At 37.7% G+C, this 72089-nt stretch overlaps 1 protein-coding gene across 6 annotated transcripts; it reads left to right on the forward strand.

Annotated features, from left to right (window-relative positions):
- The first annotated feature begins 495 nt into the window (after positions 1–495).
- On the forward strand, positions 496–59717 carry si:dkey-178k16.1 (protein 4.1). Of its 6 annotated transcripts, XM_060893992.1 has the most exons (24): positions 496–684; positions 17395–17476; positions 19426–19587; positions 27072–27176; positions 35404–35446; positions 36596–36671; positions 37607–37825; positions 38706–38793; positions 44775–44927; positions 46152–46249; positions 46441–46616; positions 47370–47557; positions 48128–48166; positions 49038–49073; positions 49469–49621; positions 50035–51228; positions 52220–52270; positions 52999–53382; positions 53759–54004; positions 54429–54488; positions 55700–55789; positions 55909–55989; positions 56095–56211; positions 57025–59717. In XM_060893992.1, the coding sequence occupies exons 2-24, from the start codon at positions 17405–17407 to the stop codon at positions 57028–57030; spliced, it is 3837 nt and encodes a 1278-aa protein (XP_060749975.1). In that variant the 5' UTR covers positions 496–684; positions 17395–17404; the 3' UTR covers positions 57031–59717. The 6 variants fall into 6 exon arrangements, with proteins under 6 accessions (XP_060749975.1, XP_060749976.1, XP_060749978.1 ...); XM_060893993.1 differs by lacking the exon at positions 52220–52270 and having other exon boundaries at positions 44775–44939; XM_060893995.1 differs by lacking the exon at positions 50035–51228 and having other exon boundaries at positions 44775–44939.
- The last annotated feature ends 12372 nt before the right edge of the window (positions 59718–72089 follow it).

Raw genomic sequence — 72089 nt, forward strand, 5'->3', positions numbered from 1 at the left:
CATTTTTCTTTAGAGCAATAACTTTCAGTAATGGTCACACTTTATTTGTACCTCCTAGTATAGAACTATAACATGTTTATTTTCATCCTCCACCTCTGCACTCCACTGTGCATGCACAATTTCCATCAGCAAGGTGCAGATTTCTGGGATCATTTGATTGTTTACTGCCATAAAACTTGGTTGTATCGTTAAAACAGAGATGATGCAGATAAGTACATTAAAATAGTCTACATTCTAATAATTGCTATAAAATTTCAAAGACACTGACATACAGTAGGCTAATTTCCTTCAAATAGGGAAGGGAATATGAAAGTTACCTTGTGACATCACGTACAGGGATTCTTTTATTGTTATTGTAAAGATCTAAGAATTTACAGGATGCTGTTATCCTGCTTGTCTGTTTAATGGACAAGCAGAAACTAGCGCCATTCAAAGCTCCCTCTATAGGTGTTTCCGCTGTTGGCACGCGCACCCGCCCCTTCAGCGCCCTTCCTCATCCATCTCACCGGCTATTCTTCCCTTTTTTTTCGTCCTCTTTCCTTTTCTCTCTCTGTCTCTCACTTGGACCGATTTGGCTCAACAAAGCGAACGGAAGCACGGTGTCTGCCTGAGCACATTTGCTGTCCCGCAACCTCCATGCTCTTCTTCTGGACGAAAATCCGACCGTCATCCCTAGAAATAGAGGTAATTCTATTGTTTATTTCAGTGCGCCGCTGTGGTTTGTGCGGGCGCGTGATGTTCAGTTCTGGTGAATATATGGTCCTCGTGTTAGCACAACGGCAGACGATAAACCAGTGTAATGTGACTGGATTGCACGTTTTTGCTTGTGTAAATGATTTTAATTTTAAGTATTCTGACGTTACCAAATTTCGGCACCAGGCCGGTGCGGCACAGCAGGGATTTACTGTGACCCGTCTTTTATTTATTTATGTTTTACTTCTGACACAATTTTGATATGCTTTATTTAACGTAATATGAAAAATAGTGGTTTCCTGTGATTCCTTATTTCGGATAATCCAACAAATTAGAGGCAACCCCTTACACCCCTTACACCCCCACCCCCCGCCCTTCTCAACACACACACACACACACACACACACACGCACACACACACACCACGACCTCTTAAACTAGCTAGACAGAACCCTGCACCATTCAAAACAAAGCCTGCCTCCCTTTATATAACCCACTAGATCTACTGAATAGTGTTGATAATAATAATAATGGTCATTGATAATAATAATACATTTTCTTTATTATTTGTATGCACACCACTGATCGGTCACTTTTCCTCTAAATGGGACCCAATAACCTTTTCCCAGAGCCAGAAACCTTAATTAAGAAATATGTCAGACTAAATTTAGATGTGTAAGACAACTGTTTTATGTCTGATCAGCTATAAGGGGGTAATTATAAGTTGTCTTAGGCTTGCTGTTTTAATGAAAGAGAGGGCGTGGCACTAAAGAGAGAAGCAAATAATAGGTGATGAAGCTTCAGGAAATAACACAAGCATGAACTCTATAGACTACGTGACACTGACAGAGATGCACATACAGTAAGAGATGCTACTGATTTAACACATTAATTAGTAAAGTAGGTGATTAAAGCAACGTTTAAGCGAGAAGCAGGGAATTTAAATGTACATTGAACAACCTGGCATTGTAACTAAATACTAATAATAAGTACTATACCTAATTATTTCCTATTGCGTTTATTTCAGTTGTTTTATTTTGTCACTTTATTTGTCTGTGTACTCTTTGAATGGTTGCCATACTAGCAGGTTAGGTATCAAGAGAAAAAAACTGAGGCAGTTTGCATGTGCTTGGGCCACTAGGGGACCATTGATGGTTATAGTTTTGATGGGCAGTAGTTAGAGTGAATTATCCCTTATGCTAAACTACACACACCACCTAAAAACATGAATGCCTTATTAGAACACAAGCCAACACGTATTGCAGATGTCAACGAATGTGAAATAAAATTTAAAATGTCTAGGTCTGAATTATTGTTGTAATCAATAAACATTATAGTAGATGATAACTGTTTTTATTAATTTTTTTATTTATTTAATAATGACCGCTAAATAGTAAAAATGAAATCAGAGCTAAAATGGGTCTTGCAATCTCTTAAGGGGATTGTACATTCAAATCCCAACCCTGCAAATGCCTTTTGTGGCCTGGAACCAACAGAGCAAAATTTGGCATACACTTGTTCTAACTCTCCTGTCAATCACAGTAACACCAGACAGTCATTGGCATCTGTGATGCCATGCATGCCAAACAGGACAGATAGTGCTTTAATTTAAGGGTGTCACACTGCCCTATGCTGCAGCATGGGCAGAGGTTTAAAGATCAGACTGTCTTGCTTCATGGGTCTTGAACCATGAGTTACCCTTCATGTGTTACCATAATGCTAGGAGGGTTCTGTGCTGTAGAATCCTACATTGGCCTTGAATCATATTTCCCCTGAAGGACAAACTGAAGATGGCATAAATGTGCAAGTCCTTTTTTTTCTAAAAGTTTAGGATTACTAAAAGCGTGGAGCTGTAACATAATGAAGGACACTAATAATTAAGCACAGGAGGTCTGCACACCTCTTGACATTATTGATTATGGGACGAGGCCAAACAGGCACACAGGAAATCATTTTACACTGGGGATGCTGGAATTTTAAACAGCATAAATGTAACACACGCTGTCATGTAATATACGAATGATCATCAAATCGTGTTTTTTTAAACAGAAAATGTTTGTTGACTACAATAATTTTACCGCAGCATGAGTGAATTCTCAAAACAAAAAGTGTTGAATTTACAGTTCAATATTTACTACATGTTTATTTCACACATTTGGAAGGTGTCTTGATTATGACTGCTTTGTAACAGCCAGGAAGTTTCATGACACAAGAGTTACAGCATTATATACAGTTGTTGCCTCACCACAGGTTGAGGCAACAACTGATGAGACCACAGTGCTGCTTGTAGTGTTACTGAGAAACCAGTACGTGATCTAATCTGTCCTGAAAATGTGAGTCTCTTGACTGTTCCATGACATTAAATTTAAATTGTTCTAAACCTGTTCTTGTATTGTTTATTAATAAATAGAAAATTGTACTCTTTGGCAAATTGTAGGTGTAGGATGATCTCCTTTATATAATCTTTAAAAAAACAACAAAAAACTAAAATAATGTTTCATTCAATTATTATTACATTTACTTGTGTTCAATAAAGTGAAATGTAGTAATTGTATTTAACTTACAATAAATTTGGGTTAAATTCTTTATTTATTACTTAAATTAATTTAATATTATAGTTGAAAATTGCTACATAAATATAAGGTATTCTAAATGAAGAAAAAAATTATATATATATATATATATATATATATATATATATATATATATATATATATATATATATATATATATATATATATATATATATATATATATATATATATATATGGTCTAAATTTCCACAGCTTCTTCTGTTGTCCATTCCTTTAGCTTACTCTTTGTTTAGACGGATCTCTAAGGACTTAATAAGGAAGATCTCTGCTCCACTCAGTGTGCATCTGCTCTACTCTGTGTGCCTACTAATGCCCTCAGGACTGACACACACAGAAAACATTTCCTCTTAATTTTCTGTCTGTATGGATTGCCGACTGAACATTGTACCTTCCTGAGTTTAAATGGTGTTCTGTATCCTCTGTGTGCTGACCCATGGGAGGGCAGCTTGGATGGGAAAGTGTGCATGAATAAGATATGGGTCAGGGTTTAAGGTGTTGTATATGCTCTCTGCTCTGTAGATGGAAGGAGATATAAAATGATGGCTTTCACAGTGGTTGGTGATGGATTCTTCCGTTTCCTGACTAGAGCTCATGCGGCATTCAAATGGTATTTTAATTCTGACAGTATAATTTGACTTCAGAGCAATGAGTCAGTGTAATTTCCTTTTTTAGATGCTGAAAATCTTTTCTGAAAAAAGAAGGATAGGAAAATATCCAACTCATTAGACAAGTAAGCTTTGATGATTCGGCAATTCAGATGAGGTTTAATTCTGAATTGATTTGAATCTGCCTCTGGTAATATCCCTGTAATATCCACCTTTCTCTTAAAAGTAGACACTTTACTCTGAGCCTTTATCTGAAGCATTAACACACAACTCCATTAGTATGTGGTTTAGAGTTTAGGGATAATGGATTGGTGGCATCCACTACTTTATAGTGATTATCTTTAAAGTACTTAAATGATGATCAATTGTTAAATTAACATATGCAGTAAGTAAAAGCTTTGCACTGCAATTCACTATTCAGATGTTTTTACCCGTCCCCTCATTTGCCCAAAATGTAACTTACTTAGCTTTAATGCATATATGTAGTATATACTATAGCTTTATTGTAAACTAGTTATAGAAACTGATTCATAGCAGTGTCCATAGCTGTTTCAAATCATGGATTTAGGTATTTAAGTATTGATTATAAATTGTGTAATGGGAATGGGATAGTTTTGGTATCAGTTAATATACCTTCTAGAAATTGGCTGAATTGTTTCTTTGAATATACTGTAGACTATGTGTGTGCCCTGCGATGGGTTGGCACGACATCCAGGGTGTATCCTGCCTTGATGCCCAATGATGCCTGAGATAGGCACAGGCTCCCCGTGACCCGAGGTAGCTCGGATAAGCGGTAGAAAATGAGTGAGTGAGAGATTGAGAATATAGACTATTGCCATTATATTTACCAATGCCAATCATATGTCTTAGCTGTCTGGTAGTGTGTTATTTTTTTACACCAGCTTTCTCCACCTGTTTCCTTTGTGATGGCAATTTTAGTAATTGGTCAAAACCAGGGATGTTCAATTGCATAGCCATAATAGGGAGAATGAATAGTATTTTGCTCAGCATTCAAATATAGGCCAACATGTAATTGCATTCCCAATAATTATACCAGCGTTCCCAGTAATTATACCACTGCTGCTCTCCTTCTCTGCCCCTCGGAACAGAGCATTGATCCACTCTGGTTACAGATAGGAAGGGAAATGGAATGGATGTGCCAGTGGAATTGATTTGCAGTGGATTTATTCAAGTCGCGTGTGATGTTGTGGTGCTCATATTTCAAGAGCTCATTTCTTGTCAGATTTTAAAGTTAAATAAAACAGAATTTTAAAGGAAAGGAATGTTGTAAACATATTAATTATAACTTGTAAAAAAAATGTAATAGCTTATTTTTGAGCACATTTTAATGATCATTCTGACAAGTGGATTATAAATAATATAAATAATATTTAGATTATTTACTAAAAAGGCTTTATAGCCTTTTAGTAAATAATCTAAATATTATTTATATTATTTTCTGATTATTTATATTATTTTAATCAGAGTTATCTGTTTATTTTTCAATAGACCTTCAACTAATACACATTGTCTCAAAGCAGCTTTAGAGAAATTCAGATGATGCTCTAGATATCTAATTAGACAAAACTGACAATTCCAAGAAAAAACTCCTGAAAAAGTTGAACTTTGTGACAACATGAAGAATTGAGTGGAACCAAGTTCAGAAGGGAAGCCATACATTGGAAAGCCAGCTTACAGTAAATTCATTACAGAGAAAAGGCAAATTGTACCAAATGTGTTGAGCGGATGTAGAAAGTTTGGTACCAGCATTTGAGTAAGAGTTCTGCATGGCATAGATTTAATAATTACAACAACAGCTCTTAGAAAGTAAAGGTGAGAAATTATCCACTAAAAAGGTAAGTCTTAGTCATAGATTTTCTAAAATTTTCCAAATTGGAATTTGATTTTTTTTTTTTCTTCTCAAAACGTTAGGGTATCCATGTGAGGATGCATGAATCCCTAGGACATGTACTGTGTATGCCCTTAGGTGGAACCTGTTTTATGAACGGTGTTCATGTCATCAGCTTGGTATGGTGAAAACTGTCTCGTTCTCAAAATACTAACATTTTGTCATGAACTGCTAGGTCAAAGCATGTCCCCATTTACACTAGGTGTAAGTAGCAATGTAATCTCATTATTCTCATGTGGGCCAGAAAAAAAATGAAATAGAACTAAGGATATCTATCTCTCTGGGGGCTCATAAACTTATTTTGACCTTTCTAAAAGGTGCAAATTGCCTCCGTCCAATTGTTCAAAGAGTGTGAGAGTGTTTTGCAGTACTGGGTAATACATTTACATGCAAACATTAAACAACATGTTCATTAAACCACAGTGGCCATCTTATCCTCTGAGCAACTGTTCATCTTTCATTGAGAAAATCCATGTGGAAATCAATGTTCACTATCAAGACACTGGCCTGACACCATTGTGTGGTGGACATCATTGTCATGGACATCATGGTCATGTCACTCTGTAAGGTCTCTTACTCATGGGCATTACTTAGAATCTTTAATGAAGTCGGTGCTACTGCTACCTGATAATAATAACAATATAATAATAATAATAATAATAATAATAATAATAATAATAATAATAATAATAATTGACATTTATTTGGTACTGTAAAGTAACTCATTTCAAGCTCCAGAGCTCATAAAGATGATGCCATTTATGAGACTTGAAAAATCATTATTCTCACGGCGGGGCAAAAACTGAAAGGTCCCCTGCCTAAAAAGTTCAAAAGTTTCCTAGTTATGCAATGACAGTTCATTTTAAATTACCATGGCAACTGTGTCCTACAAAGAGCATCTCACTGTTTTACTTCCCATTATCCCATCAGTGAGTAGTGTGGGTGTGTGTGGGTGTGTGTGTGTGTGTGTGTGTGTGTGTGTGTGTGTGTGTGTTGTCATTTTCCACTGTTCAGATGTCATATTAAAAGCCTGTCGTTTTTAAAGACCTGCAGATTTGAGAAGGCTTTGTAATGGTATCCCCCTGTGAAAACTGTGAAGATTTTCTCAAACATTCTGTTTGTTTTTAGCGTTAATGTCATAAGAAGGAGGGTGCAAAAAAATTCTTATTTCACAGTAGGACAATATGAATAGATGCTAATCATTAAGTGAATTTGCAATTTTTAAATTGGGTAAATGATCCTGAACTCTTATCATCTAATTAATGTTGTCTGTGGATATGCTTACAGGACGAGTTGTCTGTTTATTTGAGTTATCTCTGTGTCCTTGAAGTGTACACAGCCAGGATACTTGAACACATATTGCTTATTATATCCCTGTGGATACGTTTAGACAAATCTCATTTGTTTATTTATGTATTTGTTTGTTTGTTTGATTTTATAGCTTGTTTCTATTGACTGTACAGCATGCATTCACTTGTTAAATGCTTGCAATAACATACGATGTTATATACCGATATAATCATTACATTTCCGTTTCACATCTGTTTTCTTTTAATGTTGCTTTTAAAAATGTCAGATTAAAAACATGATGTTTTGATGCAACAGCCATCTATTTCTTCAAACAACTATTAAGGTGGGACCGTAGTTTTACATTTATTACATTTTATTTTGGCCAACTGCATACACATTGGATGAAATTACTAGAATACTAGAATACAATAGTGATACAAGATAGATGAAATGGTTAGGTGTAAATGTGCAATAGTGATATACAGGTTGTTGATATTTGTTCTGTTATTAGTAAGGTATGAATGTTATTAAATATAATTTAATGTGTTGCTTTATTATATTATGATGACAAGTGGGAACCAGAGGAATTCACTCTAAGCATTCTATGAAGTAGTTGGTTTATAAGTTGCATTTGTCAAATCCACGGTTATCAAAAATAATCACATATTCCCTTGCTTCTTGGGAGTTTTCATTTTGACTACAAATGCATTTCAGTCTCAGTAGCTGTGAATAAAGCGCTCAGTAAAGTTAAATACACATGACGATCTTGAGTTGTAATAGATGGTGGCTCTCAAAGAGGAAATTTCTAACATCACTGTAATGTGCAAAAGGTGAGGCTCCACAAATTGTGGTTAGAGAAGATATGAACATCTAGAGCTCTATGAGTGAGCAGGTAACAATACTGAATATTCTTGCCTACAGAAGGGTTTAGGCTGCTTGTCCATTGAAGAATGATTTCTCAACAAATCCACTTAAGAGCATTGCATAAGAAGGTCCCACTCTTCTATTGCCAGGAGCTGATTAGAAGGAGTGGGATGAGGTCATTGCCTCCTTTTTATTTAGCAAGTATTTGAATATTGATGTGCTTAGGTCTGCAAATAAAAAATGGGTTAAACCTGCATAGGACAAATAGGTTTTCCTTCACCATATTTCAGCCAAATTATGCAATATATTTTAGATTGTCTTGAAAGTAATCAGTTCAATGTGAAAAGTCACCACAGAGAATTCTCACACATTACTTTCTGCAGGCGAAATCTATGGAGTATTTTTTTTATTCATGTATATTCTGTATTTGTATTCTGTATTCATGTATTTGCATGTTCAGGTTGCTCAGGTGCGGTCCTGCAGCTTTTGTGCTCTGTGTCCATGACTTTCCACCATGAGCAATGGATTTCTTTAACAGATTGCACCACAGATGAGTGATTGCACTCAGAGTGACAGTGAGCCACTTGCAAACCCGGCTCCCCTTTCCTACCAACATAAATGCTGCAGGGAGGGTGTGCAGAGGAAGATAGTTGAGAACAAATGGCATAGTATGGCCGTCATTTTGTGAGAAATTGTGTGCACCGTTTTTCTGGCTCTTGGGGCATTTATCTAAGCAAGCCAGTACCATCAATTGTTTTGTTGCTGTTAAAAGGAAACCAACATAAAAGCTGTATATGGATGTTTTGTTCCTCAGTTTGTTGATTATAATACTAAAAATGCTTTTTATATATACTGTATAAAGTACACACACACACACACACACACACATATATATATATATATATATATATATATATATATATATATATATATATATATATATATATATATATATATATATACAGTATGTATGTGTGTATATCTGTGTTTGTGTGTGGGTGTGTATATCCTCCAGAACGAGCAATACAGTAAATGACAGTAAATACAGTAACTAAACATAATAAACATATCTGATCTATTTTGTTTCAGCAATAAAATTTTGTTTGTTTTTGGAACAAACAGGAGTCTATCTATGACTGCGCTGTGTCTGATACTGTACACTGAACAACATCATTAAATAGTAGTCAAACTTAAGACATAAAGAAGTTTTGCCAGAAGTTTTAAAACAGTATTTTTTTGAGGTGTAATGAATGTCTGTAAAAAAAGAATCGCTTTAAATAGTGTCATACCTCATGAATTTTATTTTCCCCCAACAGTAAACAATACATAGAAGTTTACAGACACCATGAAACAGCTAGTATGCGTCAATCTGTGTGGTTGTATTGCTGCATATAATGCTTAAATAATAGTGTGGTGAAGAGTTAAGTAGTAAAGACTAATATCAAAAAGGAAACAAATGCTCTGCTTCATGTTACTGTGATAAAACTGTGTTCCTAACTGTATGAAACTGAGCCAGGGTTCAATTTTGTTATTGCTGTATTGGGTATATGATGAGGTGTGTCTGTGTGACAAACGGGACCAAACTAAAGATAATGTTCATTATGTTAACAACAAACAATGAAGCAGAAAGCACCCTTACCTGTGCACACACTTATTGCTCTGCTAATTCATCATGCCCATCATGATGGTTTCATCATCTAATGTGGATATGGCATCACATTCTTGAGCATTGCCATTTTTCTGGCCCAAGAATGACAGAGTGAAATAGGCTGCTCCCTTTGGGCTGTCACTGACTTCATGAAATTTATGTCCATATGGACTGATGAAGTGCCAGAATCTTGCTGTGTCCTCTATGCTCAGTATGGCAAAGCCAGCAAGGGGTGCCTAAAGTTCTATTTCATAGTGTATACACTATATAATTCTCTGGGCACTTCAGAAACCCTAAAGGTTATGTTTTTATGTTCTCAATTTATAAGCAGCAAATATAATCCTTCCCAAGATACTTACATCCACAGAAAAATCAGCAAATGGATTATTCATCATCTCTTTTGTCATCAGTATTCAAGGCACATTGCCTCTTCGCAGGATTATCAAGAATCACACTGACTTCTGACAAGAACATAATAGATAAAAGCACAGTGGGGCAACCAGAACAACTAAGGGCAATGAGACCACAGCTAAACAGTTATATCTCTACAAACAGAACTTACAGCACATAAAGGTACTTAAATCTTGCTATCGACATTTTAATGACCTATTGTCTCTTAAGACAGATGCACTTTTTATTTTGTGCTCCACTGGACCATGAACTTTCAAACATGTTAACATGCAACCTCAAAGGCTGATATGAATGGCTCAAACCATGCAAAGGATCCAGATAGATAACAAAGCATTAGATGTAAAAATAGATAGTGAACAATTGACTGCTGCTTTCCTCTCATATTTATGATAATTTTTTTATTAACCCATTCGTTTTTATTCACCCATTTATTCCCCCACTGTCTAAACATGATTAGAATTTAGTAATTTTCTGGACCTTAGTGTTTATAACCTTGTATTCAAGCACTTCAAAGCAGTGTAGTAAAGAAAAATACAACATTTCCTTATATTATGTGATATGATGTGTCCTCTTAGGTTTAAACTGTATTTCAGGATCCTCCTATACGTTCACAGACGACTTCAAAGTGCCAGGCTAAAGTGCAAGGGCTTGTAAGTATAAGAGGAAAAGAATATTTTATTTTATCAAAATACACTTATGGGATGGAATGGCAGTCTCAGCGTCACATCGCAGCATGCACCCATATATCAGACATGTTATTCACACCTAGGGGCATTTTTGCTAAGTCAATCCACCAAACCAATATGTCTTTCGGAGGTGCGAGAAAAACAGAGTCCATGGGGAAACCCCACCTATACACGAAAGGGAAAGTGAACAGAAACTCCAAATAGCAACAAGATTGAACCATGCTGTTTTCCATGGGAATTTGAATAATTTATTTTCTTTTGATCTATGCTCAGTCATAGCAGCATGCTAATTAAGCGAATAACAAACTAAACTTATGTCCCATGTTACATGCATAGAGATACACCAATTGCCTTCACTTAACCCGTCTGAATGTAGCAGATCAGATGTTATTGACATTTGTAAGCAGTTTTATCTTCTATGTATGTAGTACTTATAAAAAGAGTCTACAGTACAGTAATATTGACTGAATCCTTTGATATGATGACAGATTCTCCTAAGGGGAAATAGCAAAGGGAACTTAATAATGTGTAAAGAGCTGTATTGCACTGCAGTCTTTCTGTATTGAGCTATGATATCTAATCAACTTTATAATCTAATGACATTATTTTGTCAGATAGTATATTTTAAATTAAATGGTCCTCAAGTTACTGTTTCAAAAGTGCCCCAAACAATTTTCTTATCATGGCTGAAGAACAACAAAGGGCTTGAGATAAACTGGAGATAAAATAAGAGTCCCTGCATCTGACTGCCTGTTATCTTTTACAGATGTCTGATTTAGTTTACCTGGACCTGAACAAGCATTTATCTCCTGTCAGAGATAATGCCCATTGTACATTTTAGCATGGTGTTCAATATTTTACAGAACAGTAAACTATACAATCCTCTCATTTCTTTTTAAAAAGCTATATGTGTGCTGGTCTACACACAAACACACACACACAAACACAAACACAGAAACACACACACATAGAATCTTTGTTATTCTTTACAGTAGTAGTGCCTTATGCTAACACTCAAGCCTCCAGTTTAACACAACACAACTTTGTTATTTGTATTATCATTATAATTATAATCACATTATCCAGCACATTATCCAGTGTCACAGATGAGATCAGGTTCCTTTGAGTCTGGTTCTTCTTAAGGTTTATTCGTCCTGTCGTTTATTGCCACCTTTGCCGCTGGCTTGCTCATTAGGGATAAATGTAAGCATTTTAAATTTATATCCTTAATTTATATATATCTGTAAAGCCGATTTGTGACATTGTCCATTGTTAAAAGCGCTATACAAAAAATTAAACTGAATTGAATGTTACTGTTGTGTATTCTATATATAGAAATGATTGTGGACATTATAATATAAAATATCCATTCTGGACCTGGAGGACGCTGCATAAATGGATGCAAGTTTTGTCTTGAGACACATTTTGTTTCATTAAAACACCAGCCTGGAGACAGCTATCTCCTAAGGCCTCTGTGGTTATATTTTAAGTTAGTGTCAGATATCTTTCTGACTGTTAGGAATCTCATTTTTTTCTTCAAAGGATGCAGTAATATATAAATCATTTCCATCTCAAAGCTTCAGAGCTTCCATCTAAGCTTTGTCATCTTCTCAAGTACCTGGTTATTGTCTTTTTAAAATCTCCTGGCTTATGCACAGATAGAGTTTTATTGTTAAAATGCCATGTGTGTGCTTTGAAGCTTTACACTTGAAATCCCTAGACAAGCAGTGGGTTGTGGAAATGTTAATCATAGATTTGTGACTCTACGAGTGTGGTTCCGAATATGACATTATCCATCATCCATTTATAAAAGACAGAATTAATTCAATGAGATTAACCATACTGAGAAAAAAAAATTATCTCTATATCTTTTTTTGGCTTACACACATCTGCCTCACACACAACTGTATCTGCTCATTCTTTATTTCATATTTCTAGAGGTTGTCAGGAAGAATATAAGACTTTTTTCTGCACATTCTCTATACTGTTTATGTTTGATAATCTGCAAGATTACAGATAAAACAGTACAGAAATATTTAGTGCAACAACTTTGGTTTTAGAATTTAGAATTCTTGGCTTTAAAATCGATGACATTGATGTCGGGTTCTGTAGCACTTACAGTATAGGCCTCTTGAATAAAGTGAATAATTCTAAATTGAGGAAAAGAAAAAAAAAACAGATATATATATTTTATATATAATAGGGCTGACTGGTGGAGCAGTCTGAATGAGTGTGTGAATGTTAGTGAATGGACTGTAATGGACCCATTCAGTGAATTCTCCCAGCATGTATGCAGTCTTTCCAGGATGCTAGATACATGTGTTATGTGAGCTAGTTTTATACATCAGTTGCAGCGCAAATATGGAAATCAGACTAGATGTTCATGGCTTAGTGTGGAATAAACAATAATGCTTATGAATATACAGTGGAATGAATAAGCATGCTAATCAGTTATATATTTAGATTGTGTTGTAACATGGTTACATATGGGTTTACTGTGGTGAAAAAATATCAGTATAGCAGGCAATATGAGTGATGTAATACAAGTGTTTGAATTTAGACAATTTATTTCTGTGCCAACAGGCATGCTGAATTGTAGCTCTTTGAGCTAATTAATGGCTCATTACTTAGTATTTACCAATGTAATTTTCATTTTTTGCAGTGTTTCTGGGACATAACAAGCATTAGGAATGTGTTATATGTTTGGAATGATCCCCCCCCCCCTTGTTGTGTTGTTTAACTGTTGTACACAATCCTTTACTAACCCTTTGCCTTTACATCATATAGTTATATTGATGTTGCATGTGCAAAAATAAGGTATTATTTTAAGATCTATAAGTGTATATACACCAGTCAGGCATAACATACTGTACAACAATAAATTCAGTTATTGAATTTAAGGTGTTGGAAGCAAGAAAATGGGTCAGTACATCTCCAAAATCCACATATCTTGTGGGGTGTTTTTGGTTTGTACCTACAAAAAGTTATGCAGAGAAGGGCAACCAGTGAACCATTGTCAGGGTCATGGGAATCCATTACTCATTGATGGGCATGCAAAGCTAAGGCTAGCCTGTCAGGCCTGATCCCACAAAAGAGTTAATGCTGGTTATGAGAAAGCATAGTGGTCTGGTGGAGTCCACGCCTTTTTGGTGGCACAAGGGGAGACCAACACAATATTAGACAGGTGGTTTATTAGACAGGTGGTTTATTGCTATGGCTGTTTGGTGTATATTAACTACGTATGTGCTTTGGCATACTCTTGTGATATTAGGCACATGCCTAATGTCAATGAATCTTCTTTTACTTCTTGTAAGGCAAGATTTTTTTAGCTACATAGAGTATTTTGAGGTGTAACTCAGAATATTGGTGAATTTCTTTTTGGACTGGATTTTTCAAAATGAAAATAATGATTAAAAAAGCAAACAAACAAAAAACAAAACACATGATATCTTAGGGCCTTTTTACACCTGGTCACTTCATGTGTTTTCTCTGATCCGATAGCTATCTGATTTGTTAAAACTGTTCCATTTACATTAGACCACATAAATGCGTCTTGGCTAATCGGATATCAATCCGATCTTTCTACTCCCACCCAAAATTCAGATATATTTGACCTCATTTCCAGGGTAATTGAAATGGAACACGCTTTGGTGTATGCGCTTTTCAGAATGTAATCCAAAAGAAGAAGATAAAACTTGTTATGACGGTTATGCTACAAAAAACAGCATTTACATTTTTTTTGTTTCTGGCGTGATGCACGACTCGTGAGTCACTTGCGAGTGACGTACTTCCGTTTGGGAGGAGTATAGTGCGACGTATGTGGCTTGAACAACCACATTAATTTACACCTGTCCAGTTTCATATGAAATGCGTCCCAGACCACCTCCTGAAGTGGTTTGAACGATCAGCTTTATATCCGTCTCGAAAACGTTTCGGAGGGCATTTAGACCTGGTCTTTTTACGATCGGATAGTTATCTGATCACAGAAAACACATGAAGTGAAGAGGTGTAAAAACCCCCTAAGTTTCATTTGTTTCAATAGAATTATGGGTTCTGCAGAGGCAGCCTATCCTTTTACTTAACATAAGTAAAAGGAGTACCTTCATTTCATCTTCATGATTGTCCTCACTGGTTATTTTATAACTTTAACTACAGTTTTAAGAATTCTGGCCACATTTTAAGCTTCCACTTGCTATATGTATTCACTACTTTGAACAAAGATTATAGCCCATGTTCATGAAAAGCTCCATCTGAGATTACAGAAAAGTAATTTATATTTCACACCTCTCTGGTATACAGCTACAAAACCAGTCATTGTTTCAAGAGGCTGGACAGCAACTAGAATTATTCAATATATACTGAATATCTGTGGGAATCCAATGAAGTGCATGCCACATTGAGTCAGTGTATATATTTTAATTAAATGTTTATTCCCATTAGATATCTCGTTTTGGTAGAGACTCTTTGCCTTTACATTTCTAGTAAAATGATATGTAAATTTTGATGATTAGAACATACCAAGTGATGCATAAATTAAAAATCTCTTGCATAAACAGTGGGTTTGCAATCTGACCACTGCTAGATATTATTATTATTTAATTATATAATAATATTATTATTTCACTATGACATGTTAAATTTTAATTTTTTCCATGTGTTTTTCAATGAGCAGTTCTGTTCTTTATTAACTACAACATGTAGTGATTAAATCATTAGTCATACTCATAGTATGTGCACAACAGATGGTCTTCAAAATATCAAAATATGATCCAGAAATATGAGACTGTAAGCCAAGAAAGAACATGTTAAAATGACTGAGACACGTTTTGGACATTATCTCATCAAACTATAGATGAGAATATATTATTGAGTCGGTAATATTTGATATTTCATTAGATTTTCACTTTCTAGTTGCTTCCTGTCTGAGTTTCTCTCATACTCCATGTAACAAGTCACAGCAGTTGTCACACCAGAGGGCTTAATTTATGGCATCACTTGTAATGGCATCAGAGAGTGAGAGAGCGTGTGTGAGAGAGATATGCAGAGTGCCACTGGCGTAACTTTCTGTGAAACATTCACAGCATTGCTTTGCGCTAAGTGTTTTTCACTACACCGAGAATTAAAGCAGTGAGTGCATATGCTTGCATGTCAGTAAATTAGCCATGGTCCTGAAGGTAGAGAGAGAGCACAGGGTTGATTCTGTGATTAGGTGCAGTGTGAGGGAGGTTTGCGGAAGAAAAAAATGACTGTGTAGTGCATGTGGGTGTAGACAGCCATTAAAATATATGTAGCTTTTCAAGACACAGTAAAGTGAATTTAATTTCAGCAAACAGTACATACCAAATGAAGACTTTTGTCTTGCCAGATCAGAAGGATAATATAGGTTTAATGTATTTTCTGTGGTTGCTGAACTTACCCTCTGGGCTTTAGGTTTATACAGTACCATTTTCCACATTTATCTCGTGCCTGTTTACTGGATTTATATGATGTCTTATTTATATTGCATTGATCCCTTAGTTCCACGATGCAGATAAATCTTGTTAATAATTTTAACCATTTAAAACGTTCAAAATTACAATGAAAGTGTCAAAGGTGTTTTTTTTTTTTTTTTTTTTTTTTTTTTTTAAAAATGCAAAAGATAATGAAAGAAGTGCTAGTTGAAGTGTTTCCTGAATAAGTAGGTCTTCAACCGCCGCTTGAAAATAGCCAGTGACTCAGCTGTCCGGACCTCTAGGGGAAGTTCGTTCCACCACCTTGGTGCCAGTACAGAGAAGAGTCTTGTAGTATACTTGCCTCTTACCCTGAGAGATGGTGGAACCAGTCTAGCAGTGCTGGTAGATCGGAGGGTGCGGGGTGCAGTGCGAGGAGTGATGAGGGCTTTGAGGTAAGAGGGAGCTGGTCCATTTTTGGCTTTGTAGGCCAGCATCAGTGTTTTGAATCTGATGCGTGCAGCTACCGGAAGCCAGTGGAGGGATCGCAGCAGCGGGGTGGTATGCGAGAACTTTGGCAGGTTGAAAACAAGCCGGGCAGCTGCATTTTGGATCATTTGCAGAGGACGGATTGTGTCCTGTTTATTCAGTAGTGACGTGGGAATGGTGGGAAACAGAATTTATTAAATAGTCTTTAACGATTGTAAAGTTGGACCATAAGAGTTTTAGTGATATAAAAAAATGGTTGAGTTTCTTACATGATAAACGATAGCTAATTTGGTGTATTAAGGCACCATGACATTGGGCTATGAAAGTATTAATTACTTTTGTTACTTACTAAGCAATTACGGAAAATATTCTTAACTAAAGAATCACAAAACTGCACACCATTATTTGTATTAGTAATAGTATAACAGAAAATAATGTATACTCATCAGCTCTGAATAATTAGCAAATATTTCTGGATTACATAAATGTGATCCACTATGTAGAGCTTTCCTGAAAATGTTCTTTTACCATTTTATTTCAAGGATCTAACTTACCTGAAAGTAATTTCAGTGTTTCAATATACTGTGTTGTACATCAAGCACTGCTCAAACATCCCATGTGGGTGTATGTGTGTAGAGAGGTCTGATTGTGGGACCTGTCATATGCTATTTTCTGTTAATCTTGTACCTATTTTCATCTTGGAAAATAAAATTGGTGATGGTGTTTGCATCACATCACATGTATAACAACTTATCACTTGATGTGTCTCTGTGTAGGACTGTAAGAATGTCAGAGAAGGGTTCCACTTCTGATGTGAAGAACGCCATGGAGGGAGACGGCAAAAGAACAAGAGATCAGGTAGGACCAGAAAATAATGTAGTTCCGTCCAATACAATATTACATTATTATTTAGTGTAATAGGATGCATCATACTGTACACTGGATACAAATTTTGACTGGTATTTATATACTGATTAATTTTAAATACAAGTATTTAAAATTATAATGGATTCTAAAATACCCCCAAAAGTGTACTTTTCATTTACAGCTTGTAATATATGTGAACATTGTTGTAATGTACTGGAATGTAATGTTTGTCAATGCAGTTCTAAGATTAAATGGAGGACTGTCAAGGCAGTTTCCTTGGGAACTAGTGTTTTTATGCTCTTTTATGCAAATACAAAGAAGTCCTCTATGAAAAGGTCTCTCCTACAGTATGTTGTAGTAGGGCTCACATTCTTCAGTCAGCATAGCTACCTTATTTGAATCCCTGTGTTTGGTGGTGGTTGTCAGTAAATCTGTAAGTGACTACCTATTTTCATATATAATGCTGAGATGCTACAGCACTTTAAGTGAGATGCACCATGGGAGGTGTGTTCACACTTTTATCTGAGTGAATCTTATCACACTTACTTCTTTAATTGTTTTGCTTTGACACTGCAGCATCAACATGATCCATGCTGTTTCCTGTGTAACTCTATCTATCTCCTGTTGCTATTGTTAGAATAGTGTGGCAGCAGACAAGGGCACCTAAAGGTACCTGGCTGCTTTAAATATCTTGTTTATCTCTGACAAAAAGAGGTGATAATTATGTGCATTCAGTGCCTGTAGGATTACTGTCCTCTTTGCAGACCATTAAGAGTAGCTGTGTGACTGCAATATGAGGTATGACCCACAGATAAAAATGCATCATCTTCTTTGAGAAGAAGCCGTCTCTCTTAAATATTTGAGCTTTTAGCTTATCACATATACACATGCAGAGCTTCAGTAGGTAGCCTTTATTTGTCACATATACATTACAGCACAGTGAAATTCTTTCTTTACATATCCCAACTTTGGAAGCTGGGATCAGTGCGCAGGATCAGCCGTGATAGCACCCCTGGAGCATTGAGGGTTAAGTGCCATGCTCAAGGGCCCAACAGAACTCTGATCCTCGATCAACAACCCAAGAACCTTAACCACTTGAGCAAGCGTGGCCCCTTCATTATCCTCTACCACTGATGAGGCCACCCAGTGTCTCTGCTGAAGCCTACTGCAAATCTCTCCGCTAGTGCTTCTGCATCTGCTACTGCAGCCAGCATTTTTGTTGTTGCCGCACAGCCGCACCCTTGCATTATAGTCTGATTGCTTTGATGGTAGATTAAATAAGATTCTTTGCAAGATTCTCAAATTCAGAGAATAAGAAACAACCACTGAGGGGAAAGAGCAGCTACATCTTCTGTTTTAATGCAGCAAAAGTGATGCTTTTTTCAGTTTTTGCTGCAATAATGTGTTGAAGCTTGAGCTTACTCATTTTATTTTTAGTAGGCTCAGCAGTCATTCCTGTTCACTTTAGTTCCTTTTCCTGAATTATTCCAACAATTCAGCATCAGAGGCACATATTGTATAGTCAGTAGCATTCACAAAGTGTATGAAGCATACTTCATAAGTTGCTCAGATGAAGATGAAGATGTGATGTTACGAGAACCTTTTATAGGCTATAAATGTTGGGTTAAGATTACAGCATCAACAACTTTGCTATTTGTACGGGACAAGGAAGTGACCATGTGAGAAGATCAGTTCTCAGTTTTTAAGGAAATCACTAAAGGTGGTCTAGAATGTAAGAATGTACAGCTAAATGATGGCTCAAGTTCCAACATTCCAGGTGTCATAATATCTATTATCATTTTGATTGTGGCCAATGAAGTTTTATCATAAGGTCTGTCTGTAATTTTATGAAACATTTCAGAAGTATTTTAAAGAACTTGTCATACTTCATATACACTATATGACAATTGTGTGTGCTGTACTTGCACTTTACTTTTTAGGATCATGACTCAAAGTCGGATGAGCACCGAGACACAGATGACTCATCTGAGAAAACATCCAGCAGGATGTCTAGATCCCCACAGAAATCCTCCAAAAAACCAAAGACAGTGCCTGTGAAAGTCACACTGTTGGATGGATCTGACTATGAAACTGGAGTGGAGGTATGGCAGTTACTGTCTTATGTGCCTAAATGTGTTCCTTACACAGCTTTTACAGCTTTTACATTAAAATACTACATTAAATTCAAACTCTGTTTCCAACTTGTGTGCTGTTCCTGCTATATACTGTAGTGGTTACCGACTTCCAAAAGTAGTCAAAGGAAAGGAAAACCAGTGAACTAGCAACTTGACTCAGTGATGTGCTTGGAGTGCAATATATATATATAATAATGTGTATAAACATCAAAATTTACAAAAAACCCAACAACAATTGGATGTTATAAAAAAGAATAAAGACATGAATTGTACACTAATACAGGAAAGTGCAAAGTGGCCAGTGCAAATATACAATTAGAAATGATACATATATTACAACTGAAAGAAAAAAATTAACTGTACATTAGTGCAGGATATACAATAGTGGACCAGTGTGAGAAAGGAAGGTGCATTATAACAGTAAGATTTGTGAACATTAAGGTAATGTATCTGAGCAGTGGTGGGGTAGTTTATTAATGTCCAAAGGTGGCAAATAACAGACCATGCTGGTTCCTGGGTGTTGTTGATTAGGCCAGTTGCGGGTGGAAAGAAACTGTTTTTGTGGCGTGATGTTTTAGACTTTATAGGCCTCAGCCTTCTGCCAGAGGGGAATGCCTCAAAGAGGTTGTGTCCAGGATGAGAAGGGACAGCCACAATCTTAACTGTGCACTTTAGGGTCCTGGATGTGCACAGATCCTGAAGAGGTGGTAGATTGCAGCCGATCACCTTCTCAGCAGACCGAATTCAATTCAATTCAATTCAATTTTCTTTGTATGGCACTTTTATCAATTCCCTCAAAGCAGCTTTACAATAGTATGGAAACAGAAGAGAGACAAAAAAAGAAAGTAATATATAATAATGATAAGAAGAAGAAAAAGTAAGGATAAAAATAAATAAATGAACATATACAATTAAAGTTTAAAATTAATTTCAAAAATATTAACTTAAAATTTTAAGTACTCTATATATATTTCTATCCCTAATGAGCAAGCCGGAGGCGATGACGGCAAGGAAAAACTCCCTGAGATGATATGAGGAAGAAACCTTGAGATGAACCAGGCTCAGAAGGGAACCCATCCTCATTTGGGTGACACTAGACAGTAAATAATGTAAATGTAAATAATGTCCTTTCTAAAATAGTTTATAATAGTGCAACCAACAGCTCCTGGGGAACTAATGGGTCATCACAAGCTCTGAGTTCATCACAGACCTGATTGCTGATAAAGACCAGACCAAACAGCTGACTGACACATTGGTTCAAAGAAGGCATGACAGTCTTCAGCCAGCTCCATCTACAACAATCCCATGAGACACTGGCTGACCATGCAGCTCAATCCCTGGCAGGGTGACCACCGAGCAACGAGACTCTAACCAGGGGTAGAAAATCAAAATTGACAAAGTAGCTCCGTAAGAAGAGACGAACAGGCTAGGAACTCGGAACATCGGGAGCTCGGGAGTGGCATGTGTAGCTATGAGAGAGAGAGGGAGAGAGAGAGGGGGGGAGGAGAAAAATTGTTAGGTATGATTGTAATCAGGTGATGGACAACATAAATTATGTGCAAATTGCAGACATGGACCCCGGCAAGACTAGCTATGACAGCATAACTTAAAGGCTAGAGCCAGAAAGTGGCACAGACATGGGGGCTTTCTGGGATGTAAAGTATCCCACCACTCCACAGTATGCAAACCTGAGTGACTTGCGAGGGTGGTAAGCTGACAACATCCAGACATCCCAGTTCACCAAACATTCTAAGCACATGAACCCTTCAGATCTACTCCTTTACCTAAGAAAAGCTGTTCATAAAAAGCTAGGCTAAACAAATGTGTTTTTAACCTGGAATTAAATACTGAGACTGTGTCTGAGTCCTGAACACTAATTGGAAGTCTGTTTCATAACTGTGGGGCTCTGTGAGAAAAAGCTTTGCCCCCTGCTGTAGCCTTTTGTACTTGAGGTACTACCAAATAGCCTGCGCCTTTTGATTGAAGTAGGCGTGATGGATCATAAAAAAACAAAAGATCTCTCAGCTACTGTGGCGTGTGACCATTAAGTGCTTTATAGGTTAGAAATAGTATTTTATAATCAATGCGAAACTTGTCTGGGAGCCAATTCAATGAGGATAAGATAGGGGTGATATGTTCATGTCTTCTGGTTTTAGTTAGGACACTAGCTGCTGCGTTCTGGACTAACTGGAGCTTATTTATGCTCCTACTGGAACATCCAGACAGCAAAAGATTACAATAATCCAACCTAGAGATAACAAATGCATGAACTAGTGTTTCTGCATCATGTAATGACATATTTCTTATCTTAACAATATTTCTTAGATGAAAGAAGTCTACCCTTGTTATATTATTTATGTTAGCTTCAAATGAGAGACCGGTATCAATAATCACACCACTGTCTTTTACTTCTGCACATGATGTAATAGAAAGACCATCCAGAGTAACTCTGTAATCAGAAAGCTTACTTCTGGTTGCCTGTGGACCTAGTAAAAGCACTTCTGTCTTGTCAGAGTTAAGTAGGAGAAGGTTAGTAAGCATCCACTGTGTAATGTCCTTCACACAATCTTCAATCTTATTAAGCTGGTGACTCACATCTGACTTATCTGAAACATATAGCTGCGTGTCATCAGCATTACAGTGGAAGCCAATACCATGTTTACAAATAATTGCACCAAGGGGTAACATATATAGGGAGAAAAGCAATGGGCCTAAAACAGAACCTTGCAGAACACCGAACATTACCTTAGTTTGTTTAGAGTAGTCACCATTTAGATCTACGAACTGATATTGATCTGTCAAATAAGACCTGATCCAGGAGACCAACAACATGTTCTAACCTATCAAGTAGAATAGCATGATAAGTGGTATCAAAGCAATTCCAGCAAAGAGACACAATCCTGATCAGAGGCTTGTAACAGGTCATTTACAACTTTAACCAGCGCTGCCTTTGTGCTATGATGAGGCCTAAATCCTGACTGATATATTTCATGAATATTATTCCTATGTAGATATGAGCATAACTGCTGAGCTACAACCTTTTCTAGGATCTTGGAGATAAAGGGGAGGTTTCATATTGGCCTATAGTTGGGCAGCTGGCTTGGGTCGAGGTCAGGTTTTTTAATCAAAGGTTTGATAACTGCTAGCTTAAAAGATTTTGGCACATATCCAGTGCTAAGGGAATAATTTATTATCTTTAGAATGGGTTAGATGGCTACTGGTAGTCTCTGTTTAAAGAAACACGTGGGTAGGGGATCCAGTATGCAGGTTGATAATTTTCTCTTGAAGGGGATTAAAATGGTCTAAATACTAATCAAAAACAGAAATATTATCTCTGGCATTATCAATTTGTTTAGTATTAAATTAATGGTCTTAATTTTCGGCCTGATGCTATCAATGTTTCCATTGAAATAATTCATGAAGTCATTACTGCTACAAATCGATGGTGTGCTCTTTGTTATCTTCAATAAGGCTGGAGAAATACAACAATCTAGCAGCACTAAGATTTTTTTTTGTAGCTATGAAGGCTTTCCTTCTATGCTAATTGAAATACTGATAATTTAGTTTGACGTCATTTACGTTTTAATTTCCTAGCTGATTGTTTTATAGTTTGTGTGTTGTCATTGTACCAGGGTGCAATTTTTTTTCTCTCTAATTACTTTCCTTTTAAGTGGATCTACATTATCTAGGGTGTAACGAAACACTGACTCTAAATAGTCAGTCACCTGATCAAGTTCGGTGGGGTCAGATGGCGATCCGATCATGGATGTTAATTCTGGGAGACTCTCAGTAAATCTCTCTGCAGTTGCAGACATAAATGTTCGTTTAACATGGTGGCATGGCAAATTGCAATATCGTGTCCGCAGCGCATTTTAAACAAAATGAGATAACGGTTTGGGATATCTTCTGATTGTGCAAGAGTGAAAATAATTTCTATATTTAATCCAAAGGTTAGAATAAGATAAAGCGTGTGACCTCCATTATGAGTTGGTACTATTACATTCTGGTTAAACCTTACTGAATCTAAGATGGAAACAACTGCTGTTATCAGCGGCAGCTCACACACTGGACAAGCTGAAAGTTTGTCATACTTAATAATTACGTACCATTGACTTGAATCAGATCGGAATATTAAAACGATACGAAGAGTGTTTCCTCCTCTAGCTGTTTGAAACAGGAAACAAACAAGCCTCTCGTGAGGAGGAATAAAATTAACTGTGATAGGAAAGTAAAGAATTTAAAAAACTAAAGCGATAATTTACAAAATTAACTAAAAAGAGAAAATAAAAAACAGTATAATTTAAATGCAGAGACAGGCATGAAAACTTGTGGTAAACAATTCAAGCACACTGCATTCTGCTTTTATCTTTGCCAGTGGCAATGTACCAGGTGAGTATAGACTCAACAATGGAGGTGTTGAAGTGCACCATCATAGCCTTTGGTAGGCTGAACTTCTTCAGCTGCCGTAGGAAGTACATCCGCTGCTGTGCTTTTTTAACTAGAGAGTTTATGTTCAACTCCCACCTGATGTCCTTGATGATGGTGGTTCCTAGGTAGCGGAAGGAGTCCACGGTTGTGACAGATGAGTCACACAGAGTGACAGGGTGACATTTTTGTCTGAGTCTGGCTGTGAACCTGGGTTTGTCTTTCTCGTAACTTACCCTGGTCCGTGATGGTACACGGTTTTCCTCATAGAAACTTATATATGATGTTACTGTCTCTGTGTACTCATCCAGACTGTTGGTGGTTGTCCTGAATATATCCCAGTCAGTAGAATCAAAGCATAACTGAAGATCCTCCACTGTCTCCCTAGTCCACTGTTTTGATGTCTTCACAACAGGTTTGGAGAGCTTTAATTTCCTTCTGTATGCAGGAATCAAATGGACCAAGACGTGGTCAGAGTGTTCTTGTGCAGCTCGTGGGACATCATGATATGCACTGTTTACTGTAGTGTAACAGTGATTCAGAATGATTTCTTCTGTAGTCGGGCATTTAATAGATTGTCTGTATTTGAGGAGTTCCTGCGTAAGGTTAGCTATGTCGATTTCATGCACAGAAACTTTAAAACCCACAGCCCTGTTTCTCTTCCAAACCTTCAGCCACCATCATGATTATCACCTCAAATCAAAATCACTGACCTTACATTTAAGTTTATTAAGTAATCTAAAAAATTTAAAAGACTGGTCTGCAAAACGTTGAATTCTACAATGACAGATTTTTATAACGCAAACACTAGCTCTAGTAGCAACAGCTATGGTCATGGTCATGGTAATGGTCTTAGAGCTAGTGCGAGTGCAAGAACTATGCCAAAGCAATGTATCAGGATAGTCAAAAGAATAAAAAAAATGCACTCTATTAATCTTTATGTGTCTTGTCTGAATTTGATATATAATAGCAATCAAATTCATCTATAATATTTCTAATATTCATATGTAAATTAAATAATTGAAACGAAGGAGTAGGTTGTGAGCTTCTCTGATGATCTCATTTGCGAATCAGGCAACCCCTACTTTCAGATCCAAGCAGTAGACCCTCATATGGGGATGGTTACTGACCATGGGTGTGCTGATAGCTGGATATGCTCTACCCATTGCTGACAAATGACTTAATGTGCCATGTTCTATGCTCTAAGGAATTATCAAGGGAAGGGGTGGATTTTTTATGTTGATAAATTTATAGCTATTCCTAAGTTGTCTGATCTTCAGGAAGCACTTTCACCGGCTATAGATTAGTGCAGTGTCAGCCTATATTGTCTTGGGGCTTTCCTCCTTCCTGTACTGTATTATGTTGGCCTTTAACAAATCCTTGAATATGTTGGACTAATTCAGTGTAATAACTGATGAGTCATATAACTAGAAAGACACAGCAACCATTCTAAGGTCTAAGGGAACTTGTGCTATCAACCACTAAGGATGGCACAATAGATAGCAAATGTACCACACCAACCTTTAAGCTAAATAAAATTATAGAGGTGGTAAATTAGTACTCTGTGTGCAGCCGCTCGGGAAAATAATGCTACTGTACTTCAAATAAACAAAGAAGTAGGGGGCTGTGTGGTGTGTGCATTGATATTCACAAAGTGTGGCAGCATCTCTAGTGAGTTCTCTGACAGGAGTAACTGAAGCATCAGCTCATTCATATTCCGATTACCTCTATTAGAATGTGCTGAATGCGTGTACAGTACTTGAAGCGAAAAATTATTTTCCCTAGTAAAAGATCTCCCACTGGTAATTGATTCCTCATTCTAATTTGATTCCTGGGCTCATACATCATTAATACTAATATGCTTATGCTAATACTAATAAACTCTCTTATGAACTCTCTTCACGTCGACACTTTCACATGAAGTTGATATCAGGGACATTAAATATACAAGTCTATTTATAATATTAAGGGTGATACTACGTCAATATCCTTAGTTAATTTCATAAAATCAGCAGATTGTTAGCATTAATGCTTTAAGACATGCTGAAGATATTTAGCATGAATATACATGCTAGCTAAATGATATGCATGATAGCTAAATATTACATGATGTGGACACATCTAGTAGTGTACAGAGAACATTACCTGAGGTTCGCCCCTGCATTTGTACTTGAAAGTAATAACCATGCTTTCAGATAAGACTTTATTCAAGAATCAACCTTGGCAACAAGTGTGATCAGGTCTTTTGTGTTGAATCTGCTATAAGGCTGAAAAAACGTCATACACATGTATTAATTTGTTGAAAACTGAGTTGACTGCTTTGATGTAGTTCTATTAGATAGTAATTTCAAATTTGTCCTATTATTTATATTTCCTCTGTACATTGTTCATGTGTTTTTCTTTGCTTACTAAAACATAACTATTGAAGTTTTTTGTATAATAGGAGCTCTGGTCACCACTCCCCAACCTCTCTGTAAAAACATTGAGTCATGGAGCTCTTAGAGGTAGGGAGGAGGCACACAGACACAAAAGGAAGAAAAGCCCTTCTCGTCACTTCTGTTCCCATGGAAACAGCTGCTTCTTCTCCCTGTTGCTGTGGGAACTGTGTTCCCTGGGCGGTGAATGCTTGGTGTCTTTGTAGAGTGGCACTTTAAAAGCCGGCATCTTAAGTACTTCGCTTCATGCCTTGCTTTTCTCAAAGAGAAAGAAAAGAATAACCTTGAGGTTTTGACAACATTTTAGTGCATATCTATCTATGATGTCTGCTTTTGAGATGTCTTCTAACCATTACAATTTGGTTTATATTCTTCCTGATTTCAACACATTAATTTTGAGAACTGTCTGTTCACTTGCTGTCACTTGGTATATATCCTACCTCTTGACAGGTCATAATACCTTGTGACAAGATCATAATCAATGTTACTCTCTTCAATTTTTAATTGTTGTCTGTACCAAGTATGTAACAAAATTAAGTTTATGTATATAATACATGTTTTTCTGTGTGTTTTGCATGTGTGCTGGGGCAGAAATCATGTAAAGGTCAATTCTTGCTGGATATGGTGTGTGAGCATCTGAACCTGCTGGAGAAGGACTACTTTGGCCTGAGCTTCTGTGATGCTGACAGTCAAAAGGTTGGACTTTCTACACAATACAACAGAGCTAAACCCATCATAAGAAGCAGTTTATGACTGATACTTAAAACGAACTTATTTATAAACTTTATATAAACATTATGTAAATCAAAGTAATGTACTACAAGAGGCCTTTGCCTCTTTACTTACTGCCTGTCTCTGTCAATGTTTTCATGTATATCACCCATTTCTGCTTAAGTTGTAGATTTTTCTATCTATCTATCTATCTATCTATCTATCTATCTATCTATCTATCTATCTATCTATCTATCTATCTATCTATCTATCTATCTATCTATCTATCTTTAATAGTAATGAATAATAGTGATCTACCTTTCAGCCATAGTTTATTATTATGTATCCCTATTCAACTTTAGGTAGAAAAAAATCTGACAATGTTTGTGATTGGAACTCTATTAGAAATTTTTACAGTTTTATATTATTGACTTTTGTAATATTTTCTAATGTACATACTGTATACTAATATAGAGTTACTTTTTGGGGAGCTCTACTTAATTATAGTTGTTCTGCAATGTCAATAATGTACCAATGTCACTGGTTGCAAAATATGGTTACATTAACCTACAAAATGTTATCACCTTTTGATAAAAATATGTACTATGAAATTTGTAACAATTAATTTGTAATGTAGATGTATTACAGAAATCAACATGAAAAACAGGCTTAATTGTACCCTTGTTGCTGACTGGAAGAGTAATGACTGCTGACTTACAAAGACACTTGCAAGGCTGCTACAGTACTTCCAAAGAAAGATGATGGAATGAACAAAATATTAGACATGTTGGACTGATTACTGCTTACGGGGAGGTGATGCCCTAGATGCAAATGGAGATGCATACCACAAGAATGATTCTGGGAAAAGAGAAAATACGTGTCTTACTTGGAACAGGTTTTCTAGAGGGGTATGATCAAAATGTCAGCCAAAGCACATGTCACTAAATAAAACACCTATAAAAGCACCTATTGTGTTAAAATCACTGGGTTCAGCTGTCACTGAGACAGTTTGTACCAGAAAGGATTGTGGAGAGAAGCTGACTTGATCTTTATGCCAGGGTATTAAACAACGATAAAATATAGAATATAGAAAATGAAGATAGTGATAAAGCATTCAGGTGTTGCTGATAGAAGTGTTTTTTAACAAAGGGAGTTAAAATATCAGGCACAGTGGTGCAAACTACATGTTATGTAGAAACCTGTTAAGTTCCACGAGATAAGTGTCAGCTGTGGCTTTTAAGATCAGGTAGAATCATGAACACTGACAACAACAAAGTCATAATATTCAAAGTCATAAAAGCAGCCACTTACCTCACATTACCTTACATTCATATACATCAATATATGAATAGCTTGGCTTTAGTTGGTAGACTACAAAAACTTATAGTGATGAATTTCAATGATCACATTAATAGTAAATAACTTTGATTCATGTACATGGTGCAGCAAACCCAAACCCACAAATTATGGTTATGGCCTTGAGTTAAAATTAAACTGTTCAAGTGAACTTGCATGATCTAGAGCCAAGTGTGTGGTATCTTCATTTTAATCACCACTTTACATAGACGGACTACAGTATAGTAACTATTAATGAACTGAAAGAGTGGAAATGTTTTAGATGATTACACTCATGTCATATGAGTGTTGAGTCTCATATGAGTCTCCCAATAGCACATATGAATCTGCTGTTGGGAGAAAAAAACATGATTCACATTGGTAGCCAGGGTCAGACATGATGCAGCAGCCCTGAAGCAGAGATCATTAAGAGCTTTGCTCGGGAACCCAACAGTGACAGCCTTAACTACTTGACCTTTCACTGCCCCATGAGCTACAGTACCACTGCATCCTAGCTGAGGAACATTATTCTTGGCAGCTGGAAATGATGCAATCTTTTCATCTGCAATCAATTATCAACTTACTGTACTACAGGCATAATTCATTAGCAAACAGCGAAGGAAAACAACTCTCATTTTGATGAGGAAAAGTCCACCAGATTGGTTACAGAGTGGACACTCCAAATGAAAAATAGCCGGTCAAATAACAAGGAGCTTTTCCTCCGTAGAAGTATTTGTCGAATCCTTTGGTCCTCTTCCAAGGGTCAGCTTGCTAACTGTCTGACAGAAAATCCTCTCTTAAACAGTGACAGAGAAGGTATATAGGAATTAAAAATAATTAACAAAACTGTCCCCTTGATGAGATCCTCGGTGAAGATGGGGTGATGGACAATATCTTCTGCAAAGGTGGTATGTGGCATGATGTCTTCTACAAAGTTTGGCTGGTGGTGGGGCAAGGATTAATGTCATTCTCTGTGCAGTCAGCAGGCTGTAAGACCATACGCTCTAAAGTGAGGAATGGCAACACCTTCTGTGGAGTCAGTAGGTGGAGTGGCAACTCTAGAGTGGAGTGGAATAACCATGCTCTTGCTGGTGTAAAGAGACATGATGAAAGGGGAAATGAACTGTATAATCACCTTAGCTGCATCTCCTCACAGACAGAAGGCATATCTTTAGGTGGACAGTAGAGGCAATGGAGTAGGACTTAAGCCAGGCAGGAGAAGCCTCTGTAAGACTTTCTACTTGACAGAAGGCATTCATTCTATCCTTGGAGTGGTCTGTGCTATCCTGACTAACTGTGGGGGCCTCATTAATACTAAACCTGAGAATTGGCCAACAAAAACCTATTTTCTGTCAACATTAAAGGCTCAGTTGGAAAGCCAAGCTCATGGAGAGGGTAGGTGTATGAAATGCAGAGCAACTGAGAATGTTGATGTGCAGCTCCCCTTGCTGGCCACCTTGGCTGCCATGATGAATCAGCGTAGTGCATAAAGACAATATTTTTTGTTTCTGATACCCCTGGTCAAGTAGAGACCTGCAGCATAGATAATCTGAGCATGTTTAACTGGCCTTAGATGTTCATGTTGAGAGCAGCACTGACACAGGGATTTACACAGGTAGTGGAGTAACCTGCTTGTAAATGCAACTGTTTCCTGTGATGGGGAAGAATGCATTTCATGCGACATGTTTCCAGTAGTGAGCTTCATAGACTTATTTTCTTACTCTGCTTCCTAAGACTAAGATGTGTGCCTTGCATTGGCTTCTTTCCATTTCTTAGAGAACCTGCATTATTTCTTTCAGCTTTTCCAGTTGTTAAGACACAACACTATATATATCACATATGTGTTGTGTAAAAATGTATATTTAATGTTTACATATTTACTATGAAATACTTCATTTGTAAATTTCTGCACAAAATGAAAAAATAATACACTGAAAAATTCACCCATAATCACTGAAAAACTACAGGTAGAACCCTGAAATAACAACTATCATAATTGAAGACCATGCATTAAGCCATGTTTTCTGTGTGCTGTTGATGGAGGTGGTATTTCCAATCCTGATGGTCTGGAATCTGCCATAAAGTCCAGGATTCATTTCCAGGATCAAGTGTTTAAGTCTGGCAGGCTCAGATTTCCTATGAGCCAATGTGGGATGAGCTGATGTGTATTAATATCATTATTCATCCAGCTAGGACAAAGACAGGTGGTAGGCATACTGGAATGAGTTGAAGGATTCTTCTTTATATGTTTCTTGACTAGTGGCTCAAAGGTGTCATGAAAATTAGTGTGAATAAAACAGGCTGGCAGTCATTGAGGCATGACACAGATTTCTTTGGCACAGGGATAGTGGTGGTTGTCTTGAAGCACTAAGAACTGCTTGTCTCAGTGAGATGTTAAAGATATGATTTAGGACATCTGCAAGCTGATCTGATCAGTACATTCCCTGATCACCCCAGTCAGGTATGTTGTCAGGACCAGTAGCTTTCTTAAGTTAACTGTGGATAGAGTTTTCCTGACATCCACTGGAGGCTGACAGATTACTCGGTTCATGGATGTAAGAGGTGGTTGCTTGCACATTGGTCTTCCAACCATATGTATAATACATTTAGTGTGTGTAGGAGTTGCTATCACAGAAGTGTGATGTGGCAGATCTGTAATGGCCTCAACGCTTTGTCACATACACCATGTGTCCTTGGCATTTAGAAACAGAAACACAAATGTGCAGTCATCCACAATTTCTGATTTGTGCGTGTGGTGGAGGTCACTATCAACTGTGTACTTGCTGTTGTAGCCAGTCACTGATACTGTATGTTCCTACAAATCTGTGGCATGGTCATATGTAACAGTCTCTCTGAACATTCTGTGTGCACAAAATAGTCCCTCAGAACAGGTTCTCACCTGTTGAATTTGAAGTGCGGCATTTTCTTCTTCCTTAAATTCTATTTCTACCTCTACATCTTGCCGTATGTGACAAATGTTGTCTGTACCACAACATGTGATCCAGAACTGAGCAAAGACTTGTGACCAATCATGTTTGCCCTGGTTAAGACCTGGTTTATTTTATTAAACCATTAAGGGTCATCAGGTGTTTCTTCATTATTATGCATCTTCATTAGTATGCTATTGTATTGTCTGGCATTATTTCTCACTCTTGTCAAAAGTACTGGCAGATTTAATATGGATGTAATGTAAATAATGTAAGCAGTTTTAACATTAAATGTTTCAAGTCATTTTTATTTATTTATCCATAGTAATATTTCCTTTTCATTGTGTAGCTTGCTCGTTACCCCGAAATGGCTTCTGTTTCACTTTCTTCTGCCCTACATGGAATATAAAATTATAACACCATACCTAAAACCCTCCTGAATAGTGTAGTGTGAAAAGTCAGTTCAATGCCTTTGTGTTTCCACTAAAGATTATAGTATTGTCACATTTGATTGTGATCAGGAACAGGAGCAGTCATTTTAGTGAATGCTAGCTTCGTTCTGAAATCATTCATGAATTGACTCTAAACTTCAAACTTTAGAGAGCCGTATTGGGGAAGAGGTATGGTGGTTATCTCACTGACAACAGTAAATTTATACAAACATGTACATACTCTGCCTAAGCAAGATAATGAACCTATTTAGTGGATGTTTTATTACACCATCTGTGAAGGACTGTGTAATGAAGCATCTATGGAAACAGGATCCATATGTGGAGATTTTATTGAAAACAATAATCTGAAACAGGAAGCAAAGACATGGTCGATAAACAGGCACATCTCAGGTAAATCAGAACGACAACCTGTTTGGCAAACAAATCCAAATCACAATAGAATTCACAAGAAAATAGAGAATCAGGACTCGGTTAAAACAGCGATCAAAACGAGAACGATGGAACAAGGCTTGGTATGCAGATAGACTGACAATTATTTGCACCAAAAGTTGCGTGAGCTTGGTTTAAACCATGGAAGTAGTTGGGTGAAACGGGAGTGCTAGTATTTGGGCAAGGGGTCCCTCTGGAGTGTTGGAGGGGGAATTGCAGGTGGCGTTTTTACAGACTGCCTATAATTCCTGGTTTGTTCCACCTGTTACCATTGAATTGAGCCGTGCCATTACTCGTGCCATTAGCTGTGCTTTTTGATGAATATCCATATTTTTGGATGAAAAGTATGTAAACCATGTATTATGGTAGTATATGAGATGGTAGTATATGAGATTTGTGGTATTAACAATCCTTCAATAATCTGTATGAAATTGATCTGTATGAGATAAATGCCTACTAATAATTGCAGTCATGATTCTCTGAATTCTGAAATTTTGCAGAGAATTCTTATAGTTTGCCATAACTGTATGTAGTAATTTGGTTATAGCACAGGTAGAAAAAGGATGTCTCAAATTACTGGAGCCATTTTTGCCTCATGCTTCTAGAAGAGAAGAGAATTTCTTTGCACTCCGGATGATAGTCTGAAGTTAAAAGTAGAGCAAAAAGGGCCCATCTGGCTTGACTGACCCCAAAACATTTGGCTGTACCAAAATGCATCTGATTAAGGACAGCAAGGTTTTCAGTTTCACCAACAGTTTACATCACAGTTTCATTTAGCTAGGGACAAAGATAGAAGATAAAAATTATTTGCCTGAATAGTCTTGTTTCTTGCTGCTCTCACATCTACTTCAGAAACACTCACTTATATGACAGATGGAAGGCTCTGTATGATTCAGAAGTGATGTTAACATGAAGCATGTCTTTTTCTGGCAGAGATTTGTAAATCATCTGTTCTAATTCTGTATCCAGGATTATTTGACATGTAACAGTTTATCAAGTAGATAACAAAAGTGTTTTAATACAAACTGCTTGGTTAAAATATATAAAATAGACATTGTTCATTGAATCAGATTTACTGATCAGGCCTGTCTGATCTGAGAACTGTTTAGACATCAGGTATTAGGCATCTAATACCATCATGTTATACTATATGGCCAAGTTCGTGGACACTTGACTTTCACACATACAATATGCATGTTGACCATCCAACTCCTGATTCCGTTTGCTCTTATAGCAACTTCCACTTTTCTAGTAGTCTTTCCGATAGATTTTGGAGCATGGCTGGGGGATTTTCACATTCAACCACAAGAGCATTAGTTAAGTCAGTCACTGATGCTGGGCAGGGAGGCCTAACACATTGTTGGAATCCCAATTATCTCAAAATTGTTTAGTGGGATTGAGGTCACAGCTCTCTGGAGGCCACACCAACCTTGGCAAACCACATCTTTATGGAACTCAGTGAACTAAGTATTATTATCAGTATCAGTATCATTTCTATACTATAGGTCCTGGTTTCAATCACAGCTATTGCTAATAATATGCTTCTATTTAATGAAAAAATAAAGTTCATGTTTTACAGTATCTATTTATTCCATGATTTTAATGAATATTGTCAGACATTAGATACTTTTCAGCAGGTTGTTGTTTCTTTAGAATAGTGAATTTTCTTTATTAAAACAAAGTGAATGAAGTCTGTTTAAAAATGGCCCTGCTAAGACAGACAGGAGTACATGGGTGAGGTAGTGTGAAGTTATAGACAGCAGCATGTTTAGTGGGGATCTAACAGTTACTAGGATCAGAGTGAAAAGATGTGTTTTGTGATGTTCATAATTTAAGATGTAGCAGGGTGCCACACATAGTGCAAAGCTGTTTTACTGTATGCTGTGTGGCCAAGCTTTAAATAGCTTGTGACCAAACTGTGCCAAACCATTCTTACAGACTTTTTCAACTAACATATTTATAGAAGTGATGTGGATTTATAAAGATATATTTCATGGCATTTAATGTACACCAAAATAAATATATACATTGTAATATACTGTAAAGTAGTTTAGTATATTTGCATTTATTCTACTTACAGCTGTATCAGAATATGGACAGTTTTGACAGTGAGTATTTAAAATTCTCCAGCTAAACTACATTATGGCAACTTTAGTTCAACCAAGTGTGTATATGTGTGTGTGTGTGTAGTGAAATATTCTCTATAGTACTGAAGTATTATCTGAATGTTTTCAAAACTAAATGTATTTGCAGTTTTGTTTCCTAGTTTAATTCTGACGTAATTTAAAAATGAATATGTAAGATATCAGATATTACTATTTCAGTCATGACAACACTGTGAATAAAGTTAATGAGCTTTTATTGATGAGGAATGTAATGTAGGTAGGTTTAATCTTGGCAGATTAGATCTACAATGCTGTGGCTGCTGCTTTGAACTTGCATACACAAAGATATTAGGAACATACTGCTGCTGCAAGGTAAGACAGGACAAACCCCTCTGTAGCAGATGGTGCTTGGGAGAAGAAGGGTAAGGAGGATAAGTTGGGATAATAAAGGGTTACATAGGCAGGGAAATGCGGCAGAAAACCTAGGGCTCTGGGGTCTAGAAAACTAATCAGTGTAGAGTTTCATAGCTGAATTAGACATTTTTATTTACACAAACCTACAATATGTACTGATTTTTAATTGTTAAAGCATAGTCCAGTTGCATTTTTTTATGTCCTACAGATTGTGAATTTAAATACAATATGTAATTACTTATATATAGTTCTGGAAACACTTCCATATTATAGAGCATATGTTATATTTGTGGCATAAAGAAAATACAGAGAGAGAGACTGTAACCTTTAAAAATCTTTAAGGATGCCTTTTAATAGGCATGAGAAGACTCTATCAACAGCTAAACAGTTGGTGTTGAATATTAAAATGTTGTTTATCTAGTGGAATATATCACATTATTGCGCTTGACAGGGCAGAGACACATTATGTCACTATGATGAAAGGTTTGCTCGCCTCTCTGTGATGCAAAGTGCTCAGTAATTTCATGGGAGTTTCCCACATTTCTTACAGAACTGGCTGGACCCATCAAAAGAGATCAAAAAACAAATTCGGGGTAAGTTTAGAGAAAATTATTTTATTAATAATTATTCGTAACACTTTCTATGAACATGTATTCATAAACACCAACAACCATAATGGCATATAGTGGCTTACTATAATGTGTACAGTTAGCATTCATCAAGCACGATTTGGACAGACACATGCACACCAGTAGCCACTGGTGGTCAATTTGCAAAGCTTTGGCAGCCTTCCTCCTGTTACTCCTCATCACAAAAGAGCAGATGCCGGTACCGCTACGTGGTTTTTACACTTCTACCGGCATGTCCAGTTCTCCTTGTATAACGGCTTATCCCACAGGATATCCGCCATAATATTGAAACTGTTATGGAAGACACAGTAAACCTCCTTGTGATGGCCACCTTGGATGTGTCATTCTGATAGAGCTGTGCAACCTGATTGTGTTGCATGTATTGCATCATGCTACAAGTAGTGAGAAGGACCATAAAAGAACACAAAAGATAAGAGAGCAATTTTCTGTGGCCACCACCTTTTTGGGGGTTGTCATGCTTTGGGGGTTGTCATTGCCTCTCCAGTACACCTGTTATCACTTTCATTTGCACCAAAGCAGGTCAAACTAATTTATAATCACGTATGTTTCCTAACTGAATAATATTCCTGAAGTTTAATTGATTTGGTGTTATACTGTGATGGTTTAGTTTTCCCTTATTTTTTAGCACTGTATGAGTATATGATTAAATATTTAAATGCCATTATAATATTGTCACGAATTCTTAGTAATCTAAAAACACATTTTAAATTCTCCTTAGATTGTAAATTGCACACATCCTTGCTATTAAAATCTTTAAACCCTCGTTTTATTATTCACTTATTTCTTATTATATAAGTGTTAAAATCAGATCAGTAACTAGTAGAAAACGTATGAACTTAAATACTTGAGAGTGAAGAATGTTAATCTGGATCTGATTGGTTTTTGGACTTTAAGTGGAAAAAATCCTCTACATTCTGTAACAAAATATAATAATAATTTAGATATTTAATCCTGTAGTTATAAAATGCTCAAGATAAAAAATAATGAATTTGCGTTCATGAAAAGTGTCATGAATATTCAGGTATATTCTTAGACTCTATTTTAAAGTCTAAAGTCTTTTCTTAACCAGTTGTTTTTGCTATTGGAATGCAGTAGGCTCCTGGCAGTTTTCATTTGCTGTCAAGTTCTATCCTCCTGACCCCTCACAGCTGATAGAAGACATCACTCGGTGAGTGTGCTACAATTACCTGCAAGTTATCTTTTAGTCCAGATTTTCTACATCGAGCTGGTCGATTTTGCCCTTGTGATTTTTCAAACTATAAACAGCAAACTCTAGACATGATTATGTAACATCCGACTCTATTTACTGTTTTTACAAGGGGTGTAACGATACATTGAGAGACAGTACTAACATCGTGATGCAAAAATATAATGATGTGCATTGTGAAATTTTGTGAATTTTAATTATGCATGTATTGCTATTGCACTGTGCTCCCAGTCTGCACAACCCATAGAGTTATGAATATCATACTGGCCACAAGAACGCATTCTTTCTTGGAGAACCTGCGACATATGCACATATATTGTCTGATGACAGCAACAACCATGCTGTACAAGTATACACTGTATAACTATTAAAATGAGCTATTCAGTAGCTTTCAAACAAGACCAATAGCCACAGAAATCAGGCATTTTAAGACAACTTTGGAGCTTTATTTTTCCTCCTGAATCTCCAGGTCAGACAGTTTATATATACAGAAAACATTTCATTTCATGAATTTAATTTGAAGATTTGGTGAAAGTGTAATGCATAAAAAAATCTGTTCCTATCAATTAATATTTAATGTTTTGTTTTATGCTGACAACATTTATTTTGCATGGTTTGTTTCAGAAATAAAAGTCTTTTCATTTATCATTCATCTTTTTTGTTCTAATTTTGTTCAATTTATTCTGAGAATCTGATCAAATGAAACCAGTATCAAGAAATGAATAAAAGGTGACTGAAGTGACTAAAAACATCCCCACATTTCTAATATCTTATGCTTTTATTGAAGCTATCATGTATGATTAGTGACATTAGGGGATCACTAAACCCACTAAACATAAGGCAATATACTGATTGTTTTCTGAATGGGTCTGGTGCTTTTGTGTCTGTGTGTTTAGGTATTACCTGTGTCTACAGTTAAGAGAGGACATGCTGTCAGGGCGCTTGCCATGTTCATTTGTCACACACGCTTTGCTAGGGTCATATGCCGTTCAGGCTGAACTGGGAGATTATGACCCAGATGATCATGGGCTTGACTACATCAGCAACTTCCACTTTGCTCCCAACCAGACACGTGAGCTGGAAGAGAGGGTTATGGAACTCCACCGCACCTACAGGCAAGTTAGCGTTCACATTCACACCTAATTGCAAATGCACACCCAGTTAGACAGAACATTTATCCTTCCAATTGTTTTACATTTTTTTATTTTATTAATTATAATGTTATTATCACAGTAAAATAAATTTAAAAAAAGCCAGTAAGTAGATTGGAGCTAGGTGTGCGTGTGTCTGTGCTTGTGTGCATGTGTAGGTAGGTGTCCCTCATTTCATGTTCTATCGTAGGTGAATAAATGAATGAATGAATGAATGAATGAATGAATGACATACCACTTTCAGGCAATATAAAGAATGTACATGCAATTCCATCTACTCCATCTTTTACCTGCAAAAGATAGAAGTATTTTGATGATTAATTGCATATTCCCACCTTTAGGATGATCACAAACCATGTGAATGGATTTTATATGTCCATTTTTGAATTAAATAATATTTAATGATTAGTTCAGTGATTAACTAACAATCTAAGAAACCACAATACACAATGCATGTGCTGGAAACAGTATACGAGCGTAGCAGAGCTAGTATTATTTGTTATTTATCATATTTGATTATATATGGACAGAAATGATAATGGAATTCACCTTAACATGTAACTAATATCAATAAATACATTGATAAATTACCACCAGATATATGTATTCATAATGTAGCAGCTATATTTTAGTCAAGATCATTTATTTTGTGCTCTGAGCTGAAGCTGTTCAAATCAGTGCCATCTGAGAGGGGTACTCAGGTTTAAATGAATTATTTTAGTTCATTGTGATTGTTCTCCTTGGAATCATTAGGACTACGGTCATTAGAATGATTATGTTCATAATTGTGATACTATTTGATGTTACTGATGATAATGATGGTAATTATTGTGCTCTGCTGCAGGGGCATGAGTCCTGCGGAAGCTGAGATGAACTTCCTGGAGAATGCTAAAAAGCTCTCGATGTACGGAGTTGATCTTCATCATGCTAAGGTGCACATCTGCAGCTATTTTTAATATTTAAGCATACGTAAAGGTATCAGTAATAACCTTGAGATTTGACATAGATTTTTTCATTTGAATTAATGAAGCTCTCTTGAAAAATAAAACAAATATATCATTATAAATAAGATAAAATTATTTGACAATGTTATACGGACGACTCAAGGATATACAAGAATTTATCAATCATTTAATAAATCTGAGCATACATTATCACTGTAATGAGGAGGCGGCATACGGCTGTGGATCCATGTGCAGCAGAAAGTGTTTTAATAGAAAGCACTTGCAGGGTCGTACAGGCAGAGATCAGAACGGGCAAAACAGTAATCAGAGACAGAAGGCAGAATCGGAATCAGGGACAGGCAGTAAGGTCAGGGCAGGCGGCAAACAATCAGAAATATCGAGGGGCAAAAACAGAACAGAAAACCAAAGAATCGAACACGGGAAACGCTCAGAATCACTGTACAAAGACAAGTCGAGACCTCGCACAGGTAAGCAGTTCTGGCGTGAATATATGTGAATGGGGAATGAGAAACAGCTGGTGCGGCAATCAGGAAGAACGGTGGCTGATGGGAAGTGTAGTCCGGAAGCGCGCTAGTACTCCGGGGACGCGTCTCTATGGCGACGCTCGTCCGGCGGCTCGTTACACATGACAGAGCCCCCCCCTGCGAGCGGCTCCTGACGCGAGGACGGATTCTACGCCGGGGTCGGCCCCCGAGGACGGGGTGCCGGCCTCCCTGGGTGCCGCTGGTGAAATTCGGTCGTGAGGGACGGATCCAGGATGTCCCCTGCCTTCACCCATGAGCGCTCCTCCGGACCGAAGCCCTCCCAGTCGACCAGGTATTCCAAGAGGCCCCGCAGACGTCTGGAGTCGAGCAGCTCGCGGACTAGGTAGGACTCCCCGCCGTCAATCATCAGCGGCGGTGGCGCGGGCAGATCCGCGGGAGGATCCGGACCTCCTCTCGGCTCGTCGGCCGGTTTCAGTAGCGAAACGTGGAAGGTCGGGGAAATGCGGTAGGCGGCCGGCAGTGAGAGGCGGTACGAGACGGGGTTAATGCGCCTGAGGATACGGAACGGACCCACGTACCGGGGACTGAGCTTGCGGCAGGGTAGGCGGAGACGGATGTCGCGAGTCGAAAGCCAAACCCACTGGCCGGGTTGGTACTCGGGATGTGCTCTGCGGTGTTTGTCCGCCTGGGTCTTCTGCACCCTGACGGCTCTCCGTAGCTGCCGGTGAGCCTTGGTCCACGTCTCTCCGCTCCGATGAAACCAGTCATCAACGGCCGGCAGGTCGGTGGGCGTGTCGGACCAGGGGAATAAGGGGGGCTGGAAGCCGAGGACGCACTGAAAGGGTGTCAGACCCGTGGCGGGTTTGATGAGAGAGTTCTGAGCGTATTCGGCCCACATCAGGTACCGGCTCCACTCGTCCTGGTTGTGGTGACAATAAGTGCGGAGGAAGCGGATGATTTCCTGGTTGAGGCGTTCCGTCTGACCATTGGACTGTGGGTGGTACCCCGAAGTGAGACTGATATTGACGTTTAACCGCCCGAAGAAGGCTTTCCAGACCCGTGAGGTAAACTGAGGGCCTCTGTCCGAGACGATGTCTTCTGGAAGACCATAAAAACGGAACACGTGGTTGCAAAGCAGCTCCGCAGTTTCGAAGGCGGAGGGAAGCTTGGTCAATGGGATCAGTCGGCAGGCTTTCGAGAATCGGTCGATCACGGTCAGAATGGTGGTGTAGTTGTCGGATCGAGGCAGATCTGTGATAAAGTCCACTGCAATGTGTGCCCAGGGACGTTGTGGGACTGGTAGAGGAAGTAGTAAGCCCGCGGGTAATTGGTGAGAGGTTTTGGTGGTGTGGCACACCGTGCAGCCGTGGACATGCTCGCGTGTGTCTGCGGCCAGAGACGGCCACCAGAACTCGTTCTGGACCAGATGGGTTGTCGCGGTTATGCCGGGGTGCCCGGAGGCTGGGCTCGCATGCAGCAGGTTGAGGAGCGGAGCGCGCAGGTGGTCCGGTACGAAAGTTTTCCCGGCTCGGGGGGCGTGTGCGAGTCCGGTTCCCGGTGAAGGCGTGACAAGGCGTCGGCTTTGATGTTCTTGCTCCCTGGTCTGTACGTCACGGTGAATTGGAACCGAGTAAAGAACATGGTCCATCGAGCTTGGCGTGGGTTCATGCGTTTGGCGGAACGTAGGTACTCCAGATTACGGTGATCGGTGAGAACGGTAAAAGGATGCCGTGCGCCCTCCAACCAATGCCGCCACTCCTCCAGTGCTGCTTTCATGGCTAGGAGTTCACGATCTCCTACGTCGTAGTTCCGCTCTGCCGGGGATAGTTTGCGGGAGAAATAGGCACATGGAAACATTTTATCGGCGAGTCCCTGTCGTTGAGAGAGAACAGCGCCGATTCCTGTGTTGGAGGCGTCCACCTCGACGATGAATGGTCGGTTCGGGTCAGGGTGGTGGAGGATCGGGGCTGTGGTGAAGCTCTCCTTTAGTCGGTTGAACGCCTTGTGTGCCTCTGGCGACCAGGTGAGCTGAGTAGAAGCCTGTCGTGTCATCGAGGTGAGGGGCGCAGCGATGATGCTGAAGCCACGAATAAAGCGACGATAGAAGTTCGCGAACCCCAGGAAGCGTTGTAGCTCTTTGACGGTCCGTGGTTTGGGCCATCGTAGCACTGCTTGCACCTTCGTGTCATCCATAGCGACTCCGTCTGCTGAAATGACGTACCCAAGGAAAGATGTCGCGGTCTGATGAAACTCGCACTTCTCTGCTTTGGCGTACAAGCGATGCTGGATGAGGCGTTGCAGCACCGCCCTCACGTGTTGGATGTGTCCCTCTTTGCTCTCTGAATAGATGAGAATGTCGTCGATGTAGACGATCACGCAGCGGTCGAGCATATCCCGGAACACATCGTTTATGAAAGACTGAAAGACCGCTGGGCTGTTCGCTAGGCCGAACGGCATGACCGAATATTCGTAGTGGCCGGATTGAGTCGAGAAGGCAGTTTTCCACTCATCTCCTGGTCTGATGCGGATGAGGTTGTATGCGCAGCGGAGGTCAAGCTTAGTGAAGTACCGCGCGCAGCGGAGTTGCTCCAGAGCTGACGGCACGAGCGGCAGAGGGTACCGGAACTTCACCGTGAGGTCGTTGAGGGCTCGGTAGTCAATGCATGGGCGAAGCCCCCCGTCCTTCTTCTTGACGAAGAAGAACCCCGACGATGCTGGTGACACGGAAGGACGAATGAACCCCTTCTTGAGTTCTTCCTGGATGTTAACATTCATGGCCGTGGACTCCGTCTGTGAGAGTGGGAAGATTCTCCCTCTAGGCGGTGTTACCCCGGGTAGCAGGTCAATGGCGCAGTCACAGGCGCGATGAGGAGGTAGTTCCGTGGCCTTGGCTTTACTGAATGCCTCTGCGAGGTCCAGGTATTCGTCGGGGAGATTAGGGGTATCGGTGGAGATGGGTGTGGTGTCTGTTGTGTTGATTTGACATGGTTTCGCTGGGCTCCGGCGGTGTGCGGCACATGCTCTGCCCCATCTGGTTATGCGCAGCTCCGACCAGGAAATGGTTGGGTCGTGGAGTCGAAGCCATGGTAGGCCGAGGATGAGAGCGTGCCGTGGGGAGTGGATGACGTGGAAGGAGAGTCGCTCTTGGTGTTGGTCCCCCACCTGCATGCCGAGCCTCCTCGTGAGGTGTGTAACGCGCCCCTCTCCCAGCGGTCGTCCGTCTATCGCCTCCACTGCTAAGGGAAACACAGAGGGGATCACAGGAACGTTATGGGCGTGAACGAAGTCCCAAGACATAAAATTACCGGCTGCGCCCGAGTCGATCAGAGCACCGATCTCCACATTCTCCCCCCGAATTCCGAGCCGTACACCGATTTTGGCGCAGCTCGGAGATAGCGGGGTGACAGAGTGTCGACTCACCGGGTAGGAACGTCCGCGCTGAGGTCTGGTTGGACAGGTCGGCAGTCGGTGCCCCGGTTCTCCACAGTAAAGGCAGAGACGGAGACGGAAGCGACGATCTCGTTCCTCCGGCGTGAGGTGCGTGTAGTCGACCTGCATGGGTTCAGTGTATTCGGCGCGTGCAGGACGTGTGACGGTGCGCGGAGCGGCTCGCGCCCGGCGAGAGCGCATCAGATTATCCAGTTGGATAGAGAGATCCACGAATTCCGACAGACTCCTTCCCTCATCCCGGCAGGCCAACTCAGCTTGGAGGTCAGGATGCAGACCCTTGCGATAGAGCAGTCGCAGGGGGCGTTCCCCCCAACCCGCTTCAGCGGCGAGAGTGCGGAATGTCAGGGCATACTCCGCCGCGGTGCCATCACCCTGGGACACGGCCAGCAGGCGCTCCTCCGCGCTCTCTCCAGATGCGGAGTGGTCGAAAACGGTCCGAAATCGGACGAGAAAAGCCTCGAACGTGGGGAAGACGTTCTCTCCCCACACGTCGGTGGCCCACTCCAATGCCCCTCCTGTAAGCAGAGAACAGACGAAGGCTATGCGGCTGTCCTCCATGCTGTACAGGGACGGTTGCTGTGCCACGAACAGCGAGCACTGCATCAGGAAGCCCCGACATCTTCCTGGTCCGCCGTTAAATTTTTCCGGAAGGGCGAGACGGGGTCCGGCGGTCGTGGGTGCGTGGTACGCCGTGGCCTGGGGAGCCGGTGCTGGAGCTGGGGGGTTCGGCGGAGCGGCGGCTCCATGCAGCTCCTGCAATGCCGCGGCGAGCTCCTGTGTGAGTTGAGTGAGGCGTGTCAGCTGTTGGTGGTGGCCGGCGAGTTGCTGAGCCTGACTGGTGACCTGTGTGGTCAGCAGAGCGACAGCTGCTGGATCCTCTGTTGGCGAGGTCTCCTGTAATGAGGAGGCGGCATACGGCTGTGGATCCATGTGCAGCAGAAAGTGTTTTAATAGAAAGCACTTGCAGGGTCGTACAGGCAGAGATCAGAACGGGCAAAACAGTAATCAGAGACAGAAGGCAGAATCGGAATCAGGGACAGGCAGTAAGGTCAGGGCAGGCGGCAAACAATCAGAAATATCGAGGGGCAAAAACAGAACAGAAAACCAAAGAATCGAACACGGGAAACGCTCAGAATCACTGTACAAAGACAAGTCGAGACCTCGCACAGGTAAGCAGTTCTGGCGTGAATATATGTGAATGGGGAATGAGAAACAGCTGGTGCGGCAATCAGGAAGAACGGTGGCTGATGGGAAGTGTAGTCCGGAAGCGCGCTAGTACTCCGGGGACGCGTCTCTATGGCGACGCTCGTCCGGCGGCTCGTTACACATGACAATCACATCATAGCTGTTTTCACTGCCTGAACTCAACTATTTCTCTTCACACACACACACACACACACACACACACACACACACACACACACACAACTTAAAAACCCCAACAGTTGTGTTTTGACTTGTTTCTGTTTGCCCTTTGGATTGATTTTGATTTGATTATTTTGATTGATTGATTCAGTAAACATTATCAGCCAGACCTAACTAGAAATGACAGGCACACTGATTTTCTTTATTCTAAAGTGCATATTTCACCTGTAAAGCGCCAGGCATGTTTGCAGCACAGCTTAGTAATTAGTTATTAATTACTTATTAATTTTAAAAAAAAATTCCACTAATAGCAAAGCTCAGAAAGAGAAAATTTTAACGAACTAAATAGTGAAAAAGTTCCTTCTGAATATGGTGAACCTTCTAGTGTTTCACCTCAGCCACTGCAACACACTGGTTACCACAGACAAAATAATTCTTCCTCCTTTGATCCACTGCTATTTTGATCGACTGCTGTCTTAATTAATTAATCTATCTGTCTGTCTATCTGTCTATCTATCTATCTATCTGTCTATCTATCTATCTATCTATCTTAAGTGTAGCATAAGCATTATTGTGAAAAATTACCATTTTTGTCACCTTTTGTGTTTGTGTGTGTGTGTGTGTGTGTGTGTGTGTGGTATTTCACAGGACTCTGAGGGCATTGACATAATGTTAGGAGTGTGTTCAAGTGGTCTGCTAATCTACAGAGACCGTTTGCGCATTAACCGTTTTGCCTGGCCCAAGATTCTCAAAATCTCTTATAAGAGAAGCAATTTTTACATCAAAATCCGCCCTGGAGAGGTAGAGAAAAAGGTCTTTTGATTTTTCTTTCATTGTTTTCATTTTATAGAGATTGTTTGTAAATGCATTTGTGCAGGATTTTTAATTTGCCATTAATTAAGTCATTTAATATGTCATTAATTAAATCATTGTACTGACAATGATTGGGAAAATGTGACATTAACAGCTTTTTCAGAAGTAGATAGACCATTTGATATATACTGTAGTTATGGGAAGATTATAATAAGACTAATGTTCTAAAGGATTAAGTTAAGCAAGTCAACCTGTTCTGATCCTCTTTGATTATAGAAGGTGCTCTGGTCAAGTAAGCAGTAAAAGAAGATGTGTATGTGGGCATTTCAACCTCTACATCTAGAAGCTAAGAGAGATGTATGATGCCTTAATAAACAGTCTGCTGTGGTTGTTGTGACCATCTTAAGAATAGTCAGTTCATTTTGAGCTCCTGTTATGGTGAACATTCACGCAGTATAAGGCTGATCGTTATCAATTGTCTTTTTCCCGTGAGGTAAAGTTTATAAAAATTAACGAACAACCTCCTCAAAAGCTATTCATATAGCTTCAGCTTTAAATACTGAACATCTTTATTTGTTATGGCACAGGCAGCATATATATATATAAACTCCTATAAAATATATTTGATGTTAGAATTGGGTTTGAATAGTGTACGAGTGTATGTGGGGTGTAGCATCTGTGTAGTCTTTTAGGTCAGTCAACATCTCTTAGGTTTAGGACTATTCTTGTGTGAGACAGTCCCAAGCTACAAGCCTGAGAATATAGCAAGACATCAATAAAGTGTGGTCTCATGACATTTATGTGCATGTCTGTGTTACGGAGAGAGGGAGAGAGAGAGAGAGAGAGAGAGAGGTGTCTGTAATGTCTTCAGAAGTAGTTTCTACAACAAATGCAGCTTATTTATTCTTTTCACTTTCTCCTAATTGAACCTAAATATTGTACCAAAGCCTTTGTGCTTCTTTTTTGTTGCAGTTCATTATAAAGGTATTAAAATGCCTGAACTTCATATCTAAATTTGCAATTAGTAGCGTATGGGAATGCTTTACGAACTAATTGAGTGGATTTTGTTCTGTGATTCTTATTGTGTTCAAGGCATTAATGTGTGCATGGTATAGTCTTGCTATCACTGATTCCACCACCTTATTTTAGTAACACACTTCCATTCTCCCCTCACCCACTTCCACACATATATACACTCCCCTGCACCCCCAGTATGAACAGTTTGAGAGCACCATTGGCTTTAAGCTGCCCAACCATCGTGCTTCCAAACGCTTGTGGAAGGTCTGCATTGAACACCACACCTTTTTCAGGTAGGCGTTCCCCGCTTATCATCACTTAGCAATTTTAAATTATTAAGTTGACCAGAAAGACTGACTTACTGTAAGCCAATTTGCAGCCCTAAGACATTTCAGACAGTTGAGTTAGTAATATATTCCCCTGTAAGACCCTCCTAACTGACGTCGAAGTGTATTGTTAGTGTATTTTCTGGTCACTGCCATAGGTTGGTCTCACCTGAACCCCCACCCAAAGGTTTTTTGGTCATTGGCTCAAAGTTCCGGTATAGTGGGCGGACCCAAGCCCAGACACGCCAGGCAAGTGCATTAATTGACAGGCCAGCCCCTCAGTTTGAGCGATCGGCTAGTCGGAGGTACTTACTGTCACGCAGTCTTGAAGGAGGTATGTCTAATTGATTTATATCATAAACGAACAATATTAAAATAATTAAAATAAATGTACACTTTAACATATAACTAGCACTTCTGAGCAAGCATTATTCATTAAAAGGTGCACCCTAAAGATGGACCAGTTGAGAGTTTGCTTTAGTATTTCATAATTTTTGGTATTATACATAGAAAGTGTAGTGTGTGTTTCTCCAAACAAACAGGAACATGATTAATTACATAAAGATATGTTAAAGTTTAATTACTATTGTTACCACAGACCAAACAAAATGAGAAGAGTAATTAATTAAGGAAAGCTAACTCATTGTGGAACATGTTAACTTCTCATTTTCAGATTCTAATGGGACTCTAAATCAGTCTTTATTAGAGACAGGTTCAGTTGGAGGTTAACCCTGTTAAGCCTTAAGAAAATAAAGGAAAACACATAAACAATGCTAGCATTGTTTTGGTTTTGTGTAGATTTGTGACATTATGTATAAATCCAATTAAGTCTATTGTAGTTGCAGGTCTGAGAAAAATCTATATTTTTCTATATATCTATATATTTTTTTAGGAAAAAAAAAGAAAATCTATTTTCTCAAGTCTGCATCATAAAAATAGATAAAACAAATAAAATAAAAATAGACAAAAAGTATGACATGTACTATTTAGATAATAATCTTGTGCAAGCTATATGATTTGAAATTAATGGTCACACAAACAGCACAAGTATGGGTTTTATGACATTTTTGGCTCTTTTTGCTGTCAGCATCTGCTCTGGGTGATACGATGGACAGACTCTCCCAACACACCTCCAGTGACCCTGCATATAGCCTTTCCAGAGATGATCTGGACCGGGACTTCATGGAGCCTAGTCAGGAGCTGGAAGTGGACCAGCAGCATAAGCAAACTGTAGATAAGAGATCAGAGAGAGATGCTACTCCATCAAAGGCCATGGTACAGTAGTGTTATTGATACAGTAATAAGCACATCTATATCTCATTAAGCTAAATCAAATGACAAATTTGTTAAATTGATTTATCAGAGGAATATATTAAATAAGATGTAATACATGCAAAATTGACTACAATCCTGCCTAGATGTTAAATTATGGCATTTATTGTGTGCATATTAAGATGTGAATATTCCTTTTAAGTCTACACTTAACGCCAGGAGTCCAACCCACATTACGTTAACACCAGACTATGTCTCATCTCTGGCCTTTCCTTATCTGCTAATTAAAATGTAATCCATCTCCTCTTAAGGCTTTTCCCTCTGTCCAATGGCATTTCCTCCCTATCTCCTTCTCCTCTTTCTCTCTTTTCTTGCTCTTCTGATATTGCTCCCTCTCTCTCCCGCTGCTCTGAATATGTATCTGTATCCAGCTATTTTTATTTTTCTCAAGTTCTGAATATAACTTTGCTGTGTCTTTCACCAAATCTGACAGTATACTTCCATCTCTTTATCCTCCTAAGATTCACCCCTGCTTTCTACTAATAGCTTTTTCCTCTTTTCTTTTGCTGGCAGGGGGAGGAGCCAGGCTCTCCTCTAGACTCTAAAGCTGAGGTATTTTGTGGTGTCTACCATTTGTCTGTCTAAGTATTTTTATGTGAACCTTGATCATATGCAAAAGAAAATCTATTATTAAGAGCAGTTAGATTTCTAGCAGTGCCATAGATCAAGATGTTCATACATATGTCTTTTCATGCCTCTCAAAGCAATCCATATGTTTGTAGCGCAATCAGAGATTAGAATGTGTTTTTTGTTTTGTAATGTTTACGTCACCTTTAAAATATTAGAGTCTTCATTTATAATCTCACTTAATTTTAAAAATTACTTAAAAGGCTCTGACATCTGAATCATTTTGATACTTGCTACTTGGCATCTTGGTATGTGCTATGTGATGTAATGGAAGAGAAAATCTAAATCAGATAGTACAGAACTACCAGAGTGGTTTACACATATTGCTAAATTACATTAGGTCATTTTGACAGAGATAAATCAAAGTGTTTCTTTCCTATTGATTACTTCTTTAGTACCATTTAGCATATTTAAGGGTGACATCCTTGCTTTTAGAAATCTCAGTTTAAGTATTCAAGTCTGCTTCTATTTAAGTAGAGTCCTAGTCATTTGTGTCATTGGTCTGGGTGCATTTTTTTTTACAAATTTGTGATCAATCTTCTTTCCAAATTGTACATTTGGATCAGTGTATCTAGGAACAATGACACAACTCTGTATACTCTCTTCAGTTCCATGGCTGAATTTAGTGTATTTCTATAAGATTTGTTCTTTTTGTTTGGCTGCCTTCCCTGTAAATTCAACCATGCTCTGCTTACTTGTCTTCACTCCTAAAACTGTTTCCCCGCCGCCTCTACTTTGCTGTGCCTGGCCTTGCCACTCCTTGCACCATATCTCATCCACTCATACCTTTGCCCAGTCGGACCAGGATTTGGCCCCTCGCCCTAAACAGGAGGTACTGCTTCTGGCACATCCATTGCCTGAATTGTTGTTGTCTGAACTGATTGTTAAAAAAAAAAAAAAAAGACAGATTTTCTGTCAGTGCAGGTTCTGGGCCAAATTGGAGATCCATTATCTACCAAAGCATGTGGTATATGTTCATATGTTGTTGTTTTTATTAAAGCAATATGTGAGTTGCTACATAGATTTTTTTTAAACCTGAGATAAAACTTTATTTACTTAATACTGTAGGTAGCACTCACTACAGGTATATTTACAAAAGTGCCTTTGAAATGGAATGAAAACTAAAAAGTCAGATTTTTGCTTATTTCCAAGTTTTTCATCTATTTTAATCTACATTTCAAGTGATGCAGTGAAGAAGTTTGCATTCTTGCTTGGCTTGCTTTGTAGCAGTTCCTGGATAAACCTGAAGATGTACTGCAAAAACATCAGGCAAGTATCAACGAATTGAAGAGAGCGCTGAGGGAGCCCAACAGCAAGCTTGTCCACAGAGAGAAACGTCTGTCTGTAACATCTTCTGGCAGCACTCCAGAGAAAAAAACTGTGAGTTTGAGAGGCTTGTAAGAGCCTGTAAAGTAGGTACAGTACAGCATGTTAGATATGTTTTATATAGATTTAAGCATTCACTGGCTAAATGCAGACAATGAATACTAATCAAAGGTTTCTAGGATGAATTAACAAAACACAACATGAATTCCGTGTCTTATGGTTGATCAATTATGTGTCTTTATGCTTAGAGGGTATATGATTATGATATGATTATGTTTGAAACACAATTAGTGATTTTAAGCACAATCAATTTATTAGCGGACATAAAGGACTTAAGTTTTACATAGTATAACTTACAGTACCTGCAGCAGACTTTTACTTTTATAGCATAGCTTATTTTAGTCATAGAGCATATATAAGCGACACACACAAGCCATTGAAACTGTTCACTCTATATTGATATATAGGCATCTGAGGAACCCGTATTTATTGAGGAGCAAGATGGTTGTCAAACAGACCTGACCATCAGTTCAAAAGTGGAAAAGCACAAGAAGACTGATAGAATAGAGTCACCAATCCTTCAGCATGAAGGAGATCAAGCTATTAGTGGAAAAATCTGTATGACTCATGATGGCCCAATGGGAAGCCATTCCAGAAAATCAAATAAGAACTCCATGCCATCTCCAGAGAAGCCTCAAAGAACCAAGATTTATGCATTAAAGAATGAACATATCCATGAAACCCATTCTACGGGCAAGAACATTAATCGCAATGGACTTCCACATGAGAATTATTTGGAGAACAATATTCATGGAAATGGTTATGATGAATATCCAACAGAAAGTACTTGGACTGAAAGGAGATATGTTGGCGCAACTCATGTAGAAGATAGTGTAAACCTAGATTTTTGGAACTATGAGAAAAAACAGGGTGAGGCTTCCCCCAATGCAGTAATAGACAGACATATGAGAGATCAATATAATGGAAGCAGATGGGATAGACCAACTTTGGAAAGTACAGACAACAAAATTAAAGCCAGTAGTAAAACCAAAACAGCTGAAAACAAGGTAGATCTAAGGGGCGATTCAGTTAAGAGTAACACTGCTGAACCAGAGCCAAAACGAGTTGTTCCCTTGAAACCTGAGAGGTCAAAAAAACTTAAAGGACATGGATCCAAAGATCAAAGTGAAAGAGATGCAATTTATTCCAATTTATTTGATGAGACAAAAGGAACAAAATCAGAAGAATCATGTGGAATTGAAAAACTACCAACTTTTTTCACACAGACAAATATGACTTCAGTCATGGATAGCACTGCAGAAGCTCCTAAACGAGACTACACAGCTAATGGCTATGTTAGGGAAACCAGAAAATGCAGCCGTCTGTCACAAACATGCAGGAAACAATTTCAGAATACAGAAGACAATACAGATCAGAGACTTAGTGAAGATGATGACCAGGTGTGCTTTGAAGATACTTCCCCACTGTCTGATTTCCCATCAAACTTAATATTTTCTGGCTTTGAGCAAATGACTCCTTTGTATTCTTATGTAAAGCCCCAGAAGTCGAGAGAGATGCGACAAAAACAGACTTCTCCTACTGACTCCAGCTTCAGCCTTCTCAAGAGCTCCAGCTTAGAATCAGCCCAAAAGAAACCATCGGTAACAACTGCTTGGCATCTGCTAGTCTCTCACAGGAACTATAGGCATCGCATGAATCTGCACATCCTTATGTTATCGTTTTAATCTTTAAGTGCATACATCTGTACAGCATAATCACCTGTATCTGAGGAGAGATGGGTGAAACGCCCACTTCTAACGTTAACCATTGGCTGATAAAAAAATGCTATGTCATGACCGATTGGATAAGGATCCAGTTCTTTTCCCTTTCCCTTCTCTCCACAGCTCAACATCTGCTTGCCCATATGAGACAGCCCATAGGATCCTCCATGTAATTTTCATTGCTTAAGCTTTACGCTCGCCTTTCCTTTATTCGACCACTGTATATATGGCCTTTCCTTCCAACAGCCTTTCTCTGCTACCATTGTTATTTATTAAAAGAGGACTGGTTGTTGCTAGGAATTAAATATAGCATACTATTATGCTAGAATGGCATTTTTGATAATGCCAGGGCTTTCACATAGGAGACTTACAAAAATGGCTAATTGCTTTTGCGCAGAGTACATAATTAATTGATTGAACTAGGCTTTGCATCTTGAATGTAATTATATCCTGATATAGAGTAAAAGGCTTATGGTTTTCCTTTGTGATAGTTGAGCATGGGATGCTGATGTACTAACCTGCATTTCAGTTTCATGGGATCTTAAGCTTTTTGTTTTTTTTTTAACTTGGGCTATAAGGGTGTTTAATGTCATTTCAAATGAATTAAGTTGGCCCTTAAAAGGAACAGATCTCATTGGACAGTGAACTACTGATAAAACTCTTAGTTTGTCATGTATTTTGGAGCTGGATGTCAAAGAATTCTGAAGACTTAATTTGTGCTAAGTTAATGTAGTTTTGGAGATGTACATCTCCACATATTTGTGTGCAGCTGGGATATACTTACACTTAGTAATTGGTTCAAGGTCCATTATTCCGTCCAGCCCTCATTGATCTAACTTGGACTCCTTTTCCTATTATTTAATCTCACCAGGAACCCCTTCCCACCCCAGCAATTCATGCGGAACCTCAGGAGGAAGTCCAGGTGCCTCATTTTTCCGCTCATCTTTTCAACTTGCAGCATCTTGCAAATTCACGAGTTTAAGCTCTTTGTCATTAGCTCCATGGGGCTATTTCTGTTTTCATAAACAGCATGCCTTCAGTTGTGTCATTCGAAAGTCACATCATAATCACAAAAAGTAATTTGTCCCATTGTGTCTGATGAAGCTATGGGGCAAGTAACTTTTGTTTCACTGCATGTAACTCATGTACCTACATAGAAAATAGGCTTCAAAGAATGAGCAATGAGCCAAGTCTTTTCTGTATTTTGATACCTCAGAGAATACTAAATGTAATGATTTCTGCTAAGTAATTCAATTTTTAATTCTGCTAATGGAGTCACGAGCAATGCCTGCATATATCTGGCTCAGTTCTTCCTCAGAGACATGTACCAGTTCTGAAAAGAAAGTTGTACTAAATTTTATTTCCTGGATTACTAAAATACAACATTGTGTTATTTAGATTATGATTTATATATTTAAATGCTACTGAAATTGTCAAAATTAAGGTCATTAACTTTTTAAGTGATCATTTTTGTCCAGATGGACTCAAATGAATACTGTACATTTATTTATATACTTATGTTAATTCAGCTCTGGGGATTTTTACGACACAACATTCACAACATTGGCTTGGTATACTTGTGTTACTGTTTATGCACCATATGCTTTTAGTTTTCCTTCTCAATGTTCTATTCTTTCTTTGTTTCTTCAGAGAGATCTATGGGAACGACGTCTTGGATCAGTGTCCGAGGATGACCCAGACCAAGAGAATCTATATTTCAAAGAGACCCATCTGGGCATTGAACGTAAATGCTCTAGCATCACTGTTAGCTCCACGTCCAGTTTAGAGGCTGAGGTTGACTTCACTGTCCTCATGGACCTTCAAACAGGGATGGAAGAGTTCTCTAGAGGAATGACAGAGTTAGGAGAGAAGGACATCTCGCCTGAACTTTCAGACCGGGCAGCACATCCAGCTTTTATGCTAGGGTCTGAGCCGATCATCATTCCACAAGAGAAACCTACAGAACTATTAAGGTCGGTTGAAGAACTGAAACCCGTCGTAGATCAGAAGACTGTGGAGCAGCGTAAACCTGAGGTAGATAGTCCTCCTTTCTTATTAGAGTAGTTACTACTTCGCAACCTGATGGAGAGATGCCTTAATGTCTTCGATCACTTCATTTTTTTTTGCATCCTACAGGGCATCAAACCAAAGCATGAATTTACTTGGGAATTTCAGTTCATGATTGATTCTCATTCTGTTCCATATGATGCTGTCTTCCATAGTCAAATATCAGTCCTTCCAGGTCTGCTTTCTTTAATTTCCGAATTCAGTTATGTTTATCATGGCTTCTTATTCTTTTCTTTTAAATCATGCCTCATTTTATGCTGCCGAGACATTTTAGCTGACTTGATTATTGAGGGCCTAGCGAGGACTTGACCTTTTGTTACTGTCTCTTCCTTTCCCTTTCAAGCCTTTTGTGCCAAAAAAAGCTCCAAGGTCAGTGAAGGCTGCTCAGGCTTTAAAAAAGGAATCTGCAGAGCACATTCATATCCAGTCAGTAAGGCAAGATGTCTCAGACACAGCATCTGTACAGCTTCACAGCAGAGAGAGCAGTGACCTCATTGCCTCTCAAGCTCTGCGAAAAACAGAAGTCAAGATTGAGACACAGCCAAATGGGTCAGAGGTTACCACAACCATTATGGAGATAGCAGACCAGGTATGAATATATTAGCTGTATTTTACTCTATAAGAAGAACTCTACAAACAGAGTGATTCCAAAAAATGAACTTTTATATATCAGTACAGTGTTGTAATACTGTAGGGAGAAATGCACTATCATGACACAACAAGGAGGTTATTGAGTACGGACTGTAAAATGAAATTTCAAGGATCTACAACACAAAAGACCTGTAAAGAAAAATAAAATAAAATTATACTGTAAAGAAAAAGGCGAAGCCAATATTATCTCTCTGTTAATTCTTTTTTGATATATATAGAGTTGAACTTCCCATATTGTAGTGAATGAAATATAATTAAGTTCAAGAATCATTGCCAGAACTAAATTGTGACCTAATGAGCTTATACTACTGATATTTATAAGCTTTTTAAGGATGTAATATTCAGATGTTTTGCTGTTATAGGATCATGGAATAAGTGGTCTGCGGGAAGCCCCATTCTCAGTGACAGAAAGGATCTCTCCTGTAAGTATACCCAAGCATAAACCAGCATTCATATAAAGTGCTGTGCAGATATCTACTCAGTTTATGAAAGAATAGGATTGTTGTAAATAAATGATTTTTGTGATTGCTTTCAGCAAAATTTTATTATCTCTTATATTCAGTATTTTTGCTTTGGATCAATGGCTCGGAATTATTTAATAATAATGTAAAACTGAGGCACATTTTTGTGCAATTTGGCATCTGGTTTCAATAGTGGCATACGGTTCAAAACAAACATATAGCAAGATATAATTTAAAACAAACTCCTCTCTTAACTCCTGCTCTGTACAAGGTTCTTATGATTTATGGTTAGCTAAAATTATATGAAACAGTTATTTATTCTTATTTGTTGTGCACCTGTACGTTGATTTCTTGTCACAACAATAGTAACTGTATAAATCTGTGATAGCTCATTTATGAGGTTATCCAATCAGCCAATCATGTGGCAACAGCACAATGCATAACTTCATGTAAATACTGGTTAGATCTTCAGTTAGTGTTCACGCCAGTCATCACAATGGGAAAAAGTATGATCTCCATGGCATGGTTGTTATTATCAGAATGGCTGGTTTGAGAATCATTTGGGACTGTCATGTACAACAACCACTGGAGTTTAGACAAAAACATCCTGTGTATGGAAGGTCTGCAGAAACACCTTATTGATGAATCTCAGAATGAGACCTTGAAGTGGATAACAGCAGTAAAACACTTATCAGCCAAGAACAAGAATCCTGGTCTATTAAGGGCTCACCCGGAATGGACAGGTGATTTTTTTTTTTTTTTTCCTAAAAATAGGCTGTGCAGTTTCTACTGTTGTAGCCCATCTACCTCAAGGTATTTAGCTTGCTGAGATGCTTTTCTGGTGCATGCTGAGATGCTTTTCTATTCACCATGATTATACAGGGTTTATATTCAATTTACTGTGTGCTTCCTGGCATTCCTGCATTGTGCTGTTGCCACATGATTGGCTGATTAGATTACTGCATGAATGTCTACCTGTTCAGTGCGTATATTATATTATATTATATTATATTATATTATATTATATTATATTATATTATATTATATTATATTATATTATATTGACTGCATTGTGTAGTTTCATTTTCATTTTAAAGTATGTAGGTTTTATTGATATTTAGCCATTCCTATAGAATTTATGTTATTCTTTTCTTTTTCTTTTTTTCGGTAAGGTAAGCTTCGGATCTTTAGCCAGAGAGGGTTCTGGGTCTCCTTTATTTGTAACAGAGAATGTGACATCAGCCACAACAAATGTTACCAAAGTAACAGCACTACACCAGAAATGAACATAATTTACACCTCAAATTACTGTAAAAGCTCTAACAATAGTGAGTCTGATGATAGAGAGTAAGCATTCTGATTTACCAGTGTTTGTTTATAGACAGTAAAAGGAGGATACTCAGAGACAAGAATCGAGAAGAGGATTATCATTACTGGAGATGATGATGTTGACCAAGATCAAGTAAGTTAAAAGAAAGTTAGTATAAAAGAAACTGAAAACATGAAACATTATTTATTCTCTAGGGTTTCTGTATTTATTCGAATCGAGAGTTTCTTTTTTTTACAGGCACTTGCCATGGCAATAAAAGAAGCCAAGCAGCAGCATCCTGACATGTTGGTAACTAAGGCCATAGTTGTCAGGGAAACAGAATCTTCCAAACAAGATGCACATGAGCAATTCAAGGTATTTGTCATAATCAGTCCCTAAGAGCCTAAATAACCCACATATTCCGTATGCAATCAGGTGTTATTTTAGAGGTCAAAAATTAAAATGCTTGCTAGCATGCATAGCTAAGCAGTGCAGTAGCTGTTGTGACAAACAGAAGGCAAAAGTTTCATCCTATTTTGTTCCAGAATTTGCTCTTGTGCTGTTAGAAGGTCAAAATAATAATTTAAAAATAAGGTAGAGGTTTGGTGCATTATATTATCCAAATAAATTAGGAGATGGTCCTCTCGTTACCACTGACATAAATATTAAATATGTTTATTTATTAAAATTTTTGTTTAGTTTAAATTGGGCTCTCAGTAATTCTGGACAAAATAAATACAACAGCTCTGTCAGATTTAACCTGTCATATCCTCTGCTATGTTGCTCCACCTACATAAGCAAAAACTTGTTTTCAAACACAAAAATAGACACTAAACAGAAAAGGGAACCGGCTAAAAAAAAAACTGGGGGTTGCACAATTCAGTGCACTCTCAGTACCAGTCCCAAGCCCAGATAAATTTAAAACAGGAGGATTGCATCAGGTAAGGCATCCTGTGTAAAACTGGTGCCAAACCAAATATGTGGATCACTGTGCTGTGGTGACTTATAGCAGCAGCAGTGAAAGAAGGAAAAAACACTTAGACTAGCCCTAATTTTAATGAGAATGATAATACACTTTCTTAACGATAATACATGTTTAAGATATTATACCACCTGAGACAATTCTTCTAATACAAATCATAATAATTGTATTTTGATTTTTAATAAATTGTTATTGCCCATTTTCAGTCCTGATCTCTTAGGCTGTCAGGACTATCCATAGGAGAAGTACTGTATTTTAAACCACCTACTGATTGTGGATCATGGACACTCACTATCCAGCACCCATCAATCCTAACCTACAGGATCCAGCGCCTTCCCGGTGGCAAACAGATAAACATCCATTCTGTCACAATTCAAAACTCACATCTGTGTATCCATCTGTCTTTACATTCAATGTGGTCATTTTCTCTGTCTGGTTCTCAAATACAACGTGGCAAAAGTGGCATTGTGTATGCCATGCTGGACCATTCAAGCATTTGAAACTAACTATTTCTTTGGATATAGTGGATAAGGTAAACAGGAAGGTAACAAATGAGCTTATTTTGCAAACATCAGACTAGAGGAAAACTAACTTGTCTCATAACACAAAACACGTTTCTGTTACTTGACCAGCTAAAGCTGCAATGCTGTTAAATTCGAGCTCTCACACCATTTATGTGTATGTGGAGGGATGGCCACATGAAAGAATCTAAAAGATGGGAACCATCGAAGCAAATACAGCGGATCAGCGCACTCATCAGATAGGCACATATGGTGTTTACAGGGCATGGACAGATTGCTGGACACAAGGACAAACATTTGTGCCAATTATTGAAGGAAGACACTTCTGAGAAGCAGTGGCTTTCTGAGAGAAAAAAGAGAGGACAAGAAATCTCTGAAACATATGACAGCTATGAAACAGGATAACAAATACTCAACACAAAATGAAGTTAACCAATGTCATTGTTGTGAAGATAAGTACTCTATAAACATCTCTACATGGCCTTGTCCTTTGGAAGTATGATGTTGTACTTAATCAGATTACAAAATGATAAATTCATTTATATGAGGTGCTAAGGTGAAACCCGATTCCCTGTTACTCCCCTACAAGCTAAAAAGTAATACATATTTCACAAGAAATTCTTTCCAATTGGGCTTTAATCAATTTAGTAATGATTTAATATGAATGTGTTTATATGAATTGATTTGCACAAGAATTAAAAAGCCAATGATATTTTCTTTTATATATGTATTTTAAACAAAGAAAAAATGTCAAGCCCCAGATATATATATACTGATCCTAGTAAAGCAGAATAAAGTGTTTTGAATAATTGTGTCATGTGCATGTCAAACTGCCCGATTATTAAATCCACTAGTCTTTAGGGAAAAAAAATAAAAGAAGATACAGATGCTATTATTTTGCTTTAAAAATACCTCCACTCTCATTTTTTTTCTTTCTTTGTCTTTTTTTTTGCTCATGCTAATTCAACATGTCCCATAAAGAGATGTCTTTACAGTTTCACAGTGTTTCAATATAATGATTGCTTACTCTGTGGTAGATGTCATGAACGTTTTATTTCTATTTGCAGTGGACTGTATGTGCAGTGATTCTCCTAAAGATTTCTTCCCTCTGTAACAATAGTGCTGGAACAGCCTAAAGACTGAATGAAGATTTATCTGTTGTAGTGTTTTATAAGTGAATGGGCCTTAAATGGTACTTGCATTACTGTGCTTTAAAATGATACTTGGGGATACTGTGTAAGGATGAAGAAATCTCCTGCTCTGATTTTCATTAGAAAGCTGAAAGTGACTTGTAGAGGATTGTGTTATGGACCTTTAACAAAGAAACGTACCATGTGAATGTTTCATATACAGTAGGCACACCTTTCTCAACTTGAAAATGTCATGAGTAGAATTAGAGCATTAAGGCATTAAAGCAGTACATTTACAGACTTAAAGTGGAGTGGTTTTCCAGACAAGGTTGAAAATAAAATTCACAATTGTAGAGGAATAAAAAAATGGATTTCATCCTATTTACTTTCCTAGCTTTAGATCCTTGATTGAATTAAGATGTTACCCTTCACTAATTAACACTTAAATTCAAAGTTAGAAAACTGTAATTGCAACTTATAGAAATCATCAAAAATCAACTTATTTTTAAACATATTTCTAATTTCTGCTTTTATCTGGCCACATAGTTTGCATCTAAGGTTCATTTGTAATATAGTGAACATTAATAGAGCTATAGCTAATCAAAATAAACTTATTCTTGAAATTGAATTTTTAGCCCATTGTCTTTAATTTTAGTTTTACAATAGCATTAGTATTTGGGTATTGTAGCCTACACTTAACTGTAGTTAATAGAGAAAACATTCAGCAATCTGGATGAATTGTGCCATTTAGCCCAAAACGTCATGGCTGGAAAACAGCCCCTGATTTTCTTTGCAAGAGTACTTAAGTGCCATGGAAAGCTGCTAACTTCATTCCAAACCATTCATCCACTTCTTAACCCAGAGCTTATGAATGATTTAGCAGTGTGCTAATGCTATCTTAACTATCCTGCTTGTTAGTTTACAGTAGCTTTCACTCATTTCTTGTACTGATGAAGAATTAAAGAAAACAAAGTGAATTGTTTGGTAAGGAGTTGTTGACATCTATTGGGCAGATGTTGCTTCCATTGCAGTTCAGGGTTCATAACCTCACTCTACCTTTTGTAATAATTTTTAATCATGTGCCATGGAGGTCTTGTGCTCAAGGACAGAGAACCTCAGTAATGAACACAGCTCTGCATCTCTGCATATGATCTTCTACTCTTTTTGCATTTACACTTTCACTTGTACTCTGTAATTCCTACTGCTTGGTTTCCTGTGTTTGCTGTACAGTGGTCTACATGAAATAAATTGGCCAATTATTGCCATGTGGTGTCATAAATTAATGTACTTCTGTCATGCATTTGGTCTACTAGTTAAGTTTGCATTTCCATCATTTAGCAGATGCCCTAATCCAGAGCAACTTACAGTACATCCTTTTTTTTATCATATTTTATACAACTGAGCAATTGTGGGTTAAGGGCCTTGCTCAGGGGCTCAGCAGTGGAAGCCTGGTGGACATGGGATTTAAACTCACAACCTTCTGTTTGGTAGTCCAGCACTTTAACCTCTATGCTACCACATCCCACATTAAGTAACTAATTAGTTATTGGCTTATTTAGTTGATTAATTAAATACGTGGTTAATTAAAACTGAACATGAACAGAAGCACACTACATTTAAGCATCTAAACACTACACTACACTACAATATAGTGGGCAGATCCATATTCAGTGTTAAGAACACTAAAGAATAAATGTGCAATCATATCTTCCACATATTTCATGTCATATATATTTTAACACCATTTCAGAACTTGAATATGTCCAAATGATCTCAGTCATGGTGCTTTGTTTATTTAAAGACTTATTGCTGTTTTAAGGACGGCAAAGAAAGAATTCAAGCTAAACAACTGTGTGGTTGGTACAAGTGGTTGGTGTGCAATGTTCCCACTTAACCACAGCAACGTCCAACACAATGTGATACCTAATTCTCAAATTAATTTATTAGCAATATAACAAATACTGACTGTTGTGTAATTATGTAGGTTTCAGAATTTAATCACAAGCATGAGTTTTTTATTCTGTAATACACCTAAACATGACACACCTTGCGGACATTACATATGATCAGGATATAAAAATCTTAAAAAAGAAAAGTATGAATCTAGAAAATATATCTGATTGACTACTGATGATGTTAAAAACTTAAAGAAAAAAGAAAGAATATAGCATTGTGTAGTCAGTAGTCAGTTAAGTGATGATGTACTGATGCTGACTGTTTGTGGTAGACTCAGAGAATAGATAGATTTAGCTAAATAGTTCATTATTCATTATTCCTTAAGATGCAAACATGTAAAAAAAGAGTTATAGGACAGTAAAAAGCACCACCGTCATCAGGTCTGGTATCAGAATTTCAAATTAGGTGAACCATGAAAGAAAATCAAGTTTTAAGAGCCATTAGAAATGTGTCATAATAAAGTGGAAGCGTATCTGTGTATAAAACAACTAAAATCTCCAAAGCTTCTATAACCCCATGTCCTACTGTATATGTACTATACACTGCATCTCAATGTAAATGCATTGTCTTTTAAATATACATTCATACACACATTATTTTAAGCAGGCTATCTCAGTGATTAACCAAGTTGTTGTTATGAGTGAAATTTTATCTAACATTATGTCTGTGCCAGGTTAAAGAAGCCAGAATACCTGATAAGTGTTAAACAACTTAGTACATTAGGTGAGCAAAATGAAAGGAACAGGTAGTGTTAAAGTAAATTCAAATAAACAAGTTGTAGAGTACTTGTACTCGTGACACCAAGGAGAAATTTGGTGTCACATCACCGACACAAGAGGACTAACACAACAGCAGAATACGACTTAAGGTTCACAATAAACTTACAAAAAACACAATTATTAAAGAACAAATATGCAAATAACTCTCCAGGTTATTCACAGGGATAAGTGTATACTGTAAGTATTCAGCTGATTATTAAAAAAATCACAATATTTCTTTTTTATGTTTGTAAGATGAAGCAGAATGACTGCACTGTACACTATTGTCCTTGTCATTCTGTTCTCTGAAGCACACTAACCTGCATCACCCTGAAATTTTCTCTTCCACTTCTTTAGTATTGTGACACGTTGACGCTATCGTTCAAAATTCCAGTTTTTGATTATATTCCACTTCACAAATTCTTTCTGATCATATATTTTGTTTGGATGTGAATGTGAAGCTTTCTGATCCTACAACCCTGTCCTCTGAGGAGGCAACACTTGCATCAATAAGAAAGAAATGGGGTACTGATTGAGGTGACAAGTCCAATGTTGGCAATGCCAATGTTTATGTCTACAGTATTTCCTAGCCTAAAGATTGGCAAATGTCATGATTTCTCCATATAGTGGCATTAAATATAAATCCCAGTGCATTTTTAAAGGGCCGATCATAAAATCTGAGTTGTAAATGTTTACTAAAAATACCTGTTACTATTGCCTAATAATAATAATAATAATAATAATAATAATAATAATAATAATAATTTTTAAATTATTGTAGTATTTACTTAAATAATCAATACTTGTATTAATTATTTCACATATCTACATATTTATATTGCTTTTTATTGACATTTTACAACTCATTTAGGTCAAATAATCTGCCCTAAATTGATTGTTAGTGTTCTGAGACTTGATACTGTGGCTATACAGAACTGGGAGTGAGAATTTGGGATTAATGGGCACTATTTTTTCATATTTCTAAGTGTTTAAATAATCTCTTTTAGCAGTTACACAGATTGGCCTTCCTAATTATGACTAATTTAACATAGTGGTAAGTGTGTAATGTAATGTAATATGCACCATTCCTGTAAGATCAGAGAAAAATATATCGGGCAAGATTTTTATAATCCTTTTAAAGTCCTTCCCATTTCTCTTTAGTATTCATCCCTCGTATAGATTTTATCAAGGGGATTGCACAACTTGTGTTATTTGGCCCTGAACCTCAGTTCAGGATGACAAAATTTGAACTATGGTAAGAATTTTTTTGACTCTGCATCTCAAAATAAGAAATAAACAGAGTTTATTTTGATTTTGTTCAAATATATCTAAGACTTCAATTAAATGATCAAAACATCCAAGACTGAAAACATCTTCTTTACCAATTTATCAGCACAGAGGCCAGGATCAGTCAATTTCCTTAATGCAGTACAAGAGAATTACACCAGAAGTCGTAATTGTTCATTACTATTCATAGCAATGCAACATCTGTGTTTATGTGACACATCTGTTTATAATCTGCATCATTTTCACCTCAAACTTATTTTAAGAACTTTGAAATGAGCCTACCATGTAACCTGGCTTTTTATTAGTTTCGATTAGAATTGTTTTGATGGTGTAAAATACCAGCTGTTGTGTTAATGATTGTATTTACACACCAGGTGGAGCTTTTCTGAAAGCTGTAGAAGGGGTATCCAGAAGTGTTGGATGCCTGTGACTAGTGGAAGTAGTCTTTATTAGTCTTTTCTCTGTAAACAAAACCTAATAGGCCCAATAACGTGGGACAAAAAAAAACAAGTTTTTTTTATCAACACAAGATAATGAGCTATAGCAGGGCCATTTCCACTATACAGTAAGTATTTTCATTCCTTTTAAAATTATAGATTTTATTTATTTGCCTGACAGGTTTATGGATCAGTCAGCAAACCTCATTTTGGTGTGAAAAGAACAGAAACTGCTATTTATGTAATAAAATGAGACAAATAATGTAAATTAACGTAGGTAGTGTTAATATCAAAAGAAATAGCAGGCATGAACTTCATATATTTGTCTACTTTTACAATCATAGTCAACAAAACAGAAGATAAAACAACAGAAAGCCCAAGCCGTAAGATGACGTCTGGGAAGAGCAGTCACTCCAAATTACAACTCCAAGTTTTTCATTTATCATCCTACTGACTGAATCACATTTTTTTGTTTGTCAGCAGCATTTGGAACAATATAATTATTTTATAAACTTTTTCATGATATATTTATTTTTTTATATTTATTGCTAAATATTATTTATAAGTATATATTGATTCATATCTCATACTATCATTATTTTAATTAGGGTTTAAATAATTTGCAGTAAATAGTTTTTATTACCACAATAAATCTAATATAATTTAAAAAAGGAATTGATGGGATATAAACAGAATAATTAGGCTATTGACCTGATTAAGGCTTGTTATATATGCTAATATAAGAGTTAGATTGATGTTTGTAAACCTCTTAGCAAATTTAAATCTCTTAGCTACTGGCTCACGCTATATAATATTTAGCTCGAATAGTTATCTAGTTACTAGTTATCTTTGATTGTTATTTTATGGCTATTTTTGTCCCTCAGTTTCTCCAAGATAAACTGCACAGTTTGAGTTGTATTCATTGTCTTGTACAGAAGGTCTATGTGACATTTATTAATACTCAACAATGTGGACGAAAATCCAAGACAAATTGCAGCATTACCATAACAAAAAACAAGCTGGTGATATTATTTAAAAAAAGTAATTATTAGAATTACTTAAAGCTTTAGTAGAACAGATTAGATTTTGTTGTTTTGTTGGCTGAAAATATGCAAGACATAAAACGGGTGGACAACCAGTCAGAGACAAGAGCCACATTTTTTACTGTGTTACCGCAAAGAGCCACATCATACACATGGGCACACATGAACATCACCTTTTCTTCCTGCCATTTTGAGAGCGAACTTGACACAAATTGTTTACTCAAATGATCTTGCTCCTACTGGGAAACTTTGAGGTATTTTCATCCCACTCTCATGCGCGTTTGACGAAAATACCGTATTGGACTCAAGCGAAGTGAACACGCATATTAAAAAGACACAAATACAAACTTCGGTATGAACATAAGAGCCGCATGAAACCGGCAAAGAGCCGCATGCGACTCGGGAGAGGCGGGTTGGCCACCCCTGACATAAAGGTTCTAAATAAATAAAATACTGATTTGTTTAAATACATTTTATGGTTCAAAGAATTGGAGTTTGATATTTCCTAGGAATGAAACACAACTATGCTTTAAATTGTGCACTATAATCCTGACACCACTAGATGCCACTGTGCTTCCATGGTAACAATGAGTCCTGCTTCATACAGCTGAAATACTTTCTGCTAAGCACCTAAAAAACCTCCAGTCTGTTCCATAAAAGGGCTTTTCACACTGCTTTTGTTATTCATGCAAAAGTGCAGAACAAGCCTTCATTTACACCAGTCATTCACTGTATTTAGCCAATCGTGGTTGTTGAAACGGCAAATTTGCAAATAAGAATGTTAAGCCTGGGTTTAGAAATGTACAGTGTGTAATGTCAGAATATGAATACGTGGGATTAATCGTTAATGGTTAACTATGAGCAGTGTGAAACGTGAGCAGTATGAAACGTGTTTAACCAGAGTTTACAATCACACTATTTCAGGTGCGAAAGGAGTTCTTGACACACACTGAAGTCATACTAGTGTATGAGGAATGAGGAGACGTCTCACGCCTTCACAAACACACACAAAATAAATTGCTGTGTATTTGTATTAGCTCAAAACATTAGCTCAAAACATTTTATGGAAACAAGAAAGTACTATACATTTTGTTTTCTTTCTTTAAGTATTACAGTAACACATACCATGCTGTTTAGACAAACATTATTGCCACCTACTGTATTCACAGGAAGAAATACGTAGACATTTTGCTTTGCCTGACATTTAGCACACAAGCATTTTGCTTGTGAGTCAGAGAGAATTAAAAGAATTCTGAACTTTTTGTTTACTGTAGTGGCAGGAAACCAATTTTAAGGGCTTTTCAGCTATGAGCTGGTAGTTGACTGCATAGATTTTGACAAACACACAATCACAGACGGATTAGCCATAGCAAAGATTGGGTTGTTGCCCATAGGCCTATAGGTGGCCTTGAAACTTAACCTGTTTATTTTTCTGCCAGTTTAGAAATAAAAGTGTGATAGATTTAAAATATTTTGAAACAATGTGATTCAATGTAAACAATATTTAAACCATTAAACATGGTTTTAAGCAAAGAAAGCCTAAAATGAGGATGGGTTCCCTTTTGAGTCTGGTTTCTCTCCAGGTTTTTTTCTCTTCCATCTAAGGGAGTTTTACCTCACCACAGTCGCCTCAGTCACCACAGGCTTGATCACTGTAGATAAATACAAACACATTTAAATATAAGTCTAATATTAATCTTGAATTTTTGTATTATATGAATCTTTGTATAATATTACATTTTTTGTATTATGATTCTTATGTTCTGTAAAGCTGCTTTGAGACAATTTCCATTGTTAATTGAATTGAATCGAAAAGCAAATTATCGAAAGAGCTTGGTATTGTACTCACCAGGAACATAAAACATACTGCTTGATTGCAAGTTACTGTCCACCAAGTAATTGGGAGAGCACTCAAACATAAGGAACTCTGTTTATGTATGTTCAGCCTGCACAAATGGTTGAGAGGCAAGAGACATTCGATTCAGGATTGAAATGCTGCAGACATTTAACTCACACTTGAAATTCTTTCAAATTACTGGCATGAAGTTTCCCAGAGAGTTTGACCCATTCTAGGGAGGCACCTTTATAAAATATGGCCACAATTCAGGGGAAAGGTACCCTACTTTTTATGTGAGTAGTTCATTGATGTACAGTAATGGATGAAATGGCTAAGAATGCATAATATTATCTTTGATAATATTCTCTTCTTGCACCTTGATCCATTAACATTTTTCTTTTGATTTATCAAAAGACTTGTTGATGAATGATTTTTGTGTTCTAATGCTTTGTAGTCTTTAAATTGTCAATCAGGTAAAAGCTGTGATAAAAAAAAAGAATTTCGATTGTGGATATACTTGGAATTGAACTTGGATGTTTGCAACCCAATGTCTCTGTGAAATACAGAGGCCGTCAAGACTATATGTAGTAGAAGAAGAATCCACTGAGCCATTATATCCCCTCTGCAGTGCACTTGTTAAATTTAGTTGGAGAACATGTTGTGCCGAGAACTGCTTAGAAGCTCTGAGTTATTTTGACACATTGCAAGGTTTATACAACTTTTGGTCATTTTGCTCTTACAGGCAGAAACCAATTTAATTCTGAGGCATCACTGACATGTCATTATTGTCCTGTTGGGCTATCACTGACATTTCCAAGGAGCTGACCAACCTTTCTGTGGTATTTTTCAGTTCTAAAGGCACACCACACTGTAAGATACTAGTATGATTGAATGTACTGTCAGTGGCTTATCAAAATGATTTAGTCAACAACACAGTCAATGAGCTGATACAGTTCAGCTATTTATAACAAAAAGAAACATGCATTTGCAGAAGAAATTCTAGGATTTTGGTTTTTATCCTCTTTTTTCTAACCTGTATTTTGCTCATCTTTCTGATCTTGCCAGTAACAAATTCTGAAGGAGGACGTGAACTTGAATGATAATGACCCAGAGGAATCTTACATTCCTGGCATAGCTGACAACAGGATCGGATGTACCGTAGTAAGAGTGCTGGATTGATGAAATGGAAGCAAGAAAAATACCTGGTTTAATGTAAAGCTATTTTTTTTTTTTTTACACTTGGTGGTAAGCAGAGGCTATCCTGAACACCATTGTTCTTTAAATCTGAGAAACAGATAATAGTTATGTTCTGTATAGGTTTTAAATATTTCCCCAAAATCTGAGAAAAATGTGAGTTTCTGTAATAAACTGATTAATTTGATTAACCTTAACTAAACTCTGGTAAGTTATATGAAATCTTGCTTCCTGACAACACCGGAACATATGCTACACACTTGACTGGAAGCTATTTATTCATACTATAAATAATATTTCATGAACATAACTGCAATTTTAGGGTTATTCCAAAGCACAAGACCTTTCCCAGTTGAACATGATAAGACCCATGTAAATATCTCTTACCTCTTACATTTACATGTCCAACATGGTAATTTATATATATTATAAGTTCTAGTAGGTTTGTTAGTAAGTTAGAAAGTTTCATGTTTTATAAAATGGCTTCTTTTACGTACAAATACATTAAATTATGTAACCAAATATTATGCTATTAAACTGCAAATGCTGAAAAATAATCTTCTATAAATTCAGCAACTACTGAACAACTTCATTGATTGGTTATTAACATCACTGGTGATAAGTGACATGAAATACAAAAAAATAAAAAAATAAAAAAATAAAAAATAATTGAATTATCATTAATCATTAACTCAAATAGTTTGGCCACATCTAGGGTCTAACATAACTGAACTCAGAGAACACATGGGTGCCAAACATTCTCCCAGATTCAGTTTTGCATCTGTACACCACCACAATGGATTTGAAACGAAACAATTAAAATGTGTAGACTTCTAAGCTCTGCCTTTCCTTGCAAATCCAATGCTTGGAATCAACTATAGAATTATCTCCTTAATTTGTAATGAAATAGTGAAGAAATTGTCTGCACTTGGCCATGAATCTGCTTATCTGTAATTGTTAAATTAATTTTGCACCTGTGAAAACAGAGAGACTATGTAAAAATTGAAGAAATCTTTAATTCCTAAATGCAATTCTTTAATTCTGTTGTTAAACCCAATTTCAGTGACATCTTTATTGCAACTCCATCTCTGGTTAGCGCTCCACTTCTAACTTATGGTCCCAACTGTATAACATTAGGATTGAATGCCACACACCATAGGTGGTCTAATTATGTTCCACTTTCATGCTTACAGCTAAATCAGAGGTAGAGCAAAACTGCGGTAGAGCCCTTTTGTTTTGGTTACTTCTGATCCAGGGCTCACATCAAACAGGACCCATTGATTAATGCCTGTCAGTGTGTTCATGTTGTGAGGATAAAAACAGATGGATTATTGTCTGTCCTACCATTGTGTCCTTAATCTTCAACCTTATAATAGCTCATTAGTTTCTAAATCCAAAGTAGCATAATGAAATTAAAGTTGTATGACAATACTAGGACTGTAAACCCGGACACTTTAATGAGAATTCTGTTTTGTTTGAATTTTGTTGCAGTGTCACGACATTTATTTCTGTCCAAATTTACATTCATTTCTTACCAAGTTCTTGTATTTATCACAGGAGAGTCGGACCACTGAGTAAAGTCTTCTCCAGCACACTCCAAAGATTTTCACTGGGATTAAGATTTAGACCCTGTGTTATAGAATAAAAGCCTTTTATTTCGATTAATCTAAACTGATATTTGGTTTTCTTAAGGCGGCACAGCTGTATACTCCCAGTCCCTATGAATTTATACATGTGGAAATTCTCTTACTTTAACGATTAATCATAACTTTGAGTCTCTTATTATTCCGACCACATTACTTCTTTGACAATGATGGTTCACCACTATCCTTTCAGGTATTCATAATGCACTGGACAGTTCTTAACCCAATTTTAGTCGTTTCGGCAATCTCAGTTAATTTCTTTGCTTGATGCAGGCAAATATTTAGACCCTTCTGAGACATTTTTCCATGACAACAGGATATGTATTACAAAATGGTTGTTTTAAAACAGTGCATCAGTGAAGGTTGAATAACTTCTTGTAGATTGAAACCTATTAATCACTGCAGTAATTATCCAATGGAAGGCTCTTACATACTGTATTTGCCCAGCTAAATCCAGGTGACTTTTTTTGGCCAAGCAATGTATTTCCTGTTAGTTTTGGGGATATACACTAGGGTTAGGATATACACCTAACCCATCATTGTAATTTTTTAATAAATATCAATGTCAGTATGTGCAATGGGGCAGGTAGGACAACCATATACTGTGTATCAGCCATTTATAATATGTAGATTTATTTTTGCAAAAATCCATTTGACAGTGAGGGTGTGGTCCTTCACCGGTTTTGAATGGAGTGTGTAGTCCAGGACAATGAATAATTAAAACAGTTAATTTTGCTTGGTGTGTGTTTCAGATGGACAGAAAAAATAAGAGAACCTTTGGATGAGTTGAGATGTGAACAATAAATGTGTGTGTGTTGTTTTTTTTTTTTTGTGCCCCTGTACACATGGAGAGAAAATTAAAGATAAAAGTCAAGTCATGCCCTCTAAAAGCCTGTCTTCCATGTCCTTATTCCTTGATACCAAGAACAACCCAGGGTTCTACATTAGTGCTGAAACCTAGGATTGGTAAACATATATCCTAATTGTGACTTTATTCTTATAAATGCACATAACAAGGCTTCACATTTTGGCTAAGCCCACTGGCACTCTGGTAGCAGCCACATCAGTTGGAGCTGCATAATTATCCAGAAGTGTTTATAGAGCTTTTTGCTGTCTCTGAATTCCCCCTACACCCCATTTTCAACCCATCCATGCTTCTTGTAAATGAGTGGATGTCTCTTTGAAACCCTCTTCTCAGGCATGATCTCCAGAATGGTAAGTTCCCTCTCTTTCTTCTTTTTAATCTGATGCTTTTTCTCTCTCTCCATAGGTGCAACCTCATGGAACCATAGGTGCAGGAGGAAGGCATACAGTAGCAGCCAGTGGCTATAGGGGGAAGCTTGGCATTTCCAGAAACCTCAGGGTCTCCTCAGGGTTCTGCATAAGAAGTTATAAAACTGAAAATCCTTTTTTGTTCTTTTAGAATTCTGGTCTTTCAAAAATCCACTAGATACTACCCTATCGAATATAACAAGAGTGATTTTATTTCAGACTTGTTGAGATGCTGTTATTATTGTCATCAGTCTATTGGCTCCTGCTATACTGTACATATACAGTATATGTATAGCTTTGTGAAAAAGTTTGCCATCTGCTGTTCAAGCCCTTAGGTTCTATACTGTACACAGCATATATGATATATACAGAACACTATTTACCTTTTGACTACAATATAATTCAGTGTCCTTGCAGAGCTGTTAAAAGGCATCTTTAAATGAATAATTTGGTTATATGTTTATGTTTAGTGCACCAGTGAAACCTATTAATGCACTAGTGAAGCCAACAAGCATTTGTATTTTCAGGAGTCTGTGAATTTTGAGTTTAATTTTGAGTTTAACTCAGATTACATAAAACACATTTATGTCAGAATGGGCACATATATATGTATATCATAAATATAAATTATAGACTAGCAATTTATAAAAGCTGAGACAAGCCTTGTCCCAAATGAAGAAAGAAAATCATACTCAACTTATTCACAGTTTAGACACTCAGCAGGAGGCTGGCAGATATGCCGTTCGTAACACCAACTTTCTTGTTCTCTGCTTTTCACCTCATTGCAACGTATACAAAGTAAACATTCTGTATATAAAGCATGAGCAGGTGGCAGCTCTCATTCATTACTGCTCATTTTTTCTGACGTTTCCTCTCATTCAAAATTAGTGCTCCATTCTTAAAAAAAGAACTCAGTTTACCTTAAATTTAGCTGTGTCAGACATCAACAGCTAGGACAAAAATGTGTCCAACAAGTTATTTTCCTTTCATGAAAAACCATGAATTAAATTGAACAGTCTATAGCATTCAAGGAAGTATTTAAAAGTGAAGCCACAATGTGCCAAGCATCAGTAACTCAAGAACAATTCACTCCCTTTTAACCCTATAGTTCACATTCTCTACCACAATCAAACAAAACCATGTGATCTCCAAGCAGGTTTGATTGGCAAGAAAATGGCTAGAAAAAAGGGCTTTCCTCAGATTCTGTCTCCATTTGGCAGATGCTTATTTCATTTCATGGGTTTATCTGTCAGGAAAACAACAGATCTTTCAGTTGCACTGACCTTAACACCTCATTTACTTCATCACACACTTTGATCCCCTTGCAATGAGTCTTAATAGATCTTTGCCCTGAGCCCTTTATCTAGCCATTTCATCTATTCTGGGTCTACACCTCTCTTTGATCATGAAAACCATCTTCTTGCTTGGTAAAAACGAAAGATAAATGGTCATATTATGCTGAACACATGTTTGCTGAGTTTTAATAATACAGAGGTATATAATGGCCATTCCCTTTAACTCAGTATTAATGCTGAAAAAAACTATTAAATAGCAAACAGAACAAATATGTGTCCGAAGCACAGAGAGAGAGACAATACATGGCTTTGATGACACAACTACTGTACAGGAGAGCTTTTTTATAGTAGACAGATCCAAAATCACTAGGCAAAGACAGGTCAACAGGAAACACATGAGATTAATCCTGACACAGGAGGGAAGCAAGCAGTGACAAGACAGCGGTGGAGACAAGACATGAATAAAAACAATCCACACATGGTAATGTGAGCAAAGCAATGAAAACATAGAACAGACGTGAAACTATCGTTACCACCTAAAGTAACTGGTGGGGCCCTCTGCTGGGTTAGTTGAACAGGTGCTCTCTTGTTATTGTTTATTTATTGTTGTTACGGCCTAAGCCTTGATTTATGATTATTGATGTGTTTTTCCGTTCTATTGACTGGGTCTTCCTTTTCTTTTTTTAGGGTAAGCTCTGCCCCTGCACACCTGCGGCCCATTTCTGATTGACGCGCCGGGTGGGGATAAAAGGTGGGCCGACGTCGTACTTGAGGGGAAGAACTCCTGTCGCCAGGCCCCTCCGACTACCAGGCTTTAGCTCTCTGTGAGAGCGGTACACACTTGAGGGGAAGCTCTTTTTTGGCCGTCAGATTTGTGCTGACGACCGGTGGTGTTGAA

The sequence above is a fragment of the Tachysurus vachellii genome, chromosome 19, assembly GCF_030014155.1.
Source record: "Tachysurus vachellii isolate PV-2020 chromosome 19, HZAU_Pvac_v1, whole genome shotgun sequence".
In the NCBI taxonomy this organism is placed as follows: Eukaryota; Metazoa; Chordata; class Actinopteri; order Siluriformes; family Bagridae; genus Tachysurus; species Tachysurus vachellii.

Excerpts from the sequence above, each read along its gene's own strand:
- si:dkey-178k16.1 (XM_060893992.1), top strand. The coding sequence starts at position 17,405 with ATGTCAGAGAAGGGTTCCACTTCTGATGTGAAGAACGCCATGGAGGGA. Across the intron at positions 38,794-44,774 it reads TTGATCTTCATCATGCTAAG|GACTCTGAGGGCATTGACAT; the intron begins GTGCACATCTGC and ends GGTATTTCACAG. Across the intron at positions 54,005-54,428 it reads TTATGGAGATAGCAGACCAG|GATCATGGAATAAGTGGTCT; the intron begins GTATGAATATAT and ends TTGCTGTTATAG.